Source organism: Pantherophis guttatus, chromosome 9, assembly GCF_059756535.1.
Source record: "Pantherophis guttatus breed Tessera chromosome 9, ASM5975653v1, whole genome shotgun sequence".
Taxonomy (NCBI): Eukaryota; Metazoa; Chordata; class Lepidosauria; order Squamata; family Colubridae; genus Pantherophis; species Pantherophis guttatus.
The window spans coordinates 22973215-23045303 of record NC_142071.1 but is presented as its reverse complement, the minus strand read 5'-3'; the positions used below and the strand labels follow the sequence as shown (position 1 = coordinate 23045303).

Here is a 72089-nt window from a genome sequence, read left to right as displayed (position 1 = left end):
ATCACACTCCCCATATCTACTACTTCAGCTCCCAGGAATGTCCCCCCTCCCAACCCATCTTCTAGGGGATATTATCTTCAGGGGAAATAAGTAGGTGAAGAGTCAAGCGTCCTCTTGCCAGCTGCCCCCTCTTCTCCTCCTTATGTCAGCACTGTAACGAATGTAGTTTGAAGTGCTGACACTGAGGAGGTCAGTGTAAGAAGTGAGTTGGGGCTGGGACACTATGCAGGAGAAATTCGGTTCACAATTTCTGCTCAGTGGTGGTCGGTGATTGAAACACATAAGGGAATATTCGGTAGCAGTTCCATAGGTGGAAGGCGTAGACATTTTGGTAAGGTAGCAACGTTTAGTACTGTAAGGAGCCCCAGACCACCCCTGAGTGAAGGAGTGGAACATCTCCCAGTTTGAACTGAAGAATGTGAGGCAAGTGGCAGTTGGAACTTTTCAGGTAAGGAGGAGGGAGTAGAACGTATAACTCCTTAGCATCAGAGCATGTGAATATAAGGCAACTGGCAGTTGGGACAGAGTTCCTTTCAGGTGAGGAGGGGGAGCAGAACGTCTAACTCCTTAGCATCAGAGCATGTGAATATAATACTGTATATGAAATACTAGTGATCTGATGGTCATTATATATGCTTTATATATATATATATATATATATATATATATATATATATATATATATATATATATATATATATATATATATATATATATAAAGTGTTTTTCTGTCAAAGCACCTGGTCTACCCCAATATGGGATGGAGCATACTGCTTCCCTTTCGCCTTTCAGCTCCAATCCAGGAGCCCTCAAGCAGTCGCATTCAGGACAAACCATTTTTATACCAAATTTATATTTGCTGATAAAGAAATAAAGGGAGACTAGTATAGATCTATTTCAAGCTATTTAGCTCTCATCAGCTAGCCATACCCTTACTCGGATATGGCTAGCTTATATATATATATATATATACAGTATATTCATTCAGCCTTTAACTCTCATTAATTAGAGAAACCTATTCAGAATCCTGGACTCTAGAAATACAGCCAACATAATTTCTGGATGAAGTATTGACTTGGATCCACCGGAACAAGTCCCAAAGGTGTAAGAATGCTCTGAGCATTACAGTACCCAAGGCAAGGTAGATGAACACCAGATTACTTCCTGTTCTAACTCCTGCTCTCAAAAGACTTCGTTCTGACCCAGCTGTGCCTTCACTAAATTCTACTTCGTAAGTTCAGGTCTGCAGCATTTCTTCACTGCTGCAGCAAAACAAAAACTCTGCCTGTGACCTGGAAAGCATTAAAAGAATATCACACCAGCGGAAGTTTTCAACCCACATCCAGGTGGGAGATCAAGCACACAAGATCAGCTAGCAACACGTTGCCCCAAAGGAGAAGAAGATGACTCTGACAATTACCTTCTTTCATCTTTTTTAACCCATTTGCTAACATTAGCAGGAAAAGACATTTGGGGTTTCATCCTCTACCTAGTCATTAAAACGGAGAAAAGGAGGTGAGGGGGAGAAAAAAAAACATTTTACTTCCACGCTTTGCGTTCGTACACCTTAATTGCCACCGTGCTTTCATGCCAGCTTTCCAGCATCTTGTCATTTCCAGATGTCAAGAGCATCCTAGTTAGAAAATGTTTCCTTTTTAGTCTTCCACCTCCTCTTTCCTTTCTCCAATATTTATGCCTTTAATTCTCCAGCACAGATTTTATTTTTTCGTTCTGCCGTGCAATGACATATGGATTGCTACTTGTACGATTTTATATTTCCACATCATTGGCATTTTATGATGGAATAGCTTACAGGTGACCTCCGCCCTCTCTGTAATTACTCCCCCAGCCTGCCCCAGACTTTCTCACAAAAGATGGGAAGTCTGTAAAGCAAGGACCATTTATCCTCCTCCAGCCTTAGTCATTTTATTCTGGAGAAGTCTTCAGTGCCACAGAAACGAAGCGTCAGCGCTGTGGTGGCACAGTGGTCAGAATGCAGTATTGCAGGCTAACTCTGCTCACTGCCAGGAGTTCAATTCTGACTGGCTGAAGCGTTGACTGTCCTGACTGGCCAGGAGTTCAATTCTGACTCAACGTGCCATCCTTCCGAAGTCAGTAAAATAAGGATCCAGATCAGGGGTGGGTTCTACTTACCTTTACTACCGGTTTGCAATAGGGCTGCGCACATGCGTGAGCGAAGCGACACGCGTGTGCTCTTCTGCGCATGCACAGAAGCTTTCTGATGATGTCAGGGTTGGTAGGCGGAGCCTCCTGTCAGTTTTACTACCAGTTCTATAGAACCGGTGTGAAGCGGGGGCAACCCACCACTGATCCAGATTTTGGGGGGCAATAGGCTGATGTTGTAGACCACTCAGAGAGTGCCGTAAAGCTACTATGAGGTGATATACAGCCCTGGTGGCATAGTAGTTAGAATGCAGTATTGTAGGCTGACTCCGTCCACTGTCAGGAGTTCGATTCCGATGGGCTCAACGTTGACTCAGCCTTCCAACTTTTCAAGGTCCGTAAAATGAGAACCCAGATTGTTGGGGGCAATATGCTGACTCTGTAAAATATTGAGCGACGGTTGTAAAGCACTGTGAAGCAGAATATAAGTCTGAGTGCTAGTGCCATTGCTATCATGGAGCTCCAGGAGAAGATGCCACCCAGTACAGCTGTATCAGTAGAAGCTTAGCCAGTATATGAATGAAAAAACTAATTAGTGTCTGGCTCAGACAGCACGTCAAAGTGTATTTTGCTTTAATCCTTGTTTGTTGAACAAACTAGGCTGCTCTGGTTTGGACATCATGCTCAGCCATAAATCACATTTTCTAAAACACCATAGCTGGCTTTTCTTAATATACTAATCAAAACCAACCCACCCAAATCCTGCATTAGTGCCAGGACCTTCAAACGATTTTAAACTAGAAGATTCAATCAAAAAGTGTCAGGCAAAACAGCAGACTTGAAGATATACCCAACACATTCTAAATCAAGATAGATTTGCTTATTTACTAAGTCAGCACTGGATACAAAATTAGTTCTTAACAGTTTTTCTTGTAATGTGTGTCCCGCCCCCCCATCACCATAGTAACTCAGCATCACACAAGCTTTAATAAACTGGCCTTCGGAGCAGCCTCATGAAGCACCTAACAAGGAAGAGATGAAGGTCGAGACTCTTAAATATAAAGATACACCTGTGATCTAATAAGAATCCTTGACCTTGAGACCTTGGGCAGCTGTTTTGACCCTTTTAGAGGTAGAATAGCTCACGGCTATGTTTATTTTACTCTTCAGAGAGAGCCTTCCCAGGCAATGCTATTCCAGTTCAGGTTACAAATGTTCATGAAGGTGGAGAAATAGCTCTGACAAAAATATTGTCCAGACAAAGTGAAAATGAAGAAAAGAATATACTGCACCTTTCAACATCATAACATCAGAGGAGGGCTTCACATATGGTACAAACTGGGTGTTTGCTTCCAGGTGCTTCCGGGTGCAATTCAAGGTGCTGGTTGTCACCTTTAAAAACCTTCATGGCTTGGGACCAGGTTTTTTGAGGGATTGTCTCTGGCCGGTCACATCTATCTGACCCATCAGAGCGGGGAGGCAAGGAATGCTGCGGGTCCCATCCACTAGGCTTTAGGGCCTAGGGAGATACGCCTGGTGGGACCCAGAAGAAGGTTCTTCTCCGTGGTGGCTCCCTCTCTCTCTGGAACATCATCCCCCCAGAGATTAGAACAGCCCCCACTCTAATACTCTTCCGGAAGGCGCTGAAGACCTGGTTCTGCCAGTGGGCCTGGGGAACCCAGAGAGTATTTGTCATGCATTTTTGAATGTTCAGTTGACTGAGTTTCATGTTTAATGAATAAAGTAAATAATACTACTAATACTAATACTAATACTAATAACTGGTTTGCCCAGCACTAGAAATGTGAATATGCACCATCCATGCATGCATGCGCCATCACAAAACACGACAATTCACTCGCGCATGCCGTCCGCACATCTGTGCGACATCAAACAACATGGCAATTCGCTCACGAGCGCCATCCACACATGCATGCGCCATAAAAAACACAGCAATATAGGACGGAATTGCACCCGGACACCACTAACGGTTCACCTGAATTGTTCCGAACCGGCTGAATACCACTTTTGCACAACATCCTTTCTCCATTTATCTGGGCGGGACTGTATTTTTTTTTTACTTTGTCCAAAAAAGTCAGGCCACCTGTTGCCCCATTGGATTGACTTGAACAAGTCTTTGTCAAGACCCAAGTTCTAAGTAGACCCACTTCCAGTCCCTTAATTCAACTTGTGTACCCAACCAATAAGCAGACAGAGGTCTAAAGTCAGATGAAGGGAGCAAGTTAAGGTCAACAAGACCAGGAAGGATATGAATAGAATAAATTATTGCTTAGAATTTACCGGTGTGGCAAGTCATTGTTTAACTAATTACTTTAAACTATAATAATAAGGTCATAACCCTACTAACCCTTAAACCACGGTTCATAACCTTCATTGACATTGGTGGATGCAACACACTAAGCCCAGAGTAGTAAAGTATTTGGAGACTTTGGTGCTTAAGATGAATCCTATTTGGAAGACCCAGCGGGAGGGAAAAGACCCAGAAGTTGGTACAGTCTAAAATAACAGGATAGTTAAATTTATTTTTCAACACTGTTCTCCTGCTTCCTCAATCGCACTACTTAAAGTAACACAGCACCCCAAGCCTCAGTATTGTCCAATTGCCCAAAGATAGGAGAAGTCAGTACAGATGGCAAAATGCATGCTGCCATAAATCTTTTAGACTTTTGGAGTATTCTCCAAAACACCTAAAGCCAAGACAAGAAGCAATGGATGGAAACTAATCAAGGAGAGAACCAATCTAGGATGAAGGAGATATTTCCCGACAGTCAGCACAATTAACCAGCAAAATAAATTGCCTTTGGAAGTTGTGCGTTCTCCAAACACTGGAGGTCTTTAAGAAGAACATGGACAACAATTTGTCAAATGGCATAGGGTTTTCTGTTTGAGCAGGGAGTTGGACTAGAAGACCTCAAAGTTCCCTTCCAACTTTCTGTTATTCTGAGTCAATGGAAGGAAGAGCAGGAGAGAACCAGAGATCAGGACAGATTATGGAAGAAGTATCTAACTGTCCAAGAGTCCCATAGGACAGTCAGGAATGAATGGGTAGCTGAAGAAGCTGGACAGGTTAGTGACAATGGATTTCTCAAGGGCTACCTATCTCAGGAAGCCCAAAATGTGGTTTGCTGACTTGAAGCTTAGCATGTTGCATGAACCCTCATAACCATGCCTTCAATTCTATCATAGTTAAAAAACACTGTCTCAGTGTGATGTGTCAACTAGATTACAGAGACAGCTGGGTGTTGTTGATTGCATGGTTGCCTCCAAGGATGGCAGCTGATTCACTGGTGGGAATCAAATAATTGAATCCTAGCAATTTAACAACAGTTCACCCAAATTAGCCCGAACTAGCTGAATCCCATCACTGAGCTGAATGTTTGGTGTCATCCAGGGATAGCAAATCGATTGTATTCGATCCAGGGGTGAAAGCCAGCAGGTTCTGACAGGTTCTGCAGAACTGGTAGCGGAAATTTTGAGTAGTTCGGAGAATCGGTAGCGGAAATTTTCAGTAGTTTGGAGAACCAGCAAATGCCACCTCTGGCTGGCCCCAGGAGTGGGGAGGGAATGGAGATTTTGCAATATCCTTCCCCTGGAGTGGGGTGGAAATGGAGATTTTGCAGTATCCTTCCTTTGCCATGCCCACCAAGCCACGCCCACCAAGCCACACCCACAGAACCGGTAGTAAAAAAAAATGGATTTCACCACTGATTCGGTCCCTATAATTTTATCCTCCATCAACTTTACGAAGAACCTTAATACATACAGTATGACTATTTTGGAAATCTAACAGGGAATTATGTTTCTCAATGTTTAATAAGCATATTGGGAGAACTTTGTGTCAAATTTAGTAGTACCAGTCCGTCAGACCATAAGGAATATTTATCACCATGCGGTTAAAAAAATCATTATCTGTTGGTTTTGGCACAACAGTTGGGTATCAATGTTTCTCCCTCCTTATAATCCAGTGACTGTTAACCTTTTTGGCACCGAGTGCCGAAAATGGAGTGTGCACGCATGCTGGAGCACCGGGACTGGGAAAAGAGCAGCTGGCTGGTGTGCATGCACGCAGCAGCCAGCTGCACTTCTGGGCTCCATCGCATGCATGCATGCATGCCGGTCTGGTCTGGCATGCATGCGCACTGGCCAGGTGCTCTCTTCAGGGTTCCAGTGTGTGCATGCATGCCGGTCAGCTGATCTTCAAGTGAAAAACAGCTGAATGGCGCCCATGCGCATGCTGGAACCTGGAAGACAGCAGCTGCCTGCCGTATGCATCAGGGGTGGGTTCTACTTACATTTACTACCGGTTCGCATGCACAGATCACTTCTAATGATGTCATAGTCAGTGGGCGGAGCCTCCCGCTGGTTTTACTACTGGTTCTATAGAACCGGTCCAGACTGGGGGGCAACCCACCACTGGTATGCATGCACACCAGACCAGCTGTCCAGTGCGCTTGCACATGATGGAACCTGGAAGAGCAGCTGGCGATGGCATGCGTGCCCACATAGAGGGCTCTGCATGATCTGTCCCCGTCCACACACACACACACAAACACAGCCAGCCGAGGGTTAAGAAAATACACGCACACAGGTCATTATCTCAAACTTGGCAGCAATATAATCACCATCTGCCAAGAGCTTTTACTGCAACAGATAACATAAATTACATACACATTGCAAATAGTCCAGCAAAACAATATCCCTTTCGGCAGCTTCAGACGTTGTTCAAGTGACTAGCCAAAGTTTGTTTTTGTTCGTCACAGATTTTTCCCAGCCACCACCCTCTCTTATATAGTCTCTGGGGTGTGGTCTGGTGACTCAGTTCTAATCCCTAGCACGCCTCCTTAACTGCTGCAACCATTTATCACGCCTTCGTTGGCGTGCATCCAGGAATGACGGCTCTCCTTCGCACTCATCAGAGACACCTGGCTCCTGGCTAATCTCCTCTCCCTCGGCCGGCACCTGAGACAGTGCCAGAGGGGAGGGGCCTGGAGAGGGAGGCCTGGCTGACTCCTCTCCCTCATGTTCGGAGCCTCCTTCCTCCAATGAGATAGGCTCAGAGGGCGGGGCCACAACACTGCATTCCACCTCTGGCACGCATGTCATAGGTTCCCCATCGCGGTTATAATCATTGACAATTCTGCCAAAGTATCTTTTTCACAAGGCAAGCCCACATTGGAAGGTTAATAGAGAGGGGACTGATGGTTTCCAATTTCCATGGCAAGGTTCTTCTACATTCTTCTTTCACACAAAAGGAGGCACTATTGTCAAGAAAAACACGGGCGAGGCTTGCCAACTTTCCACCAGCTCCTAATTTCCTGCTTTCTTTGCAGACATTAGCAAGTGACAACACTATAAAAGCTCCACCTGAGAATTTCTGCAAATGCATCCCCTTAATGCCATCTTTTCATGTAAATTGGCCATCTTAGCAGGAACAAAAGGGGGTTGATGTCCTCTCCTTCCTGGCCTTTTGCTACAAAGACATTTCCCATTTCTTTCCCTTTGCTCAGGAGGTGAGTTCCTTTTGCTTTGGACTATTAAAAACATACCAGTGCTGCTCATTCTATTGCCAATTTGATCTTTGTTCAAATAATTAACCCATTCTACAAGGTCCAAATCAGTGGTGGAACTCAAATTTTTTTACTACCGGTTGTGTGGGCATGGCTTGGTGGGCGTGGTGTGGCTTGGTGGGCGTGGCAGCGGAAGGATACTGCAACATCTCCATTCCCACCCCACTCCTGGGGGGAAGGATACTGCAAAATCCCCATTCCCACCCCACTCCTGGGGGAAAGGTACTGCAAAATCCCCATTCCCTCCCCACTCCTGGGAGAAGGATACTACGCCTGAGTGGCGTAGGAGGCTAATGCCTCCTACTAAGGCAGCATTTGACATCCAGCTGCCTGCAATTACTGCGAGTTCAATTCTCACCAGGCTCAAGGTCGACTCAGCCTTCCATCCTTTCTAAGGTGGGTAAAATGAGGACCCGGTTTGTGGGGGCAATAAGCTGACTTTGTATAAAATATACAAAAGTATGAAGGCTATTGCTTAACGCATTGTAAGCTGCCCCGAGTCTCCGGAGAAGGGTGGAATATAAAAATAAATAAATAATTTTTTAAAAATCTCCATTCCCACCTCACTCCAGAAGAAGGTTACTGCAAAATCCCCATTCCCTCCCCACTCCTGGGGGAAAGATACTGCAAAATCCCCATTCCCTCCCCACTCCTGGGAGAAGGATACTGCAAAATCTCCATTCCCACCCCAATCTGGGGCCAGCAAGAGGTGGAATTTGCCAGTTCTCCGAACTACTTAAAAATTTCCGCTGCCGGTTTGCCAGAACCTGTCAGAACCTGCTGAATAGCACTCCCGGTCCAAATTAATGTCTTTTGGCAAGGCAGTGCCAAAAGACATGTCTAAAAAATGCAGGGTTAATTTTTAGGTGCCCTGGATAGCTATAGCATCTCTGAGCCAAAGGAAGAATTGTTATTGCGTGAAAAGTGGGGTTGGGGGGAGATTCTGGAATTCCTTAGCATAATGAAAATAGGATGAATCAAAGCAATTTGTTTCGAAAAGACCTGCCATAGGCAAAGAGGTAAAATTCAAATACTTCATAATCCTCATTCACACAATTGCACTGAAGCATAATGGGGTTTGTTTCATTTTGGCTTAAGGCATCAGAACCTAACCATTACATTCTGGAAATTCAGCCATTTGTAGTTTATCCTATAAACCATGGTTAATTATGTTTTTAGCATGAGTGTCCGCAGGAACATAATGGCATTTTTCGTTCTTATCTGAATTTTAGATTATGCAGATGGGTCTTATAAATAGCCTCTCCCAAAGCATGATGGAAGAAGACCTGGTACCCTAGCTACAAGAAGTTACTAGCCTTAGAAATGGAAGCTCATGGTCAAGGAGTAGGTAGTTTAAGGGGAAAAAGACCATAAGAGTCATGGTGGCACAGCGGCTGGAATGCAGTATTGCAGACAAACTCTGCCCACTGCCAGGAGTTCGATCCTGACCGGCTCAAAGTTGACTCAGCCTTCCATGCTTCCGAGGTCAATAAAATGGAGATCCAGATTGTTGGGGGCAAGAGGCTGACTCTGTAAACCGTTTAGAGAGGGCTGTAAAGCACTGTGAAGCAGTATGCAAGTCTAAGTGCTATTGCTTGCTTGCTTGCTTGCTTGCTTGCTTGCTTGCTTGCTTCCTTCCTTCCTTCCTTCCTTCCTTCCTTCCTTCCTTCCTTCCTTCCTTCCTTCCTCCCTTCTCTCCCAGTGCTTAGAATGCAGTATTGCAGGCTAACTCTGCCCACTGCCAGGAGTTCGATCCTGACCGGCTCAAGGTTGACTCAGCCTTCCATCCTTCCGAGATCGGTAAAATGAGGACCCAGATTGTTGGGGGCAAATATGCTGACTCTGTAAACCACTTTGAGAGGGCTATAAAGCAGCGATATATAAGCCTAAGTGCTATTGTTATCAAGAGTTCTTTTTTAAAAAATACAGCAAATTTTACAAACATCTACCAAATTCACGTTAACAAGATAACAGGCAAGCAAATTAGGAGCAAGCAATTTGATGTGTCTCTGGAGAAAATAAGAATCAAAGAGTTTGTAATAGATAAACTTTAGGTATAGGAAAGCTGTGCAAATTATGTACTTCCTATGTTTCCTGCATTTTTATTTTTTTACTTTTTGGTATTTTCTATTTAAATAGCCTACAAATAATTTGCTTTTTATAAATTTCTTACCATGTATCATGGTTGTTAACGTTGACCTCCTTGTTTCTCCTTTAGACATAACATATGTAATTATTTTGATTTCTGACTTTTACCAAGTAGAAAAGGACAATCTAACTCACCTACTTTATTCCTCAAGTAGCCCACCCACTAAAGGAACTGTTGTAATTGGAGTTGTAACTGTTGTAACCTGTATAAAAGATTATCTTGTCCCCAAGGTCTGGACCAACAGTTTTAGGAAACTTTAATAGTTTCCTAAAACATGTTGTTGGAAGAAATATCCAGTTCCAAGACGCGAGAAAATCATTGGAGACAAAATGGAGGCTGGAGGCTGATTGGAAAGAGCGTCCATTTATTGATGAAGCAGAACCAACAAGCACGTGTGAGTCTGGACAGCTGACTAAATGGAGTTGAGAGTGAGTGGATTTTATACCTTCTATGGGGTTGTATTTGAGCTGCCTGTTCCTGGGCAAGAACATGTCCTTTAATATTCTATTGGCTGTTGTCAGATTCCTATAGGGTCATGTAGGGATCATGGCTGTCTCTATAGGCAAAAGGGGAAATGCAAATCCTAAGTGTTAATCTTGTCAACCTTTGGCTTGTTGCTTCTCTGGAGTATCTGTCTGGCCCAGCCTTTCTGAATGGATTACCAAATCTGCATCTCTAAAAGCTGGCCTCCTCAGTTTCTGCTTGGGGCAGGGAGACTGGGACTGGTTTCTATCTCCTTTAAGCTTTTTTCATTTCTCCTTTAGGGGAAATATTTTATTTTGCTTTTTTAATATTTCCCAAAATATTTCATTCTTCGGGGGTGGGAGGGAAGGCTTCATACAATGTAAAGATGGGAGTCACACAGATCTCTGTGGGGGTAGCTATTGCAACAGAATAGGAGTGCTTCCTGCATCGTACAAGCTGATATTGTTTAGTTGATGAGACCCAGAGTGTTCACCTACCTTGCCTGACCATGCTTGGTTGGGGGAGACAAACTCTCATTTCACTGCTACTTGTGCACACAATGAATTTTGGAGTGTGTAAGGCAGGCCAGATTTGCTCCAGGTAGCTGCTTGCAATTGCCACCTCTTATTTTAACTCTGGAGTCTTCGCACAAGCTGTTGCTTTCAGTTCTGGTAACGTGCTGGCCAGAACGTTAGGATGAGTTTCTGGAACAGTTTTGCAGTCATAACCTGACTTAGAAGATTGCTGTGTCTACAAAGGGAGAAGGAATGACATTGTACACTATTCTGAGGTTTCTGGAGAAACATGGGCACATAAACACGGCGCGCATAAAGAAAACAGACATTTTGCACAGACTGACGGCGGAATGTGATTATAAAAACTAAAACTACACAGAAGCGCCCTTTGCAACAAATAATATGGTGTCAAGGAAATGCAATCTGTCTGCTTGCAGCGCCTGCCAAATTTTGCTTCCCACGTTCCATTGTCTCCAATCAAAAGTCTGTTCCATTCTGTTTCCTGTGAATATATATATATATTTGTGTATATATACATATATATCTATGTATACATATATATTTGTAGATTTTCGTGGGTAGAGGTATGCAAGTTTTGGTGTATTCGGGTCTTTTCCCCTGTAAGATTGAGAGTATCTTGGTGACGTTTCGACAAGTGGGACCTCATCGAAACATCACCAAAATACTCTCAATCTTACACAGGAAAAGACCTGAATACACCAAAACGTGCATATTTATATATATGTATATATTTTGTCTCTTTTGCTCTTCTCATAACATTCAGAAAAAAATGCAATCTTCCCCAAAGGTCCAGTTTAAGCATTAGTAAAATCAGTTGGAAATTGTAGACATCTGTACCTCAATGCAAATTCCAGACGAGACCAAACCCAAGTCTTCTCCTTGGAGAACTTTGGCCAAGTTTAAAGATACGTGATCTTCAGTAACTCTGTAGACACGGTGCTCATTCTTAGATTTTATTTATTTATTTAAGTCTTGGAACCTGCAAATCCATTCTGGGCCACATCAACTTTTCAAACCAACAAACAAACGAACGAACGAATGAATGTTGTCTGGAGGTAGATACACTTTTGTGTTTGACAGAAAGTGTAATATCAGAGTGGATATCCTGTTTCTTCCCTCTTTGAAAGAACAAAAGAGATGAAGCTGAACTGTGTTATCAACTTTGAAAAATTAACTTTAAAAAATAGGAAATTGGAGCACTCTTGATACTAGCTTTAGTTTAGACCACGGGTGTCAAACAAAAGGCTCAGGGGCCGAACCTGGCCAGCTGGGTGATTAGATCTGGCCTGTGGGGCCACCCTGGAAACAGTGAAGGACCACCCTGCAGTGCCTCTGCCAACATAAACAGAGCTTGGGAGCTTCATTTTCACTGGCAGAGGGTTGCAGGAGGCCGTCGCAGCCAAAAACAGAGCCCCCCAACGGCTGCGCACAGCCTTCCCGAGTTCTGTTTTCACTGGCAGAGGGCTGCAGGAGGCCATCACAGCCAAAAACTGAGCCCACGGGGGCCTTGTGTAGCCTTCTCGAGCGCCATTTTTGCTAACAGGGCTGCAGGAGGCTGTCGCAGCCGAAAATGTAGCTCAGGAGCTCATTTTCGCTGGCAGTGCATTCGGGCCGACACGAGTGACGTCGAGATGGCCATGCCTACCCTGGCCACACCCACCCTGGCCCCTCGAAGTCAAACACAATCCTGATGCAGCCCTCAATGAAATTGAGTTTGACACCCCTGATTTAGACTAAGAAGTGAAATCCTATTTATAAACAAAATAAGTCTGGGGTGACGTCAGCAAGCTTTTCATTTCCTGAGCATTCCAATTTAACGTGAGATTTGTTCATGAACTGATTTGCAATTTGAGATTTTATAAATATTTTGTACATGTGCTGTCATTGGAATGTTATCTATTCCTAATATGCTCTGTAGTATTAACATTTATTGGTTCAGGGACTGATATAGATGAGGTTTCAGAGCAATGGAAAAAAGGAGGGCAGTTTTCCCGCTGTAGGATGAATATAATCACCATCTCCATTTCTAGAAAATCCTCTCAAGATGATGGCAAATAGCCAGCTTTCCAAAACAGAATGTGCTTCTTTTCTTTCTTAAGCAAGCAACCTGAAACTTCCATCTGAGAAGCTGGGTGAGGCTACATTCGGAGTATAAGTGGCACCCAGATTTTCACCCTCTTTTATGGGAGAAAAAGGTGCATCTTATACTCGGAAAAATACGGTGAATCTTCCATTCCCCCCTATCCAGTCAGAACTGAAGAAGCTGAGAAGTCTTCAAAGAAAAACCAGAAAATCCAGTTGCCTCTTGAAAAAAAGCACTTTTAGGACTTTCTATGCCCAATCTTTTTCTTATGATCTCAATTTCTGATTTTAATCTCTTCTGGGTCACTTCCAGCAGCTTTCCTCAGACATCCTCAAACAAAATAAATAAAGGAAAAATGATGTATCGAAGTCAATGGCTATGCTCTGGCAGAGAGAAACCTATTTGACTGATGGACTTATGGAGCGCTTCTCTGATCAGGTGAAACACCTGGCAGATCCCCGGATAAGGAATGTTTAAGGAAATCCATCACGGAGGACCTGCCAAATCAGACATTATTAACAGATGTTACTGGATTACTGCCCATTGTTCTTGGTTAGAAAACTTTGTCTGAGTTTGCTCAGAATCTGGAAAACTATAGGGAAGGCTTGAGGAATGCAGGGTTTTTTAAACTAATATTTTAGAACTCAGCTGCATAGGAAAAAAAAATGACATTTTGTGAAGAGTTGCGTAAAAACAGCGTATTAAAGGAATTTATGGTCTGTACAACAGCAATTACCATGTTCCAGGGCTTACACTTTTTCATGATTCACTGGAAACCCTCGCAGAAAGGAATAATTTGCAAGTTTATGACAGTGACCAAGAAAAGACTTCCACCTTATACCCCCATAATTATCCTGGACTTAAGTTGTGATGCTTGAGGACTGGACTGGATTTCTAGGAAGTCCTTCTTCTGTCTTTGACCCTTGGAGACAATGCTCAGGAGAATTATTCATCCCAACCAACTGGTGTGTGGTATTTTTGATAGTCAATTTGCCCTTTAATTCATTGTAAAAAATTTTTTAAAAACCCTGTCTTATGCATCCAGAGCAGGGATGAAATGCTACTGGTTCAGACTGGTTCGCCCGAACCGGTACTAAAAATAAATTCCCAACAATCAGCTGTGCAACGATCAGCTGTGCCGCGTGATTTATATTCGCTAGAAAGCAGGAAATCCTGCTTTCTAGTGAATATAAATCGTGCGGTACAGCTATTCCCCCACTCGCTGTTCTACTTACCTTTGCAGACTCAGAAAAGGCTTCTTAATCCTCCCTTTTCAGTGCTGCATGGCAGCGCCTGCGTGCGCCTGCATGCAAAGTGAGTGTTTTGCTGCGTACCTTACATTCACGCGCGAAGCGAACCAGTAGCAGACTTCAGAGCATTTCACCCCCGATCCAGAGTCACAGTTGTGAGATGGGTGTCCATATAAATCAATTTAAATAAATAAATTAGTAGGAAGATCCTCTCTTTCTCTTTTAGGCAGGTGTTCTTGGTTTCTACCATAGTTTTTGTAAGTGCAGTGATGTAGCAGAAGAAAAGGCAGAACCTGGGTGTTATGTCCCAACATACAATCTTTATATACTGTTGTTGCTCTCTATCCCCATCTAGTGGCTGGAGAGACAAATATGCCCCAACATATGATCTCTAGCCCCATCTAGTGGCTGGAGAGACAAATATGCCCCAACATACAATCTTTATATAGTGTTGTTGCTCTCTAACCCCATCTAGTGGCCGGAGAGACAAATACCAAGTATATTGTTTGAAGCTGACTCCACTCTATTACCCATCAGCCTGCACTCTCAAAACAAGTGCACGCTGGGAAGCCAGGCTCCATTTCTTTTAGCATTTGGAGAAGGCAGAAGCACAGATCTACGCACACCGTTATTGTGGCCTGTCTGCGGCCTGTGCAGTTAGTATCTGATTCCGACAGCGAGGAGGCTGGTGTGGTGCTGTGCCAGCAGCCTGTGCAGCTGGCGCTCGAGTCAGACAGTGAGGAGGCTGGAGAAGATGTGGTGCCGGAGGCGGGGATTCAGCCAGGGCCTTCAGAACCTCCAGAAGCTCCCATAAGTGAAGAGGAAGAAGAGGAGAAGCCTTTTCTCGATGCACGAGCGCACAGAGCTGTTAAAAGGCAGGAGTGGCTCCTCAGGAGGAGGCCTCCTCAAGAGTAAGGCTTGGGGCTAATTGGCCACTCCCTTATCCTATTTAAGGAAGGACGACGACTGATGTAATTTGCAGGAAACAACTTCATTCATATTCCTTCGCGTCTTGATTCCAGAAACGTTTGATTCGGCTCTTGTTTCTCTCTTGTCAGTTTTCCTGCAAATTGCTTCTGGGCATTCTGTCAACCACAGTAAGATTATCGTTATCTGAAATACTGTGTCTCAGAATTGAGTTATTATTCTTTGGATTCTTGTTGGCAGTTAATGAAGTTAAATTAACAACCCTTGTTCAGAAAAGACTAATTTAAACTGTACTTCTGTTTGAACAAGTACTAAGAAAGCTGATTAGTAGTCCTTAATTAGTAAACTAAGGTTTGTACGGACTTGGTGTGTGCTGCGTTCTTTGGGGTCTGTAGCTGGGGCAGAACAACCGTCTGTTTTATTGGAGAATAGGTGGGTTTAGTTCAGGGGCGGGTTTCAAACCCGTCGCTATCAGTTTGCTTGTGGGCGCGTGCCCGTCGCTACCGGTTTGCCTGAACTGGGGTGAACCGCTAGCAACCTACCACTGGTTTAGCTGCATGTCGAGTTGCACACAGACTAACGTGTAGTGGGGACAGAACACTGGGGGTGGTGTCAAGAGAGGACTCAGCCTACAATCATGTTCACAAACACTCCAGGTCCATGACAGTTTGAAGTTACAAAGGCACTGGAAAAAGTGACTTATGACCATTTTTTTCACACTTACGACCATTGCAGCATCGCCAGGGTCACTTGATCAAAATTCAGATGCTTGGCAACTGACTCATACTTATGACAGTTGCAGTATCCTGGGATCACGTGATCCCCTTTTGTTGAGTTGCATTTTGAAGTTTTACATGGTTTGCAACCTCATTACTCCATGAATGGTAAAAAGTCACTGGTTCTGCCTAAACCAGTCGCTTCCATAGAAGGAATAAGAACATGGTAAGGAGTAAGAAGCTTTCAAGAAGAGACTGGACTGCCATCTGTCAAAAATGGTGTAGGGTCTCCTGCTTGGGCGGGGGGTTGGGCTAGAAGACCTACAAGTTGTCCCTTCCAACTCTGTCAATCTGTATCTGTAATGTTGTTGAACTGCAACTCCTAGCACCTTAAATCATTGGCCAAGATGTTTGGAGTTTTGATGATTGAGCTAGTTGAGGTCAGCGAATTCCAACAGAGCCTGCTCTCTTCCATGTTATCACTATTAATACTTTGATCAACTATAACTACCCATTGGATCTTAAATTTAAATGAGATCTTGTGATCCAGGTTGGGATTCAAAAATATGCAATTATGGCATTTGGGTAGGTAATAGCTGGAAGCCAGATGTCTTCTCAATATTATTCCCCACTCTTCAAAAATTGAACCTTTTCCTGAAACAGTTACAAGTCTGACTTTAATTATCTCTTCAGAGCATAAACCTTTCCGTTTCATCTGGGTTTTTTTTTTTAAAAAAAATTATTATTGTAAAATTGGATTTTGGTATCTGCAGCGACATCTTTAGATTGAAGCCATTCGCTTATGTGCCGGGTATACATTTCTTTCTTTTTTTTGATGTAAAACATTTTTGAAGTATTGGGGGAAAGTCGTATAAAAATATTTTAATAAAGCAAATTGAAAAGAGCTCTGCCTCCTTCTATTCTTCTTAGCAGCAACGTTTGACGTTCAGCAGTGCTTCGGGGGCGGGTCAAACACACACACACACACAAACAAACACACACACACACAAATGGAGAAGACAACATCTTTAAAAGAACTGCCAGAATCTTGACGTCTAGTTGGCAGGACTATCAAATGCATCGTGTGAAGGGCTTTTAGTCAATTGGGAGGCAGAGATGCTGCCAAGACAGCAGCCTGCAGGTAACACAACCTAGCAAAGACCAGAAGCTTTTGTCAGTCAAAGAAATAAGTGGTTTTCCTAGCAACTTGATAGCAGGTTCTGAGAATAATCATCCCGTTGACTGTCAGCCGCTGCATACATTTTTTTTACAGGACTTTGGTTATGTTTCAAGTCTGTCGCGGCTTGCTGGGCAGCTGGATTTGAGAGCTGAGCATTAAACACTGTATTTTATCCGCTTTAAACTTATTCAGGCGTGGGAAAGGATAACTCTGTGTATGTGTGTGTTTTGTTTTGTTTTTTAGAAGTTGTTGTGGCCCGTCAGCGGCCTGTGCAGCTGGTAGCTGATTCCGATAGTGAGGAGGCTGGTGTGGTGCTGCGCCAGCAGCCTGTGCAGCTGGCACTCAAGTCGGACAATGAGGAGGCTGGAGAAGATGTGGTGCCAGGGGTGGGGATTCAGCCAGGACCTTCAGAACCTCCAGAAGCTCCCTTAAGTGAAGAGGAAGAAGAGGAGGAGCCTCTTCTCGATGCACGAGCGCGCAGAGCTGTTAAAAGGCAGGAGTGGCTGCTCAGGAGGAGGCCTCCTCAAGAGTAAGGCTTGGGGCTAATTGGTCACTCCCTTAGCCTATTTAAGGAGGAACACCGACTGAAGCAATTTGCAGGGAACAACTTTGTTCACATACCTTCGTGTCTTGTCTTGCTTATCTTATCAGCTTCCTGCAAATTGCTTCTGGACATTCTGCCAACCACAGTAAGCTTTCAATTATTATTCTTTGAATTCTTGGCGGCTATTAATGCAGTTAATTAACAGCCATTGTTGTAAAATACTGGTTTATTTAGTAAACTAAGGTTTGTACAGACTTTATGTGTGCTGTGTTCTTTGGGTCCGTAGCTGGGGCAGAATAGAAGTATTATTAATCCACAGAATCAGAAGAGAAGCTGGCTGGGGTTTTAAATGAAGGACATTCTTCTAATAAAACCCCCCAAACTTCCTTTTCATGTAAGTTTTCTATGGATGGGCAACCTGATGTTCTCCAGATGTTCTGGACAATAACTCTCCTAGGTCCCTTGTTATTTGCCATGCTGACCAAGCTGAGGATATTTCAAGTTTAAACATCTGGAAGGTGCCAGGTTGCTGTCCCTTGTCGAAGCAGACGTTAAAAGGAAGAAGAGGTCAAACAGTAACAGTAACAGAGTTGGAAGGGACCTTGGAGGTCAACTAGTCCAACCCCCTGCTCACACAGGAGACCTATACCAGGGATTCGGGCTGCCAAACTGCCGACCTTTCTGATCGACAAGTTCAGCGTCTTAGCCACTGAGCCACCTAGCCAGAGGGCTCAGATCTGCAACATTTGCAAATTAGGGGTAATTTTGAGAGATGGGGCCCATAAGATTGGAGCTGCCTTGCTGTATTAGACGGGCCAGGGGTTTATTCCAGCAAGGCATACGTGCTTAAGTTTTAAATCATGATTACATGCTATTTTTTCTCCTTGTCCATCTGGTTTAAGGGCTAACACTATGGCTTAAAGGTAAAGGTTCCCCTCGCACATATGTGCTAGTCATTCCCGACTCTAGGGGGCAGTGCTCATCTCTGTTTCAAAGCCGAAGAGCCAGTGCTGTCTGAAGATGTCTCCATGGTCATGTGGCCAGCATGACTAAATGCCAAAGGCGCACGGAACGCTGTTACCTTCCCACCAAAGGTGGTTCCTATTTTTCTACTTGCATTTTTTACGTGCTTTCGAACTGCTAGGTTGGCAGAAGCTGGGACAAATAATGGGAGCTCACCCCGTTACGCGGCACTAGGGATTCGAACCGCTGAACTGCCAACCTTTTGATTGACAAGCTCAGCATCTTAACCACTGAGCTACAGTGTCCCCAACACTACTGCTTATATACACCAAAATTCCCTGTTAGAAAGTCTTGAAGTATGACTCAGTTCCTAGTTTTTCTGGCATTCATATATCCTGATTAATAAAATCCAAACACATTTTTCTGATACAAATGCTTGTGGAAAATGATTTCACCAGACAGAGTGCAAAAGGAAGGAAGGAAGGAAGGAAGGAAGGAAGGAAGGAAGGAAGGAAGGAAGGAAGGAAGGGGAAGGGAAGGGAAGGGAAGGGAAGGGAAGGGAAGGGAAGGGAAGGGAAGGGAAGGGAAGGGAAGGGAAGGGAAGGGAAGGGAGGAAGTTAAGAAGTTAGGAAGGAAGGAAGTTAGGAAGGAAGGAAGAAAGGAGAAGGGAAGAGAGGGAGGGAGGGAGGAAGGGGAAGGGAAGGGAAGGAGGGAGGAAGTTAAGAAGGAAGTTAGGAAGGAAGGAAGGAAGTTAGGAAGGAAGGAAGGAGAAGGGGAGGGAGGGAGGGAGGAAAGAAGGAAAAGGGAAGGAAGGGAAGGGGGGAGGAAGTTAGGAAGGAAGGAGAAGGGAAGGGAGGGAGGGAGGAAGGAAGGAGAAGGGAAGGGAAGGGAAGGTGGGAGGAAGTTAAGAAGGAAGTTAGGAAGGAAGGAAGGAAGGAAGGAAGGGAGGGAGGGAGGGAGGGAGGAGAAGGGAAGGGGAGGGAGGGAGGGAGGGAGGAAGGAAGGAAGGAAGGAAGGAAGGGGAAGGGAAGGGAAGGGAAGGGAAGGGAAGGGAAGGGAAGGGAAGGGAAGGGAAGGGAAGGGAGGAAGTTAAGAAGCTAGGAAGGAAGGAAGTTAGGAAGGAAGGAAGAAAGGAGAAGGGAAGAGAGGGAGGGAGGGAGGGAGGAAGGGGAAGGGAAGGGAAGGAGGGAGGAAGTTAAGAAGGAAGTTAGGAAGGAAGGAAGGAAGTTAGGAAGGAAGGAAGGAGAAGGGGAGGGAGGGAGGAAAGAAGGAAAAGGGAAGGAAGGGAAGGGGGGGAGGAAGTTAGGAAGGAAGGAGAAGGGAAGGGAGGGAGGGAGGAAGGAAGGAGAAGGGAAGGGAAGGGAAGGTGGGAGGAAGTTAAGAAGGAAGTTAGGAAGGAAGAAAGGAAGGAAGGAAGGAAGGAAGGAAGGGAGCGAGGGAGGGAGGGAGGGAGGAGAAGGGAAGGGGAGGGAGGGAGGGAGGGAGGAAGGAAGGAAGGAAGGAAGGAAGAAAGGAAGGAAGGAAGGAAGGAGAAGGGAAGGGAAGGGAAGGGATGGAGGGAGGGAGGGAGGGAGGAAGGAAACCACATGAGAACACGTATCACCTGGTTATTTTTAGTTGATACAGATTTAAAAAAAAAAAAAAACAGTTGGGACCAATGTGATACCACTATGACTTTCTGACCAATATTGAATATCCTTGCTGTTCTATCTGAATCAATTCATCCGGTTAGTTCAGATACTTTTACTTTGCAATGCCGGGTTGGATAATAAAAGCAAGTTTATTTCTGAACGAATAAACAATGATGTTGGGAGAACAACATTATAATGGAAACCAGCATTCATGCTACAGGATGATCCACAAATTTCCCAGCCACATTTTACACATTGGTGAGTGGGGGGTAACATTCAGCTTGTGAGCTAGCTTATGGTCTCTATATTGAGCTCGTTCAGTATGTCATGTAAAGCCAGGATATTCAGTAAAACATCGTTTTTTTCTGGGTAAATATCTGACAGGAACACAGCCCCTGTGAATTCTCTGGAAGATTTATGGAAAAATTAGTTATTCTTTTTTCCCCAATGCCGTCTGAGAAAGTCCCTGCATTTCTCTGGGAAGGAGGTCATCTCTGCAATGCCAAGAATTTAGGAATATGCTCCTTAGTTAGGTGTGCTCTGAATTTAGAACATTCAGGGCCTCTATTTCAAATTAAGGAATTAAAAACTGAACAGTTCTTAGAACATTTGCCTAGTATTATTGGAATAGAATATTTTTGCCCAAAGTTACTGTATTTTTTGGAGTATAAGACACACTTTTTTCCAGTGGTGAAATACAATTTTTTTTACTACCGGTTCTGGGGGCGTGGCTTAATGGGCGTGGTGTGGCTTGGTGGGCGTGGCCTGGTGGGCGTGGCAAGGGAAGGATACTGCAAAATCTCCATCCCCACCCCACTCCAGAGGTAGGATACTGCAAAATCTCCATTCCCATCTCACTCCAGGGGAAGTATACTGCAAAATCTCCATTCTCACCTCACTCCAGGGAAAGGATACTGCAAAATCTCCATTCCCACCTAACTTTGCCAGTTCTCTAAACTACTCAAAATTTCCGCTACCGGTTCTCCAGAACCTGTCAGAACCTGCTGGATTTCACCCCTGCTTTTTTCCCTCCGAAAAGAGGCTGAAAATTTGGGTGCATCTATAAGAATGTAACCCTGCCTACCCACCCACCGGCCCCCACTCTTTGGCCTCCACGCATCCTCTTCCTGGCTGCAGAGATTGCCACCGACAATGGCTTGTGTTTTTGGGCTCCGCGCGTCGTGTTTTCAGCCTCCAAACGCTCCGTTTGAGAGCCTTTCAAGGCTGCGGGGATCGCCAAAGCACATTGCCGCCAATCGCCGCCCAAAAACAAGATCCGTTTGGAGGCTGAAAACGCAATGCGTGGTGCCCAAAATGGCTACCTGGAACAGCTGCTGCCTTCTCTTACCCCTTCCGCACTTTGCCTGCTTTAGTCACTGGAGCTCCCTCCAACGATCAGCTGTGCTTTTGAAGCTGTTTTTCAGCCCCAACCAGCCGCAACCTCAAAACCAGCGAGCGAATGAATGTCCTGAAGCTGACCAGGCTAAGGACACTAGCCAGATGAATACCTGGTAGGCAGATTGTTTTTTTCCTATTTTCCTCCCCAAAAACTAAGGTGCATGTTATATTCTGAAAAATACGGTAAATAGATAACTCACTAAGTCTTGCTGGTATGCTTCTCACCCATCCCTCAGTGAGAGGAAAGAAAAATATGTCATGGTGAAAACCAGGGATGGGTTCTAAAATTTTTTTACTACCGGTTCTGTGGACATGGCTTATTTTGTGGGTGTGGTTTGATGGTCATGTGACAATTCTTTAGGATTTAGCAGAGGTACTGGTCTACCAGGCTTTTAACTGCTTGCAGAGCTGTACCGGTCTACCCATTTGTTTTTGGAGCGCACTGGTCTACCACCACACTGCCTTTTAACACTGATCAGCTGTAGGGCGGCCCTTTGAAGCCCCGCAGCAAGAGTTTAAACAGTTTTTTTCCTTCTAGCCAATCAGCTGGGACTCGGGTGGCAGCGAATAGATTGGGGGTGGGACCAAATAAAAGGTAAGAATAACGCGGGTGGGGTGGGAGGGCCCAACTCCCGAACAAAGAGAACCGGTTTGGCCGAACTGGGCTGAACCAGGAGGAACCCACCATTTACATGCTTTTGAACTGCTAGGTTGGCAAGAGATAAGGCAAATGACGGGAGCTCACTCCATCAGCCAGAGGTAGGGCTCGAACTGCCCTACTCGAAATATAGACCTTCTTGGGGATTTTTTAAGTCACTGAGGCACCGCACTTCTTCAAAGATGGTGGGATGAAGGAAAACAGCTCCATGGATTATTTCCTCTTCTTCACAGCTTTGATCCTGGTGGCTGTAATAACCTGGGGGAAAACATATTGTGGTTTTGGTGAAAGGAATTAGTCCGCTAAAACATTAATGGATGTATTAAATAATAAGGACAGTTACTTCATATCAGCCTGTTGCTGGCTTTCAGCCCGAACGGATCAATTTACGATGAAGAAAATGGGCTGTCTTCACCTTCAGTTTTAAGTGGATTTTCCTCCATGGCTTCTTAAGGCCTATTATAATTATCAAATTAGCCATGTAATATGGCCATTATCTAATATAAATACCATCCTTAACATTTCGTGTGAGAGAGAGAGACAGAGAGAGAATACATTTATTATGTGTGTATGTCTACACACACACAAAATATATGTATACACGCTCACACACACTCATATCCGTATATGTGTTTGTGTGTGTATGTGTTGTGTAAGCATGCATATACACACTTTTCAATCTCATTCAGCTTGGCGTCTTACTTGATACATGTTTTCCCTTCTAATGCTCTTTCATATTAAGCTGGGCTCTTCTGGAACTGTAAATCTGCTTTATTTTCATGTTTACGGAAACCTAAATTGAGCCTCCATTTAAATTACCAATTATTTATTTGCTAGCTGACTGTCTTCCAAAAGAGGAAAAATATCCACCTTCTTAATGTACACCCTCCCTTTTTTTTTTAAACAGTTCTGTGTGGGGGGGGGAAGATGCCTCAGAATTAACTCCATCTGTAAACTTGTACTAAGAAGATTCTACTGCCGTTCCTTTTCTACAGCTGCATTTGCGTTATCTGAGCAAGAAGTCTGTGTGTGCGCCGTGCATTCTCTCCTGACGCTGTGGACGAAGGGGTAATTTGCACAGAGTCTGTGAATGAACCCCTCTGTAGATGGGAGCCTCTGGTGACCTGCAACAGCTGTCATTTCCAACCGTTGCTACGGCAACTTGCGGAAAGCTCCATTCCAGAATAAATAGAACTGCTTCTTTTCCCAACTCTGCGCTGCCAAAGACTGAATCCTATTGGCAGCCCTGATAGGGTAGCCTTTTTCAGGCACTCCCCAAGCGTTCATTCATTCACTGTTCCAAACATGGTGAATTCGGTTTGTTGGGGGAAGGAAGTTCCTGGTGCCACATGGCTAGAAGGAAGAAGAGACCACTAAAAGCCAGGAGACAGTCTCAAATTCTGAGAGGTCTAAGTGGGACATTTTGTCCTCCATTCCAATCAACGCGTTGAAATACAGAAGAAGGCATGCATCTGTATGCCAGAGACTCCAAAGAGCCAAGAGCATTACATTACATTCATTGAAGACATGCAGGAGAAGGGCAAGCAGAGGCTGGGAGGTGGAGTCAAGAGAGGAATAAGCCTGGAGTCATTACGTTCCCACAAACAGTCTACATCCAACCAGTGGTGGGATTCAACCGGTTCGCTTCGCGCACACGGTGCATTTGAAAACTTACCTTCTACTGCAGCCCCTGTGAGTAAAACAGCTGATGCACGGCAATCCACTCTGCCGCGCCGATCAGCTGGGCTTCAAACAAAGGAAATAAAGGTCAGTATAGCACAAGGGCAAGTGGGTGGGCCCACCAAATTGTCGGAGCGAACTGGTTCGCTCTCAGCTGATCGTCGGAACTACCGGTTCACACAAACCAGTCTGAATAGGCTGAATCCCACCCCTGCGTCCATCCCCTCTTGAATTCCATTAACTGTCCTCATCTGTCTCCTCCAGCTGTAGAGCAGCTGTGGCTGCAGTGCTCCTTCAACGCTAGTCTTCAAGGAAAACTCTTTCCCCCGAAAGCAGAAAGAGGTCCATGTACTTCAATCTTCAGGGAAACGGTGTCATGGCCCCTTTGAACATTTTAACTCAACAGTAATTTCCCATTTATCTTTTTCGCTAAATGCGATATAAAGTTCACAGAGAAAGGAAATAGGAACGCTGAGGCGTTGGCATCTCTCCTTGACCTGCCACTCTGAGAAGATGCCTTTTTGTTGCCTCTTTTGGTACACAGTAAGGGAGAGAACGGGGGAGGGGGATGCAGTGGCTCAGCGGCTAAGAGGCTGAGCTTATCGATCAGAAAAGTTCGGCAGTTCGGCGGTTCGAATCCCTAGCACCGCGTAACAGAGTGAGCTCCCGTTCCTTGTCCCAGCTTCTGCCAACCTAGCAGTTTGAAAGCACACAAAAAAATGCAAGTAGAAAAATAGGGACCACCTTTGGTGGGAAGGTAACAACGTTCTATGCGCCTTCCAATGCAAAAGGCACACGAAATGCTGTAACCTTCCCACCAAAGGAACAGCTCATATCCATTTCAAAGCCGAAGAGCCAGCACTGTCCAAAGACGTCTCCATGGTCATGTGGCCGGCATGACTAAATGCTGAAAGCGCATGGAACCCTGTTCCCTTCCCACCAAAGGTGGTCCCTATTTTTCTACTTGCATTTTTTACGTGCTTTTGAACTGCTAGGTTGGCAGAAGCTGGGACAAGTCACGGGAGCTCACCCCATTACGCGGCACTAGGGATTCAAACCACTGAATTCTGGCTTATACAGACATATTCTGATTTATACATAATTTACGACCACAACCGACGCCCCAAATTTTACCCAGTTTGACGACCTCTCTTGCCACATTTGTTAAGTGAATCACTGCAATTGTTAAGATAGTAACACAGGTTGTTAAGTCAGTCAGGCTTCCCCATTGACTTTATTTGTCAGAAGGTTGCCAAAGGGGATCTCATAAACCCGGGGACACTGCAACCATTATAAACACGAGTCAGTTGTCAAACATTCCAATCAGTTTTGGGCTGCTGCCAGTTCTAACAACTGGTTTGCCCAGCACCAAAAATGTGAGCGTGCATGCAGCCTTCTGCGCGTGCACTTGGCTTCAAAAACACGATGATATAGGATGGGATAGCGCCAGGGCGGGGGGGTGGGGAGCGGGGGGCGGGCCCACCCGTAGGTCACAACTACCAGTCTGTTAGGACATGGTTTGAGCCTAACAAGTTGTCCAGGCAATATATGTGTTCTGTGACTTTAATATGAATATGTATTGTATGACTTTAAAGTTTTACTGCTGATTCATTGTAATGCTGAGTCATACTGTAATCAGATAATCACTGGTTGTAAATGTATTTAAGAAAGGTACTGTAACGTATTCAGTTGATGATATGCTACCATAGTGTGTGGAGTTGCTACCATTGTGCTATCATCGCTTGGATGGATCTGCTACCATCGTGGTTTGTTACCAGAGTGAGTTTTTTATTCTAACCAACTACTGTTTGTGTGGTAAGAAGATTTTTATATCACTGGACTGATTTAACTGGCAAAGACTTGGATTGATTTAAAGACTATGAGATTGTTTTTTCACTATAAAGTAAACTTTTGATAAACCAGTTTGCACATCTCTTATTCATTGCTCTCAACGTTTCTCTGTGCTCTACACTCTGCTGGTTGGTAACACAACAACAATATCCCTAACACAGTCTACCCAAACCGGCAGCAGCCCACCTCTGATTCCAATGTAAATCACACAACCATGGGGATGCTGCAACAGTCATAAGTGTGAAAAATGGTCATAAGTCACTTTTTTCAGTGCCGTCGTAAATTGGAATGGCCGCCAAGCAGGGGTAGGTTCTACTTACCTTTACTACTAGTTTGCAACGGGATCGCTCGCGTACCCTCACTTTGCTCGCACATGCACCTTGCTTCTGCACATGCACAGATCAGTAATGACAACATCCGGGGCAGTGGGCAGGGCCTCCCACCGGTTTTACTACCGGTTCTTGCGAACCGGTCTGAACTGGGGACAACCCACCACTGCCGCCAAGTGAACAGATAAGAACTATCTGTTTATTCAATGCTAAGCCACAGGGTCTACTAAGCCAAACTCTAATAAATTCCTGGCTGGTTCAGAAATTAATTAATTAATTAATATGCCACCTATCTCACTGTCAAGCGACTCTGGGCAAACCTAGCTGTTCCTTCTTTTTGGAACCCTGTATTACAATTGCACAGGTTAAATGCCTGCCTTGCTGTTCTGCCACAGCTCCGGATTCCCGAGGATATTGACACACACCAATGGTCCTTATCAAATTTATTAAGTAGCAAGAATAAACCAAAGTCCGGCAAAGGTTGGCAACCAGCCCAGAAAACAAGATACAGTATAATAAGATTTTTCCAAAAATGCTCTGATGATAATTACGAGTTGTTTCTAGCAAGAAACTTACTAACCGCATGTGACTTAAATAGGCTAAGGGAGTGGCCAATTATCCTCAAGCCTTACTCTCGTCCTCCTGAGTAGCCACTCCTGCCTTTTGGCAGCCCTGCATGCTCGAGCATTGAAGAGAGGCTCCTCTGCTTCACTCTCTCAACTTGAAGGAGCCTCTGGAGGTTCTGAAGGCCCAAGCTGAGTCTGCCTCTGGCATCACATCCTCTTCAGCCTCCTCGCTGTCCAACGTGACCGCCGGCTGCCCAGACTGCTGGCATGACACCACACCAGCCTCCTCGTCGTTGGGATCAGCCACGATCCACGCAGGCCGCTGGCGGGCCACAACACTTGCTTTATTTGGTAAAGACAATAACAATAAAAACAAACAAACAAACAAAAAAACAAAAAAACCACTGTTTATTTCTAACCAGTCTATTTTTAACATAGTTTTGACCGTAGTATTTCCTTTTGGTGTAATATTCTCTTTATCCCTTTTCTCCTTGAAAAAACTCATTTCCCAGTTGCGTAGCTAACTCTCCCCATCCGATATATTGTAGATGATAGGCCAGCTACGGCTTCTGGATACTCAATGTAGAGTGACCCATTGCCAGGTGGGGCTTCCTTTCCTGGCATCTAATTAGCAGAACAGATGATGTGGAAAGTGGCTTCCGACGTTGCGATGACTTAATATTCATTACCGCTCCTTCAAATATTATTCCAGGGGCTGTTTTAAGTAAATAATACATGAAGCCCCATCTCCTTCCCTTTCCTCCACTTGCCAGGGCCATGGACTTAATTTGCCTTAATGAGGATAAAAATCATCCTGATGGATGGCTTCGTTGCAAACTAGGTAAGGGAGGCATTCTTCTGAAATATCTGACTTCAGACGGCGAAAGGTTGAGCTGCCTTTTCCTCTAAACGGATGTCAAGATTTTGTACTCAGGTGCCTCAGGGAAAAGACCTAGGAAGTTTTCGCCAGTACAGGTAGCTTTCGACTTACGACCACGATTGGGAATCAGAATTTCTGCCGCTAAGCGAGGCGTATACAGAGTCCTAAATTCAAATCATTTGTGGCACATGAATTTCAGGGCCACTTCTCTTTTTCTCATATTTATAATTAGCATGTGAATCACTTTATCAGTATGCGAATGCAGAAGTCTTCTCTGCTTAAATTCTTGTCACCGAAACTCCAATATATTTAGAGTACCGTATTTTTCAAAGTATAAGATGCACCGGAGTATAAAACGCACCTTAGTTTTTGGAGAGGAAAATAAGAAAACAGCTGATTGGTGGGTGGATCAGCCTCCGAGAATACCCTCAATCAGCTGTTCCCAGAGGTGAATTTTAGCAACAGGTTCCTTGGTTGTGAGCTCTCTGCTTTGCCTTTTTTGCTTTTTTTTCCTGCTTCTGAAACTTCTGAAACTCTGTTTCAGAAAAAACTTTTTTTCCTGCCTCTGGAAGCCTCCGAAACAGAGCTTCAGAAAAAAAGCCTCTGAAGCTCTTTTGGGGGCCTTTTTTTCTGAAGTTTCATTTCTGATGCTTTTTTTCAGCCTCTGAAACCTCTGTTTGAGGAGCTGGGCGGGGCTACATTCGGAGTATAAGACGCACCCAGATTTTCACCCTCTTTTTTGGGGGGAAAAGGTGTGCTTTATATTCTGAAAAATACGGTAGTTTTAATGGTGAAAAAAACCATCTTGTGGGCCATCCCACAGCCATAAAATCCAAGCTCAGGTGAAAATATCAGGAATTCCATTTATTGAAACAGTTCAGTCCTTCCTGCTGAGGCCAGCAGATCTGATTATCCTACTTAGGTCCTAAATTGAACTGGAGAGATACCGGAATATTTAGTAGGTTGTCTATTTGCACATATCCTGAAAAAAAAAAAAAGAGAGAAAGAAAGTCTGGCCAAAACCTAATGAAATCTATAAATCCCTAAGGTTGATTAGAAGCCCGAACCAAGTGTTCAAACTGTTAACTAGTTGGCTGCATTACCCATTCAATCTCCCACTTTAAATATACAGTGGTCAACATGACCTCTGGATATATCCATTGTATGCTGGTTTGTTTGCACTTTGCCCTCTTAAGATTTTAAATGGGATTATTGTTTGGAAGTCTTTTATTCTCTATGGGGCAGCCTTGAAGATGGCCATAAGCTACAGCTGGTTCAGTATACCACAGCACAGCTGGTAAGGGAACTATTCACTGTTGAAACAACCTCTTGGGTTGCTGAACTGAAGGTACTTACAATGGTCATTCATGACTATTTACGATATGTGTCAGGCTCCAAAAGACACATATCGAGTTTCTTTTAAGCAGTTTCCTTTATTGTTCCTCACCTAGAGACTGGAATCTTGCCAGACTAAAGCAAACTGCTTGCATCATGAATTTGCAACGTTCGGAGAACTTCTAGGGAGAAGCTGCCTTGATCATCTTCCTCCCAACCAAACTTTCTAAACCAGGGGTGTCAAACTCGATTTCATCGAGGGCCGCGTCAGGGTTGTGTTTGACCTCGTGGGTCTGGGGTGGGTGGGTGTGGCCAGGGTGGGTGTAGCCAGCTCGATGTCACTTGTGTTGGGGGCGCCAAGCGCTCTGCCAGCGAAAACCAGCTCCCGAACTCCGTTTTCAGCTGCAATGGCCTCCTGCAAACCTCTGCCAGTGAAAACGGAGCTTGGGAGAGCCGTGTGTGGCCCTCCCAAGCTCCGTTTTCACTGGCAGAAGCACCATGGGCCAGTCCTTCACTGTTTCCAGGGCAGCCCCACAGGCCATATCTAAGCACCCCGTGGGACAGATCCAGCCCCCAGGCCATGAATTTGACACCCCTGATCTAAACATTGCTCTCTTTTGTTCCTCTGGAATGCAGCCGTTCCCTTCTGGGTATCCATTCAGACTATGTTCCATCACAATCCCCATGCAGTTTACACACTTTGTGTCCTGGTGGGACTCAGATTTGGAGTCAGAGGAGAGGACCGACAATGAGCTGCCAATTCCAGAGCCAGCTCCAGAAGTGCCAACAGATGTTGTGCCACTAGCTCCAGCATCACCAGACGGACTGCAGTCTGAGCAGGCAGAGGAGGTGGGGTAAACCAGGACCAAGCAGTCACAGATGCTCTCAGTGTCTGAAGATGAGAACATGGCATTGTCGCCCCTTCCCTACACCAGAGCTTGGTGTGCTGCAAAGATAGTAGAGGGCTCTGTGAGACTGCTTGTGTGGAAGAAGTCTCGCTCCACTAAATGAGCTACACCAGGGCTGCTGCTGTTAAAATGGAGCTGCAAAAATGCAAGCTCTCCACTGACAATGATTGCCCGTTAACTTCCACTCCGTGCGCCATGACTCATGAACCCCACAAGCCCGACTTCGAATCCCAACTGGTGGATGATTCTGCTCACAGCTCTGACCCTGGGACTCCACCTGATGGCTCCCTTCTATTCCACAGAATAGAATAGAATAGAATAGAATAGAATAGAATAGAATAGAATAGAATAGAATAGAATAGAATAGAAATAATGTGAATGATGTAGGAATAGTACAGGGTCAGCTATATGAACACTGAAGGACCCTCTTTATTCACATTATTATAAGAAAGAAATGTGCTTGTTTAGAGATTACACTAAGTCAGCTAAATTCCATTCTTGGTAATATATATCTTCTGAGGGGCCTAGCTGTCAAGGATGCAAGGACATCCATATGAAACAAAAAGTTACTTATTATCCAAAGCAGCCATGAATCTACACATCAGCAATCACAGAACTGAGGAAGGTTGTTTAGCTAAGATAATCTTATGAACTAGAAAATAATGAAGGAATTTAGTAATTAGAAAGTGTCAATTATAATGTAACAAATGTATGTTAACCATATATGGAAAACCGCTGTGCTCACAAAATCCTTTGTCTTGGATATGTATAAAAGCAGTTGTATCAGAGCTCTTCTGGGTTCAGAATTACAGATACAAATCTGATTCTGAAACTGCGCAATAAACTGTCTCTGGCTGACCAGGAATGTTGTTTGGTCTCATCATTCCATAACAGAACAGAACAGAACTAGAATAGAATAGAATAGAATAGAATAGAATAGAATAGAATAGAATAGAATAGAATAGAATAGAATAGAATAGAATAGAATAGAATAGAATAGAACTCTTTATTGGCCAAGTGTGATTGGACACATAAGAATTTGGTGCATATGCTCTTTGATTTGGAACTACTGTAAAGCAAATTTGTTGAAGTTGTAGGGGGAATTCACCTCTAATCTGCAAGTTGTGTGTTTGCAAATATGATTTAATAAAGGGAAGAAACAACTCTGGGTCAGTCACTGGGACCAGAGGTTTATTCTTCTCAGCTTTCGGACTCGTGCTGAAGCTCATCCCTGAGGATGGGCTCCAACACGAGTCCGAAAGCTCAGAAGACTAAATGTCTGGTCCCAGTGACCAACAAAAATCAGATCCTGCAACATTATCCTGGGATACATATATTGGCCTTCATTCATGAGAACCACTCTCTGTGTATTTGTGTGTGCTTGGCCTGGGACAAGATACTTACTGTATTTTTTGGAGTATAAGACGCACCTTTTCCCCCCCTAAAAGGGGGTGAAAATTTAGGTGCGTCTTATACATCGAACATAGCCCTGCCCACCCACTGGCCCCCACCCTTTGGCCTCTGCCTCCCAGCAGTTACCTCCTTGTAGCAAGCAGCAAGAAGAAAGAGCTCCTTTCAGCTTCAGCACAGCCTAATTAGCACAAGTTGATTGGATCGGCCTCCCGAGTCTCAGCTGTTTTGCTCTCAGCTGTTTTGCGTGGGCCTCTGCTGCTTGCTGCAAGGAGGCAAATTGCTGGGAGCAGTTTTTATTTTTTTTCTTGTGCTAATCAAGCGATGCTGAAGATGAAAATGAAAGTAAAGCAGGCTGATTGCTGTTTGCTGCAACAAGGCAAAATTGCTGGGAGGCAGAGGCAGATTTCTTTTTCTTGTTTTTCTCACCAAAAAAGGTAGGTGCATCTTATAGTCTGGTGCGTCTTATACTCCGAAAAATACGGTAGCTCTGATGACATACTCTCCTGACATCAACTATTAGAGTTTTATTTTTGCATGATGGGGCCCATATTAAGAAACTGCTCACCACTGCCCCTGTTGAATCAAGCTTCCTCCTATTATTGTTTAGGAGGCAATTCAGAACGTACGGCCCATGTTTTTAATGCTACTGTTTTAGTTTTGCATTGTATATGTCCTCAATTTCTTTTAGTGTTGCTTTTATTGATTTTTTTTAATTGTATTTTTGTTAGCTGTCCAGAGCCATTAAGAATGCGGGCAATATATACGTTTTCCGAATAAATCAGAAAACTATGTTAGGGATAAGAAAAAGGGTGCTTATTCGATCTCCATGTGCCCATCAACTCTTCCCTGCGTGAGGCTCTGCCTCGTTTATTGTGTTTATAAATGCTCTTTGTTTCGTTTAATGGGAAGTTGTCATATAGGTTGTCCTCTACTTATGACCGGTCACCTAGCAACCATTCAAAGTTACTACAGGACCCAGTTTGAGGACCCAGATTGTGTGGGCAATAAGCTGACTTTGTATAAATATACAAAAGAATGAAGGCTATTGCTTAGCGCATTGTAAGCCACCCTGAGTCTCCGGAGAAGGGCGGCATATAAATCAAATTAAAAAAAAAATTAAAAAAAAAAAAAAACTACAGACATCCCCTTAGCAAAGTAATAAATGTATTTATTAAATTTTTATGCTGCCCATCTCACTATCATGTGACTCTGGCATTTCTTTAACCACTGCCCACAAAAATTCACAAAATCAAGTGCAATCAAATGGTAACCTTCTTAATGACTGGCATGTCTTACAACCATAATTCCTTGCTGGCTGGGGCATTCTGGGAGTTGCCAAAGTGGCCAAAGTTGAGAAACTGCTTTAAACTATAGGATATGCAGATCAAAATAGAACATTGCCACAAGCTTAGCGCCTAGCAACATCAATGCTCAGAAACGTGAAGCTGACATAGCTCCTTGGCAGATTTATGCAAGAAATAAACCCACAAAAAGGCTGGTGAGTGGGTTCCCAACACACAGGGGTGGGCTTCAAAAATTTTAGCAAGGGGTTCTCAGCCTGAGTGTGGCCATGGTGGGAGTGGCCTAGTCAGCGTCCTGCACCATGGTGTGGGGGGTATTTTTTGCCCTCCCCGGGCTCCGGAGGCTTTTCTTGAGCCTCCAGGAGGGCGAAAACGGCCTTCTCAGGCTCCGGAGGCCCTCTGGAGGCTGGAAACATGCCCGTTTCCGGCCTTCCCAAACTTCCAGTAGGTCCATTTTTTGCCCTCCCCAAGCCTCCACACCAGTGGTGGGTTGCCCCGGGTTCGGACCAGTTCTATAGAACCGGTAGTAAAACCGGAGGGAGGCTCCATCCACTGACCCCGACGTCAACAGAATGCTTCTGCGCATGCGCAGAAGAGCGTGCGCATGTGCAAGCACGCGCGCACAGCCCCATTGCAAACCAGTAGTAAAGGTAAGTAGAACCCACCCCTGCTCCACACGTGCCCTCCACTTACCTGCATCCCAAACGAGCCACATGGGGACTCCTGGGAGGGGAGGGGAGGGGAGGAGTGGGCAGTGCCAGCCAGGCGTGGGATTTGGGGGTTCTCCGAACTGCACAGAATCTTAGCTAGAGGTTCTCTCGAACCCTTGCAAACCCCCAGCAGCCCACCCCTGCCCATACCCCTGCAGTGTTGTGAACCTCCTAGAATCATCTTGCAACAATGGTATTCTCCCCCCCCCCCCATTCAAGATCATTTAGAAGCAAATGGCACCGACACATTTTTTTTTGCAGTGAGTGGACATGATTGTAATTTTCTGCCTGGGAAGCAAAATAATTACTTTACAAGATACATGCACATGCCAATGTAGGAGCTATAACACGGTGCTGGCTAGGTGTGTGTGGTTGCGTGTGTGTGTGTTGGAGGAAAAAAAGAGAGAGCGAGGGAGAGAAGTAGATTGTGATGAATGCATCTAGATTGACGGCATTTACAAACAAGGTAGCCAGGAAAATTCAATGCTGATTGTTGAAAGGGAAAAAAAAAATGATAAGTACTGGAAACATAAAAGTTCTCGCTTGGCAAATAATCACTCTGACTAGCTCTCATACATTTTTTGCCTTCAAAACATTTTTATCATTTGGAAATGAAATACAGGAGGAGAAAACCCTTTCAACAACGGGACCCGAAAGAATCATTTCCAAAGCTTTATTTTCGAACGATAGCTGTACAATGAGCTATGGGGTAGGTCGATCTGAAGTGAAAGCAAAAACACGGAAAGTGGGCAGATTAGACATTCTTCCACGGCTTTCAAATTCTTGTAGGCATCATCTCAAACTTTGAAGTTCCTGAAAAATCTTTATTTCCTGAAGCGAAAGAAAGATGGATCGTTCTTAAAATTGTGTAGGTTCATTTTCAGGGGGATCTCAGCCAATGTAGAGATATTAATCAGTGATGGATGCCAATGCTAGCTAATGTTTTGGACGCGACTCAATATTTTGCGTTAAGACTAACACCGTGATAAAATTTGTTTTGCAATTCCTTCCTCTACAGCAGGGGTGTCAAACTCAAGTCCTGGGGGCCAGATGCGGCCCATGGGGTGCTTAGATCTGGCCCACAGAGCTGCCCTGCAAACAGAGAAGGACCGGCCTGTGGTACCTCTGCCATAGAAAATGGAGCTCGGGCGGGCTTCATGTGGCCCTCCTAAGCTCTGTTGTCAACTCACGAAGCATTCCTGCCTGCTCTCGAGTTGCCATAGGCAGGGGCATGGGAAAACTGAGCCACACAGCTGCATCGAGGAACTTGCATTTCAGTCAAAACAAAGCACATTCCAGCCGACAACATCAAGGTCATCTCCAGGAGTACCTACAGTGGCCAGAGGGAGTGATTTCTACAACCCGCAAAATTGCTTCGTTGGGGAATGTGAGTGATGGCACACCTTGGGGGGAGGGGGAAACAGAGTCAGAGCCAAGGCGCGAATTAAGTGTGGTCAGAGTTGGCTTCACTTGGATCATACCGACATGAAGCTCCTAATAAATAACTGGATTTCTTTTGAAGCTTGGCTTGAAGCTCACAATTTAATTAGGGCATTGGTTGGAACCCTGACATCCATTTTTGCTGGCAGAGGGTTGCAGGAGGCTGTTGCAGCCGGAAACGGGAGCTCGGGAGCCCGTTTTCGCTGGCAGAGTGCTTGGGCCACCACAGGCGCCCCCGACATGAGTGATGTCAAACTGGCCATTCCCACCCCCGGCCACACACACACCCCAGTCCCCCGAGGTCAAATACAATGCTGATGTGGCCCTCAATTAAATTGAGTTTACACTCCTGCTCTACAGGATTCTCAGAATGCTTCAGAAATTCTTTCTGGTGGCTTTCTAAAATTCACTTCCATATTGGAGATACCACTCTTGTTAGTCCCCTCTATCCACCATCATTCTGAAGTTTCTGTGGTTGCTCTCATTTCCCAGTTTAAGCAAGGCCTCTGGAAGTCTTCAGCCAAGATTCAATTGAACCATGGGAAGTTAAGAAGGTTACGGGTCACTGGAGAGGCGATGATACAATGAAAGACAGGGCATTTTTACTCACGTCACATCCTTAACACCTTGGACTTACAGAAGTACAACAAAATGATGACTTGCCTCTAAGAGTTCCTCTAATCTACTCTTGTCCCATGAAAGCAAATTGTCTTCAAACCAATGAAAATAACCAGGAAGGGGGGAAAATGCAATAATGTTTTTGCCATGAATAGGTCAACATTCGGCCTATTCGGCCACGCGGGGGATTATGGGAGCGACGGGGCGCACCCATGTGACTCTTCTCCTGCGTGAGCTGCATTGGCTTCCGGTGGACTTCCGGGTGCGCTTCAAGGTGTTGGTGATCACCTTTAAAGCGCTCCATGGCTTAGGGCCAGGGTACTTACGGGACCGCCTTCTGCCACCAATAGCCTCCCACCGGCCAGTTCGCTCCCACAGAGAGGGCCTCCTCAGGGTGCCGTCGGCCAGACAATGCCGGCTGGCGACCCCCAGGAGGAGAGCCTTCTCTGTGGTGGCACCTACCCTTTGGAACAATCTACCCCCAGAGATACGAGTGATCTCCGACGTCCGGACTTTTCGTCGGGCCCTAAAAAGTTATTTTTTTCAGTTAGCCGGTCTCTCTTGATTTTATGGTTGATTTTAAAATTTGATACGGATTTTAAATTGATAAATTTTAAATTACGGGCCAAATTTATCTAATTATTTTAAATCTATTTTTAACTGTAACTTTATGTATAAATGTTTTTATTTTGGCTGTTCACCGCCCTGAGTCCAAAAGGAGAAGGGCAGTATAGAAGTTTGAATAATAAATAAATAAATAAATAAATAAATAAATAAATAAATAAATAAATAAACAAACAAACAAACAAACAAACAAACAAACATAAAGATGGCTGCATTTCCTTTCTAGCTGGAGAATGAGGAAGAGACAACATCTATTAAGAATGAAAAGTGGCCCAAGTCAGTTTAAAAAAAAAAGAGCAAGGATTGTTTCAGGGTTCAAATAGAGGGTGGAAGCACCAATTCCAGTGGTTACACAGAAGAACATAAGGTAAGGAGATTGTCAGAGTATGAATATACATAGACTGGAATAGATCAGCCAATGGGGACTGTTTGGAAACTGAAACATAGTATTTGTTTGTATGGGGCTATAAGACAGTTTGGAGCCTGGGTGTGGCTTAGACTTGCTGAACTGTATATAAGAGTTGGTTTGGCCTCTGTAACTTTGCAGCCTCTGTAAAATATTTTAGCCTCTGATATTAGGACTCCTAACATCAAAAATGTCATCAAAAAAGCACAACAAAGAATGTTCTTTCTGCGCCAACTGAGAAAGCTCAAACTGCCCAAAGAGCTGCTGATTCAATTCTACAGAGGAATGATTGAGTCTGTCATCTGCACCTCCATAACTGTCTGGTTTGGTTCTGCAACCCAACAAGACAGACACAGCCTTCAGAGGATCATTAGAACTACGGAAAAAACAATGGCTACCAACCTGCCTTCCATTGAGGACCTGTATACTGCACGAGTCAAAAAGAGGGGTGTGAAAATATCTACAGACCCCTCACATCCTGGACATAAATTGTTTCAACTCCTACTCTCAAAATGACGCTATAGAGCAATGCACACCAGAATAACTAGACATAAGAACAGTTTTTTCCCAAACACCATCACTCTGCTAAACAAATAATTTCCTCAACACTGTCAAACTATTTACTAAGTCTGCACTACTATTAATCTTCTCACCATTCCCACCACCCATCTCCTCCCACTTATGACTGTATGACTGTAATATTGTTGCTTGTATCCTTACGATTTATATTGACTGTTTCCTAATATGATTTGATTGCTTATTTGTACCCTATGACTATCATTAAATGTTGTACCTTATGATTCTTGATGAATGTATCTTTTCTTTTATGTACACCGAGACCATATGCACCAAGACAAATTCCTTGTGTGTCCAATCACACTTGGCCAATAAAAAATTCTATTCTATTCTATTCTATTCTATTCTATTCTATTCTATTCTATTCTATTCTATTCTATTCTATTCTATTCTATTCTATTCTATTCTATTCTTCTATTCCCATTCCATTCCATTCATTATTCTATTCTATTCTATTCTATTCTATTCTATTCTATTCTATTCTATTCTATTCTATTCTATTCTATTCCATTCCATTCCATTCCATTCCATTCCATTCCATTCATTATTCTATTCTGTTCTATTCTGCTCTATTCTATTCTATTCTATTCTATTCTATTCTATTCTATTCTATTCTCTGTATCTCTCTACTCTGTAATGACTTGCATCTATGAATATTGCTTCTGTGTTAATGATATTGTATGCTGAATTCTCCTGTATGGTATTGTATGTAAAGAAGTTTCTTATGTAATTTGAATCCTGCTGAAGTTCATTTAATTGTGTCTGATTGTGTGTGCTGCAACAATCTCTGACAGAGATGTTTCCATCACTAACTCATCTCTGTAATGAATGGACTGTCATTCCAGAATTCAGGCATATTTGGACATGAACAGAATTGTTTTAATCTCCCAGTGCTGTTAAAAGAACCAGTCATTCAGAAGAATACAGCAGAGGTTGTATAATTTTCATAGTTTAGGGAGATAGTCAGTTTTATTCGGTATATATATCAAGGAATTTATCTTCCAGAAAAAGTCTTCTTTTAAATTTGGATGTGCAGCTGGCATAAGATAATCATTGAAGTGATTCTTTAGGTCAACAGTTTAGGAATGACTGAGATAATCATCATAGCACTTGCTGGAATTTTATTTATTATTATCTACTAACAAAGTTTATATGGCCACTCACGGTGATCCCAATACCTAAGCCAATAAAAAACTCCAATAACAGCAATCAAACCAACTGTCAACTAGCAAAGCATCCCTGGCCTGCTATCGAGTTGCCATAAGCAAGGGGGGATGGGAAACCGACGAAACAGTATGGCAGCGAAAGACAAATGTACATTCCAGACTTATCTCTCTCAAGGCTGTATCCCAGGGTTACCCACAGCGGCCAGAGGGGACTGGTCTCTACAACTTGTGAAATTGCTCCATTGGCAAGTGTGATTGATGACACACCCTGGGGGGGGGGAGGAGAGAAACAGTGTCATGATTGAGGCGTAAATGACATAGGGTCAGAGCTGGCTTCACTTGGGAATGTGCCGACATGAAGCTCCTAATAAATAACTGGATTTCTTTTGAAGGCTCATGATTTAATTAGGGCATCTGTCGGAACCCTGACACTAACCACTTAATGGACCCCAAGGGTCCCCAGGCAGAACCAGGTATTCAGGATCTTTCAAAAGAATGCAAAACTGGGGGCGGGGAGGGTCAATCTTATTTCCACAGGGATAATGTTCCTGCAGGTGGTCCCACCACCATTTTGCTGTTCATCCCAGATAAGTTGGAATTACTTTAAGGAATCAGTTTTTTTTTTTTCATTCCTGTATTTAATCTTCCTTAAATTAATAAAGCCCTTCTCTCTGGATGGGTAGAACATAGCTGATTTGCATCGTGGGTCCTTTATGGACAAAGGGCTTAATGTAACTTTTCTAACGCAAGCAAAGTCCTTGTTCCAATTAGATTTCTCGGAGAACCCTGCAACATTAAATTACAAGAAAATAATATGACCGCAGACACCCAATAATTGTTTTAGCCTCCTACTCCGCTCCGCAAAACAGTTTAGTTTTGTAGATGATGGGATTTCTGATAGTCTCTTTTTTAATGCCACCTCTGAACCGTTTCCCTTTCCTTCGGGTTCCCCCTCCTCTTCCTTATAGCCGACGAGGCCCCGAAAGAGATTGCCTTCTGCCCATTCCTGATGCTCATTATGTCGGTAGTGATGGCCTTTCCCCTCACCGTTATGCCTGGAACACTGAAAGGCAGAGACCTCTATGGTGTGACTGAATAGTTTTTGTCAGTATTCAGGGTGTTACAGGAGGAAAGCATAATACATTCTGGCACTCAATTGAATATGACATGATAATGAGTGTTAACATCATGTGCACCCCTTTGCCAACAGAGGGGAAAGTCATGTTAGATTACAGCAAAACACGGCAGCAGGGTGAATTCCATTTGGTTGCTTCTCTGCCTCTTTCTCCGTTCAATCTCAGGACCGATGCTGTAAGTTTCCAAAGAACAACGGTAATAATATCTTTTCCTCTGATTCGTTCAGGAGCTTGGGAAACTGCTTAGCGCCACTGAATTGAGGAATATGTGCTTATTATGCTTCTCCCACACTCCAGTTGTTTATTGAGACTGATGACGTGCTCTTAACAGTGTCAACTAGTAAATCAGCTGAAAAGGAGGGAAATCTTTTTTTCTGGCTTACAGAGAAAGATGCTCCTACTAAAAATTACTATTGTGCCTCCGCTACATAGCAATAGACTTATATACCGCTTTGATGGTGCTTTACAGACCTCTCTAAGCGGTTTACAGAGTCAGCATCTTGCCCCCAACAATCTGGGTCCTCATTTTACCCACCTCGGAAGGATAGAAGGCTGAGTCAACCTTGAGCCGGTCAGGATCGAACTCCTGGCAGTCGGCAGAATTAGCCTGCAATATTGCATTCTAATCACTGTGCCACCATGGTCCGTCCTTCCTTCCTTCCTTCCTTCCTTCCTTCCTTCCTTCCTTCCTTCCTTCCCTCCCTCCCTCCCTCCCTCCCTCCCTCCCTCCTTCCTTCCTTCCTTCCTTCCTTCCTTCCTCCCTCCCTTCCTCCTTCCCTCCCTCGCAGTAGCACTTAGATTTATATACTGCTTCACAGTGCTTTACAGTCCTCTCTAAGTGGTTTACAGAGTCAGCCTATTGCCCCCAACAATCTGGGTCCTCATTTTACCCACCTCGGAAGGATGGAAGGCTGAGTCAACCTTGAGCCTGGTAAGATTCGAACTGCCAAATTGCAGTGCAGTCAGCAGAAGTAGCCTGCAGTACTGCACTCTAACCACTGTGCCACCATAGCTCATGCACTCTATATACTCTTCTAAGTACAATGGAATGCCAGCCTTCCTTTTAGTAGATGATACAATCTAAAACAAGACTGACCTTCTTTCTTTCTCCTTCCAATCCAGAAATTGCTCATCATTTATCGTGCTGTTTTTCAAACTTGGCAACTTTAAGATGGGTAGACTTCAATCCCACCCCCCCACCCCCCGAATTCTCCAGCCTTCACACTTGGTAGATCGTCTACAAGAGGGTTGTTCACTTGTGAAAAAGGAGAACTGGCCTACCACCAAGTTCTAGTTGATAAATCCAAAAGAGGAACCCAGCTGTGTATGTCTATGGAGATTCTCAATCCTCCAGGTCATGGTTGTCCCAAATGTGTTTTTTTCAAAAAGCAACTGGTCTTTCTTTGTTTTCCCTTGAAGACGTTTCGCTCCTCATCCAAGAAGCTTCTTCAGTTCTTCATCTAGAATGGAAGAAGCTTCTTCAGTTCTTCATCTAGAATGGAAGAAGCTTCTTGGATGAGGGCGAAACGTCTTCAAGGAGAAACAAAGAAAGTCCAGTTGCTTTTTTTGAAAAAGCACCTTTGGGACAATCCAGACAGGATCAGAGAAATACTGAGTCCTGCTCGTTCTTGTGAAAATCATATCACTGTCCCCACAAGGAAGAAATACTTCCTTGATCTTGTATCGAGAGTTCCGTTATTTGGCTAGTTGTCTTATGCAGGATTGTAAAAGTAAAGGTAAAGGTTCCCCTCGCACATATGTGCTAGTCGTTCCCAACTCTAGGGGGCGGTGCTCATCTCCGTTTCAAAGCCGAAGAGCCAGCGCTGTCCGAAAACATCTCCGTGGTCATGTGGCTGGCATGACTCAACGCCAAAGGCACACAGAACACCGTTACCTTCCCACCAAAGGTGGTCCCTATTTTTCTACTTGCATTTTTTTACGTGCTTTCGAACTGCTAGGTTGGCGGAAACTGTGAGAAATAACAGGAGCTCATTTTGTTACGTGGCACTAGGGATTCGAACCACTGAACTGCCGACCTTCCGATCGACAAGCTCAGCATCTTAGCAACTGAGCCACCACGTCCCTTATTAAAGGTAAATGTCGATGGATGTAAAAGAAGATGGGACTTCTACATCTTTATAAGTGATTTTTTTTTTTATTTGATTTATATGCCACCCTTCTCCGAAGACTCAGGGCGGCTTACAAAGTGCTAAGCAATAGCCTTCATCCTTTTGTATATTTTTATACAAAGTCAGCTTATTGCCCCCACAAACTGGATCCTCAATTTACCTACCTTAGAAAGGATGGAAGGCTGAGTCAACCTTGAGCCTGGTGAGATTCGAACCTGCAGTAATTGCAGGCAGCTGGTCTTAATAACAGGGTGCTTTAAACCACTGTACTACCAAGGCTCCTAAGATTCCCAGAGTTGTTAGTTTCCATGGAGATGATGCAGGTCGAAATTGCCCTTTTGACACAAGGAATGTAGGAACAAGGGGTCCATCCCCTTTTTTCATTGTAGTGTTCAGTATCCCAAGAATTCACACCACTTTTTTTAAAAAAAAGCAAAGGGATCAATTCCAATTCTAAATTCAAAGTATCTAAACAGGGAAGGAGATGTTGAGATTTTAAGTACCAATATCATCTTTGAGTTTTTCATGTGTGATTTGGTTTTCTGTTACCCGTGAAGACCAGTATGTTAAAAAGAAATAAATCTCAGAATCCAGCTATCTAAACTGAACCATGCACAAAAACAGTAATCAGCTTCTAAAATGTGGGGACCCTAAAGAAATTATTCGTAAATTGCCGTATATGTAATGAAGTTCATCAAGAAAATTGAACTTCTTTTAATAGAACAATTTTCCTCAAGCTGGTACATATTCTGCAGATAGACGGACTACAGGATTACTCTACAAAATAACAAGCGTTGCTGTTTGGGGAATAATTATGCAGTATAGATTCTCTTCTTGTAGACCTTGGCTTTGTATCTTTTGCCATCCTTTCTCAGGTTCCATTGTCTTGAAGCTTCTTAGAATTGAAAAAATGGTGAGTCTCAAAAGAGGAGAATGTTTGTAGCTCGGGGTTGAAATGAGGGGCCCTTGGTGGTCTCTGAGCTTGGTTATTTTCTTGCAGACGTTATCCAAACTAGGTGTTCTGTCCCTGTCCCACACACACACACCAACAGACGTCCAAGAGTTAAAAACCAAACCAGCCGACAAAATCCTTATGATAACAGAACTTGGCAGCAACCTATTGGCTGCCTGCCAAGAGTTTATTACTCACGAAGGGAAGAGATAACTTCTCTCTGCTTCTGGTACATCAAAGTAAAATGTTCAATAATTACAGAGTAACTTAAGTCCAAATATAATCCAGCAAAGCCGATAGCAAAAGTCCGGCAATGCAGAATGGCGTGGAAGCTTTCAGCTTTGTTCGTCACAAGGCTTGACTGGCCACCACGCTCCCTTTTATACCCTGTGGGGTGTGGTCCAGTGACTCAGCCTAACTCTGGTACGCCTCCTCTTTTGTTGCGTGCGCTTATCTCTCCGACGCTGGCATGGATCCAGCCAAGACTCATCCCCGTCACTGTCCAACTGCTCCTGCACGGGGATACCTGGCTCCTGGCCAATCTCTTCTCCGTCGGGAGACACCTGAGGCATTACCAGAGAGGAGGGTCCTGGAGAGGGAGGCCCGGCCAACTCCTCTCCTTCCCTTTCGGAGCCTTCTCCCTCCGATAAGATGGGCTCGGGGGTCAGAGCCACAACACTAGGTAATATCATCAGCACCAATGACGTTACCTAGTTTGGGTGATGAAAAGTTTACAAGAAAACAACCAAGCTCAGAGAACATCAAGGACCCTTCAAAGGGGAGTCACACGTTTTGCATGTAGGGATCCTGTTCACTGCTTTCCTTGAGTCCCTGAACCACTTGGCTTGGGGTATGCAGAGTGAAAAAGGACCCGAAATGTAAGCAAAGGCAGACATTTTTTCCACCCCTGCACAGTTACCGTACAGACACCTGTGCTAGCGGTATTTGTTACTGTCTCATTCAGGGTCCTGCAGTTCTATTTAGGGGACGTTAAAGAAGCAGCTGAGACAGTAAAGCAAGCAGCGGCAATCAGAGGCCTGCAATGAGGCTGGGTTGCTAGCTCCGAGCTAATATAACCCAGCACTTCATCACTGATACGGTGGGTTGCTTGAGAAGATAAGGCACCCTTAAAGGTGACACGCTGTTCCAGTGCAAAAGCCAGGGCTATTCATTGTGAGTCCGGTGTAAATGGGGGTGGAGGGGTGGGGAAACGCCATTAGCGTCGTTCCACCTGAAATGGAGCATCGAAAAGAAGAACAAGAGAGGGTTGCGGCAGGGGTGAAATGTAAAATTTGTTACTACCAGTTCTGTGGGCATGGCTTGGTGTGTGTGGGGGGTAATGTGACTGGGTGGGCGTAGCCAACTTTTTTTTTTTTTTAACTTTTCAAAGCATTTTTTCTACAACCTCTTCGGATGAAGAGGTTGCAAAAAAAATGCTTTTAAAAGCCTCTCTGCCGATCAGGCAACTCAGCTGGGATCGTCAGAAGCTTTTCATAGCATTTTTTCTACAACCTCTTCGGCTGAAGAGGTTGTAAAAAAAATGCTTTTAACAGCCTCTGACGATCCCAGCTGAGTTGCCTGATCGTCAGAGACTTTTTTTTTCTTTTAAAAACATTTTTTTCTACAACCTCTTCAGCCAAAGAGGTTGCTTTAAAAAATGCTTTGAAAAACCTCTGACGATCAGGCAACTCAGCTGGGATCATCAGAGGCTTTTCAAAGCATTTTTTTTTAACCACCTCTTCGGCTGAAGAGGTTGCAGAAAAAAATGCTTTGAAAAGCCTCTGATGATCCCTGCTGAGCTGTGCGATCATCAGAGGCTTTTTTTTTTTTACTTTTAAAAGCATTTTTTCGGCGGAAGAGGTTGTAGAAAAAATGCTTTTAAAAGTAAAAAAAAAAAGCCTCTGATGATTGTGCGGCTCAGCTGGGCATGGGGGGGGTTTGCAGGGTTTTTGCTACCGTTCTCTGAACCGGATCAGGTGATCCGGTCCAGACTGGGAGTATTTCACCCCTGGGTTGCGGGTAGCATTTCAACGCTGTTGTAGAAAGTGCGAAGGTGCCACCCTCCAAGCTGCCAGATCTGGTTAGAAATCAAAGACCCTTCTACAGTCATGGCCAAAATTGTGGAAACCTTTTGGGAAAAGTGTATTTTTGAGATTTGATGGTTAATAACACCACTTTTGGGGGGGGGGGTGTTAAGATAATGATACTCCACTGCTGGAATGGCCTGGGAATAGTCCAGACCTTCACCCAATTGAAAATCTATGGAGCCGACTAAAGAAACTCGTTAGTCAGAAGCGACCCAGCAATAAAGCCCAGTTAATAGACGCCATCATTCAATCTTGGTTTCACATTAGAACAGCTGCAGAACTAAAAGACTTGGTTCACTCCATGGGAAGACGTTGTAAGGCCGTCATTCATGCTAAAGGTTACCCAACTAAGGATTAACTGACGTGGTGATAATTTTTGTACATCTCGTTTTTTCTATGGTGATCATGTTTGTATATCTCGTTTTTTTCTACGTGTTTCACTTTTCTTCTTTCTATTGTAACTGCTATTCTAATAGCAAATCCTTCATAAAAGTCATTGCATTACATTCATGATTCAATTATCTTTCCATTGATATATAATTTTATGGTTCTACTCCTCCCAAAAAAAAATAAAAGTGGTGTTATTAGCTAGTTTTAGAAACTACACTTTTCCTAAAAGGTTTCCACAATTTTGGGCACTATTGTATACTTCATTGAGGATATGAAGGACATCTGGAGAACTTCTGACAGTGTAGCTTCCATTCTCAGCAAATCCATCAGCACAGCCAAACTATTTCGGAGGGTTTCCCCACCGTTTTCCAGCAGCATTCTTCAAAATGTGGAGGAGGAGGGGGAAGAGAAGGAGAGAGAACTCAGTGGCAAACAACAGGGCTCCCTAACATGGAACCAGTTGTCCTTGTGAAGTTTAGGTTGAACTGCACAATCATCTCATTCCATACTTTTCAGGAGATGTTTTTTTTTTAATGTTTTATTTATGTAACATTCCATTTTCATCAAACAGTGTGTGTTCTGTGTGCAGTTATTTTTAAACAATCATAATACACATATTTGTTATGGTATTCATCACTGTAATATTGATAATATAATAATATGATAACAATAATACTTAACATCATCTTCCTTAACAACTCTCCACTTTGGCATTTCCTCCTTTTATATCTCCTCCTTTCTAACTTCTGTTTCTATTGTCTAGCCACTGATAAAATATGTCCCATATCAAAAAATATTCAGTTTCTTCTTTATCCTTAATAATAAGCATTAGTCGATCCATTTCTGCACATTCTAATATTTTCTTATTACATTCCCCTCAAACGGAATCTCATCATTTTTCCATACAATTCTAGCTAATATATGCAAAACCAGATATGTAGACTGTTTATCATATTTTTCTGGTAGAATGCCCAACAAAAATATCTCTGGTTTCAGGTCTATACTGTATGTTGCTTTGTCATTTTTTTCCAGCCAAGTATGTATTTTGGTCCAGTATCTTTTAGCTTTGGGGCATGTCCACCACATATGGTAATAGGAACCAGATGACTGATTACACTTCCAACAATTAGCAGATCTTATCTTTATACATTTTTGCCAATCTTGCCGGTGCAAAATGCCATCTATAAAACATTTTATACAGATTTTCCTTATAGGCAGTTGACATAGTCAATTTAATATTTCTATCCCATAGTTTCCAGCAGCATTCTGCAAAATGAGGAGGGGGAAGAGAGAGAGAGGGAACTCAGTGGCGAACAACAGGGCTACCCAGCATGGAACCAGTTGCCCTTGTGAAGTCTAGGTTTGAATTTATTCACACTGCACAATCATCTCATTCCATACTTTTCAGGAGATGTTGAGGAAATTGCTGTAGCAATTTCCCCTTTTTGCAATGAATGTTTAGCTTAGCAGCAGCTGACGCTGATTCTTGCTTAAATCACAGAGGGACCTGACATACCACTGTTAGAACATCTGTCACTAATCGGCATTGGATGAGTCAAATCTTCTTTCAAATATTAGGCTAGGTGGATCACTTCTGCACACGACCAACCCATAGGCTGGAAGCAAGTAGAGCTGCCAAAAGGCAGGAATGGATCCTCAGGAGGAGGTCTCCTCGAGAGTAAGGCTTGGGGCTAAGTGGCCACTCCCCTAGCCTATTTAAGGAAGGACAACGACTGAGGCAATTTGCAGGAAACAACTTCGTTCATATTCCTTTGCGTCTTGATTCCAGAAACGTCTGATCGGCTCTTGCTCCTTTCTTGTCAGTTTTCCTGCAAATTGCTTTTGGGCATTCTGCCAACCACAATAAGATTACGGTTATCTGAAATACTGTGTTTCAGAATTGAGTTATTATTCTTTGGATTCTTGTCAGCTGTTAATGAAGTTAAATTAACAGCCCTTGTTCAGAAAAGACTGATTTAAACTGTACTTGTGTTTGAACAACTATTAAGAAAAACTCATTAGTTGTCCTTAATTAGTAAACTAGGGTTTGTACGGACTTTGTGTGTGCTGCATTCTTTGGGGTCCGTAGCTGGGGCAGAACACTCAGGCTCACACTCAGCTGTTCGGGGGAGTGATCAAACGAGCCACTCAGCATCCCGCCCCGATCGCCGCCAGCGAAACCAGCTCTCTTCCACCCAGTGCCACTATCACCATCCACATATCCAAGTTCTATTATCATTGCCCATGTACCCTCGCCATGCTCCGTATCAGGTTTGTTTGCCGCACACCTGAATCCCCTTCTTTGTATATTTCGTATATTTCGTCACTCTATTGCAGCTTGTGTGTTGAGCGGAGGACATGGTGGACGTGGCTCGGCAACTGGACTTTCTTCTTTTTTCCTTGAAGGCGTTTTGTTTCTCATCAGAGGAGATGATGAATGTCTTTTGGGACATCCTTTCATGATGCAATAGTTGCAAATCTTTCTCCTTCTGCTTGGTCCAGCCTGATTAGTGTGACTGTGCTATGTTTCAGGAGCCTTTGTAACAAGCCTACAAGGGAGTCAGAGTAACTACGGCAACTGTAGAACATTTTTCTTTGGTATAGTAGGTGTAAGGAATGTGGTGTCTCAGTGGCTAAGATGCTGAGCTTGTTGAACAGAAAGGTCGGCAGTTCAGCGGTTCGAATCCCTAGTGCCGCGTAACGGGGTGAGCTCCCATTACTTGTCCCAGCTTCTGCCAACCTAGCAGTTCGAAAGCAGGTAAAAAATGCAAGTAGAAAAATAGGGACCACCTTTGTGTTGTGTGTGTGTGTGTGTGTGTGTGTGTGTGAAAGTTGGTTTTTGAGCTTTTTGTGGCTGTGTGAGGTTTCTGCTTGTTGCAGGGGCCATTTTGAGAGAAGTGCAGCTGCTTTTACATTGTGTGTGAGTCTGTGTTGTGCTGTGTTGTGTGTGTGCAAAGTGTGAAAGTTGGTTTTGGTTCCTCTTATTGTTTTGTGTACTTTATTATTTTTATTATTTATTATTATTGGCCACGCCCACCCAGTTACCTGACCACCAAGCCATGCCCACCAATTAAGCCACGCCCACAGAACCAGTAGGGAAAATCTTTAGATTTCACCCATGGTGGGAAGGTAACAGCGTTCCGTGCACCTTTGGCGTTGAGTCATGCCGGCCACAGGGCCAAGGAGACGTCTTCGGACAGCGCTGGCTCTTCGGCTTTGAAACAGAGATGAGCACCGCCCCCTAGAGTCAGGAACGACTAGCACATATGTGTGAGGGGAACCTTTACCTTTACCTTATAGTGTCTTTAAACTTGGCAACTTTAAGACTTGTGGACTTCGACTCCCAGAATTCCTCACCCTGCATGTTGAAGTCCACAAGTCTTAAAGTTGCCAAGTTTGGAGGCCCTTGATGAAGAGTGAGGGGTGGGAGAAAAAGTAAGGGGTTTTCAACCCTAGCCCCGAAAAAACTGGGGACAAGTGGGAAACGGACAGCCGAGGTTCCTTCCGCAATAATCAGAAAAAATAAATTAGCAGGACAACAGCTTTGGTATTTTGTTTCTTTTTTCTTTTTGCAAGAAAGGCAGCTGTCTTCTTCTGGTGGGATTTCGCTTCAGGACCGTTTCTAATACGCTCCCACTTGCCTGTTTATTCCGAAATGAAGAAAAAGCAGCAAGGAAGGTTGAAACAGCAGCAGCTGTTGCTCAGCACCGCACCTGGTTTCTGACAGTCCCTTAATGCGGTTTGGGAAGGAGACGCCAGCTGCTCGGAAGACCTGGCAAAGCCCCTCCCCGGCTCAGAAGAGCTGCAGGAAGGTAAACATCACATTGCTGATGAGAACGGCAACCTCTTGCCACAGGGTTTGCCAACTGTTGTGAGGTAAAAAAAGAAGAAAAAGGAAAAAAAAAGCCCGGCTTAATCTCCCTTGTGCTGCTAAATGAGGCTGATCTTCAGAAATAAGCAGAGAGAGAGAGAGAGAGAGTGCTTTAAGTTTGCTCTCTTCGTGACAAGATCACCGGTTGCTGTTTTCATGCCTCCATTTCTCAGGACGGTTTAAACAGGGCAGGTTCTTGTCTTTCATGATCGGGTTCGGTAGCGACTCAGTTTTGGCTGTCTTGATTCATGTGTTGTGGTCCGTCAGTGGCCTGTGCAGATTGTAGCTGATTCCGACAGCGAGGAGGCTGGTGTGGTGCTGTGCCAGCAGCCTGTGCAGCTGGCACTCGAGTCAGACAATGAGGAGGCTGGAGAAGATGTGGTGCCAGAGGCAGAGATTCAGCCAGGGCCTTCAGAAGCTCCCATAAGTGATGAGGAAGAAGAGGAGGAGCCTCTTCTCGATGCACGGGCGCGCAGAGCGGCCAAAAGGCAGGAGTGGCTCCTCAGGAGGAGGTCTCCTCAAGAGTAAGGCTTGGGGCTAATTGGCCACTCCCTTAGCCTATTTAAGGAAGGACAATGACTGAGGCAATTTGCAGGGAACAACTTCGTTCACTCTCCTTCACGTCTGGATCTTAGTTTTTTTTATCTGTGTCCTGCAAATTGCTTCTGGGCTTTCTGCCAATCCTACTAAGATTACGATTATTTATTCTTTGGATTCTTGTAGGCTGTTAAGAAAGTTAATTAACAGTTTTGTTTGAAAAAGAATGATTTAATTTAGTAAACTAAGGTTTGTACAGACTTTGTGTGTGCTGCGTTCTTTGGGGTCCGTAGCTGGGGCAGAACATCGTGAGAGTGGAGACAAGGTTTCAGGTAGCCAGAGATAAGATCTCTCCATCATTGGGTCTTTCTTGCCCCATTTGGAATACGGATAGCAATAGCACTTAGACTTATATGGGGGCTGACTAGGTGGCTCAGTGGCTAAGACACTGAGCTTGTCGGTCAGAAAGGTTGGCAGTTTGGCGGTTCGAATCCCTAGTACAGGTCTCCTGTGTGAGCAGGGGGTTGGACTAGATAACCTCCAAGGTCCCTTCCAACTGTTAGTGTTATATACCACTTCATAGTGCTTTTAAAGCCCTCTCTAAGTGGTTTAGAGAGTCAACCTTGAGCCAGTAAGACTCAAACTGCAGGCAGTCGGCAGTCAGCAGAAGTAGCCTGCAGTATTGCAGTCTAACCACTGTGCCATCCTGGCCCTTCTTTCCTTCCTTCCTTCCTTCCTTCCTTCCTTCCTTCCTTCCTTCCTTCCTTCCTTCCTTCCTCCCTCCCTCCCTCCCTCCCTCCCTCCCTTCCTTCCTTTCTCCCTCCTTCCCTCCCTTCCTCCCTCCCTTCTTTCTCCCTTCCTCCTATTTAGCACTTAGCAATAGCACTTAGATTTATATATTGCTTTACAGTGCTTTGCAGCCCTCTCTAAGCAGTTACAGAATCAGCAAATTACCCCCAACAATCTGGGCCCTCATTTTAGCCACCTTGGAAGGATAGAAAGCTGAGTCAACCTTGAGCCAGTGAGACTCGAACTGTAGGCAGCCGGCAGTCAGCAGAAGTAGCCTGCAGTGTTGCAGTCTAACCACTGCGACACCCTGGCCCTTCCTTCCTTCCTTCCTTCCTTCCTTCCTTCCTTCCTTCCTTCCTTCCTTCCTTCCTTCCCACTTTCTCCCTTCCTTCTTTAGCACTTAGCAATAGCACTTAGACTTATATACTGCTTTACAGTGCTTTACAGCCCTCTCTAAGCAGTGTACAGAGTCAGCCTATTGCCCCCAACAATCTGGATCCTCATTTTATCCACCTTGGAAGGATGGAAGGCTGAGTCAACCTTGAGCCTGGTGAGATTCAATATGCCAAACTGTGGGCAGTTGGTAATCAGCAGAAGTAGCCTGCAGTACTGCACTCTAACCACTGTGCCACTGTGGCTCAAGTGCCCTTGCAATCCTTCACGTCAATGGCACTGAAAAAGTGACTTGCTGTATAACCAGTCCTCCTACTAAATATGAAGCCTTAGTGAGACCACACCTAGAGTATGAATCCAGTTTTGGTCACCACACTATAAAGAAAATGTTGAGAGTCTAGAAAGAGTTCAGAGAAGAGCAACCAAGAGGATTAGGGGACTGGAGGCTAAAACATATGAAGAAAGGTTATAGGAACTGGGCATGGCTACTCTAGTGAAGAGAAGGACCAGGGGAGACATGATAGCAGTCTTCCAATATTTGAGGGGCTGTCACAGAGAGGAGGGGTCAAGCTATTTTCCATGGCACCCAAAGGCCAGAAAAGGAACAATTGATAGAAACTGGTCAAAGAAAGATTCAACCTGGAAATAAGAAGAATTTTTCTGACACTGAGAACAATCAAATAATTTTATGACAGTGAGAACACTGGTGGCGCAGCAGACTAATAGCCTGTTATTAACATTCAGCTACCTGCAATTACTGCAGGTTCGAATCTCGCCAGGCTCAAGGTTGACTCAGCCTTCCATCCTTTCTAAGGTAGGTAAATTGAGGACCCAGTTTGTGGGGGCAATAAGCTGACTTTGTATAAATATACAAAAGTATGAAGGCTATTGCTTAACGCATTGTAAGCCGCCCCGAGTCTCCTGAGAAGACATATAAATCAAATTTTAAAAAAAATAATTAACCAATGGAACAGCTTGTTTTCAGAAGTTGTGGGAGCTTCATCACTGGAGGCTTCTAAGAAGAGACTGGACAGTCACTTATCTGAAATGGTATAGGGTCTCCTGCTTGCACAGGGGGTTGGACTAGAAGACCTCCAAGGTCCCTTCCACACTTTTCCCCCCTGTATTCTTCATGCACAAGGTTTGGCCATTCAACCATAACATTGCTGGGCTGCCTAGATGAATTAACATGGTTCTCAAAGGTTCTTCTCCAAGACAGGCCGCCCGAGAACCATCCGCCTCCTTGCCAAAACCTGTAAAGGAATCTACCTGATTCAACAGGTGCGAAGAAGGCTGCAAGGAATATAAATGGATTCCCTCCCATAAGGGGAGGTAGTTAATTTCCTGTGTCCCCCTGCTGATGCATTACTGATTGTGATGAATGTCAAAGCAGGAGCTTGTTCCACAATCTATGAAATGATAATTTTATCTCCAGAGCGTAATTGATTGTCAACAGGAGCTGAAGGGCCAGGCACTGGGTGCTCGGTGGTGGGGAATGCTTCAGTTTTGGCAGAGGTGGGACCAGCAATGCTTACAAATGCCTCGTTTTAAGGAGAGAAGGAGGGGAAATAACAGGATGTGGTTCAGTTAAAGCTAATGAGGTAGGCCTTTCAGTTGGAACAGGGACATGTTGGAATGGAAACGATCGGTGTGGCTGGTAGCAAGCTTCATCACTCACCATTTCAGGGTAACCTGCAATTTTTCAGCACACGGGGGCCTCCGACTATTGTCTCCAAGAGTGATTTTAGAACAGATGATGGATTTAGCCATGGGGAATGACTCCGGGGAACACTAACATTTGTTTCACCAGTTGCCAAGTCTTTTTCCCATGGTGGCTCCCAAGGTGTGGCACATCCTTCCTCATTTAAGTAAGGCTCAGTGAGAGAGAGAATTAATTTCTGTTCCTTTGGGATGAGGACAAAAAGGAAGCAATTACATATTCCAGTTCTGCTTCTGCTATGTGGCTTTTCTCCACGTTTGCTTTAAGGTTGTTTTGTGTGGATTTCAGTTAAGAATGCCTCTGCAAGTTTGACGATAGAATAACTTTACTTCCTCCCCTATATTAAAACTGTGAAATATTTTTGCCCCTAAAGCAGTGATGAAATCCATTTTTTTTTTACTACCGGTTCTATGGGCGTGGCTTGGCTTGGTGGGCGTGGCAGGGGAAGGATACTGCAAAATCTCCATTCTCTCCCCATTCCAGGGGAAGGATACTGCAAAATCCCCATTCCCACCCCATTCCTGGGGGAAGAATATTGCAAAATCTCCATTCCCACCCCACTCTGGGACTAGCCAGAGGTGTTATTTGTTATTCTCCGAACTACTCAAAATTTCTGCTACCGGTTCTCCAGAACCTGTCAGAACCTGCTGGATTTCACCCCTGCCCTAAAGTACTACAGTGGGGATGGAAATTTGGGAATTTCTTCCATGCCTATATATACACCCACTCATCTGGCCTGAAGTGTAAGGATTTTTCATGCAGTAGCATTGAAATTCAGCATGGATTTGTTATCTTGATATTAGGGAAGCTAGAATGAATCTGATTTTTAAAAAATCTTGAGTTCAATTTGCAATCAAAAGCTGAGATCTCTAACCGAATTCTTTTGGTTTTAAGATGCAGCGTTTGAATGCTGAAAGTTCTCAGAAACACAGATTTGCTTCACTATTGTACCAGTTAGATCTGGGATAATATGGGATGCCAGTTCCAGAGGTGGTATTCAGCTGGTTTGGACAGGTTCACCTGAACCAGTAGCGGAAATCGTGGGTGGGCCCACTCCTGCTCCCGCCCCCGCCCCAGCTCTATGCTGTCCTATTTAGGCATGTTTTTGACGCATTGTGGAAGGCGTGTGCATGGACAAAGCACATGCACAGAAAGTGGGGTACATGTGCGGAAGGCAGACACATGTGCAAACTGGGCACGCATGCGCATGAAGCGAGAGTGCATGCCAGAGATGGGTTTCAGCAAGTTCTGACCAGTTCTGGAGAACTGGTAGCGGAAATTTTGAGTAGTTCAGAGAACCGGTAGTAAAAATTCTGACTGGCCCCATCCCCATCTGTTTTCTGCCTCCCAAGTCCCAGCTGATCGGGAGGAAATGGGGATTTTGCAGTAACCTTCCCCTGGAATGGGGTGGGAATGGAGATTTTGCAGTATCTTCCCCTGCCATGCCCACCAAATAAGGCCGACCAATCCATGCTATACCCACTAAGCCACACCCACGGAACCGTTAGTAAAACAAATTGAAACCCACCACTGGTGCATGCATGCGGGTAACCGGTAGTAACATAATGTGAAACCCACCACTGACCAGTTAATTGATGGATATGTGCTTTATTACATTTTCATCACTGAATTTCCTTGTGGGAATCTGGCAGGGAGCATTGCAAGTCTCCTGTTCTTCCCTTCCCTTCCCTTCCCTTCCCTTCCCTTCCCTTCCCTTCCCTTCCCTTCCCTTCCCAGCAAGCAGGCAAGGGGCTGCTGCTGGATGGGGGAAGGAGTGAGGGATTGCAAGATTGGCTGGGAAACTGTCACAGAAGGTTGAAAATGATGATCACATGACCACAGGAGCAGCCAAGCAGCAGCCAGTCGCACTGAAGCATCTACAATGTCCACAAATGTCATTCCCTTGGGAGTTATGGGTCCTGAATTTTGGACACATTCCATAAGTTAGCCCTATAGAACCACAGACTCATAGGACTGGATGAGATCTTGGATGTCTTCTGGTCCAATCTGTGCCCAAGGAAGGAGTCCTTATTCAAAAAAAAAATTATCCTATGATGCACCATTTCACCCAATTAAAGGTCATGATTTAGGTTTAGGACCTGGTTATCTACGGGACCACCTGCTACCACCAATAGCCTCCCACTGGCCAGTACGCTCTCATAGAGAGGGGCTCCTCCGGGTGCCGTCGGCCAAACAATGTCAACTGGCGGCCCCTAGGGGGAGAGCCTTCTCTGTGGGGCACCTACTATCTGGAACAAGCTCCCCCCGGAGATACGGAGGATCCCGGATCTGCGCACCTTCCGTCACGCGCTTAAGACTTTTTTATTTCATCAACCTGTCCTGTCCTAAATCTTCTCCCCTTTTTAAATGTAAATTTTAATTTGTTTTTAAATTAGGGGGTATTTTAAATTTGTCTCAGCCAAATTATTTAATTCATTTTTATTCTATTTCAAATTTTTGTATTTATGTGTTTTATTCTGTGGCTGTTCACCGCCCTGAGTCCTTCGGGAGTAGGGCGGTATAGAAATCCAATAAAATAAATAAACAAACAAACAAACAAATAAATAAATAAATGATTACAAGAGCTTTCATAATATAAAGCTAGAACCAAAATGTAAAATGTGGACTTGGGAACAACAAATGAACAAACAACTAGGATTGCTCTTCAGTGTTCTTGGCAACAGGGGAAAAATACATTCTGCTGTCTAAAAGAGAAAAAGCAGTTTATCCATCTTTTTTGGCATGATGTGAAAGGTGGATCCATCATGGCTTTCCCTTGTTCTCTGTTTTCTTTCATTGGCAGTTCATTATCTTGTCAACTGGCACAGCCTGGCTTCTCCAAATCTCTCCATCATTCTTTTGTTGTGCATGAAAGTGGAGCCCCAAATCTTTCTCTGTAGCAAATGGGCTCACCCGCATTCATCTGTACACTTCAGTTAAGGTCGCAATAAACTATCATCAGATTTGCAGGGCATGATTGCCTAATTTAAATTTCACGGAGAATTACCTTCCTTAGGTATTGAAAATCATAGGTGTGGTAGTGTCGTGGCCTTCCCCCATCCAGATTCGGATGGTGAGGAGGTTGGGGAGGAACATGGGTCAGTCCTGGAGTCTGGGGAAGGCTCTGACGAGGGCTCTGCATCGGAGGCAGAGATGGGGCCAGGGCCATAAGACAGGTATTAGCTGCCTTCAGAGTCAGACATCAGTGAGGCAGCCGAACATCTGGAGCCTGTTCCCCGTGTGCGCATGTGCAGAGCTGCCAGACGAAGGGAACAGCTAAGGAACAAGGGTAGACTTGGGAGTAAGGCCACAGGTGGACGATGAAGGGCCCCTCCCATGGGGAATAAAAGAGGAACGAAGGGGGAGTGGAGTTTGCAGGAGACAATTAGTTCATTCCTGCATTCTTGCCAAGTATGAAAGATATCGTTCTGGCCACTCTCCAAGCCTGATAAAGGTCGGTAATTGTGAACTATCTTGAACGAATGTGGGAGAGGAAAGACTTTGCTGGAGAGGAATTATGTCAATGATGTCAATGATGTCAATTACTATTGCAATGCTCTCTACATGGGGCTTCCCTTGAGGAGTACCCGGAGGCTCCAACTGGTGCAGAATGCAGCCGCACGGGGGATTATGGGAGTGAGGGGTCGCTCCCGTGTGACACCTCTCCTGCATGAGCTGCATTGGCTTCCAGTGGTCTTCCGGATGCGCTTCAAGGTGTTGGTCACCACCTTTAAAGCGCTCCATGGCATGGGACCTGGGTATTTGCGGGACCGCCTTCTGCCGTCGATAGCCTCCCACCGACCAGTACGCTCCCACAGAGAGGGACTCCTCAGGGTGCCGTCAGCCAGGCAATGTCGGCTGGCGACCCCCAGGGGGAGGGCCTTCTCTGTGGCAGCTCCCGCCCTCTGGAATGATTGAAGGATATCGGATCTCCGGGTCTTTTGCCGTGCCCTGAAAACTTTTCTTTTCCATCAAGCAGGGCTGGCGTGAACCCCGCCCCCTTTTTTAGTTTTTTAATTGTTTAGCTTTTAATCTGTCAATGGGTTTTAATTCAAATTGTTTTAAATTTGGGCCAAAGTATATAATTCTTTTAATAATGTTAAATTTTGTATTGTTATGTGTTTTAGTTCTGGCTGTGCACCGCCCTGAGTCCACTAGGAGAAGGGCGGTATACAAATTGAATAAAATAAATAAATAAATGAAATGAAAGGGGTTTATTGGGACAAGGACTTGGCTTCGTGTTGCTGGGGAAGAAGCCTAGGTCAGAACAGGTAGTCCAATACGTCTGCGGGGATCTACATTGGAGAAGGCCAGTGCTTTCTGTCCACTTACAGGATGTTAAGTCTCTTCGTGAGCAGTTGCCTTTAACATGGAAAAAAAAAGAAAAAAAGAATAGAGTTTTTTTTAAAAAATAAATAAATAAAATAGACAAAATAAAATGATCGCAGCATGCAGGGTACACTTGTGTGGGCAGAATGAAGCAGCTGGAAGTATAGGCAGGATCGTTTTCCATTTGCTCCCTCAAAAGGTTGTGAGGGTTCTTTGCTTTCCGAGAATCAGACATACCGCAGCAGCCCAGACAATCCCCGCACGAAATATTTTATTGCAGCACTCGCGTTTCCTAACAATAGGCTTTTGCCCTGGGTTAACTCCATCCTCCTAGAGCTTTGCAAGTTGATCTAGCCACATAAATAAGCCTTTGATGGTTTTTCTCCTTTATAAGAAATAACCACCGTAAAGTTTGCAAAGTGGCAGGCAACCTTTTCTCTCCCTCGCAAAGTTCTTGTATTTGTTGGGGTTAGGGGCTACCTCAGCATGCTTTCTCTCGTCTCGTTGCTGCTGAGCTCCAGGTCACGCAAGTCCAAAAAAAAATATCTAGGAATAAGCGAAATGGAGTCTTTTTTTTTTTCCCCTTCTTCTTTTGTCGAGAAATCTGCAGAGGCATGTCCACAGAATCACCAGGAGCCATGCTCAGTTGGAAGGTGATTTTTATCTGTCAGTTCTATCAAAACGGAGTGGCATTTATTTCTGAATAAGCATGCATAGCACTGTGCTTTTACTATTCACATACGATGCGCTGGTATTAAACAGTACTGAGCATTTTTTTTTTCCCCCTTGCTGGAAGATTTAAATTCTTATTCTTTGCATCCTGCAAAGGAGACTGATTGCTGAAGAAGGGCAAGGCTGGACTTTCCTAATAAAAAAATGTAGTCAGTGATCAGATCAACAGGAAACTTGAATTACATGCATTAGTAAGGAAAGAAGGTGATTATTCAGCATTATTCATTATTCATTCTTAAATTCTGCATGTGATGTTTTTATTCTTGGCTGTTCACCGCCCTGAGTCCAGTAGGAGAAGGGCGGTATAAAAATCTAATAAAATAAATAAATAAATAAATAAATAAATAAATAAATAAATAAATAAACAAATAAACAAACTAACTAACTAACTAACTAACTAACTAACTAACTAACTAACTGTATAAATCGGCAACACTTAATGCTAGTTAGAACACCATACGTGGCCTCAGTTCTTACCCATGACCGAAGTTAAACCACGAGTGTGTTGTTCTGTGGCAGAATAGCTTTGATTCCTTCCATAGCACAGTGGACTAATACACTGTTATTAACATCTGTTGCTTGCAATTACTGCAAGTTCAAATCCCACCAGGATCAAGGTTGACTCAGCCTTCCATCCTTTCAAAGGTAGGTAAATTGAGGACCCAGATTGTGGGGGCAATAAGCTGACTTTGTATAAATAAACAAAAGTATGAAGGCCGCCCTGCGTCTCTGGAGAAGGGCGGCATATAAATTAAAGCAAAAAAAAAAAAAAAAAGTCCCTCCCACACCAATCTGCCATTGGTTACAATGAGGGTAACAGTTCAGTGGTGAAATCCAATTTTTTTTTACTACCGGTTCTGTGGGCGTGGCTTGGTGGGCGTGGTGTGGCTTGGTGGGCATGGCAGGGGAAGGATACTGCAAAATCCCCATTCCCTCCCCACTCCTGGGGGAAGGATATTGCAAAATCTCCATTCCCACCCAACCCTGGGGCCAGCCAGTGGTGATATTTGCCGGTTCTCCGAACTGCTCAAAATTTCCTCTATACGTTCTCCAGAACCTGTCAGAACCTGCTGGATTTCACCCCTGCTACAATTGCAAACAGTACCAAAACTTATCATGATCAATGGATGGTGAACATTAGGAGAAAGCAAAGAAAAAGGTGGAGATTGAGGCAAAGAAGGAGAAGAAGGGGGAAAGGGAGGAGGAGGAGGAGGAGGAGGAGGAGGAGGAGGAGGAGGAGGAGGAGGAGAAGGGGGAGGGGGAAGGGGAGGGGGAGGGGGAGGGGGAGGAGATTTCTTAACATTATACCTTTGCAGGGGTGGGCTTCAAAAATTTTAGCAAGGGGTTTTCTGCCTGGTTGCTCGGTGGGCGTGGGCGTGGTGGGCGTGGCCTAGGACCTGTATACTGCACGAGTCAAAAAGAGGGCTGTGAAAATATCTACAGACCCCTCACATCCTGGACATAAATTGTTTCAACTCCTACCCTCAAAACGACGCTATAGGGCACTGCACACCAGAACAACTAGACACAAGGACAATTTTTTTTCCCGAATGCCATCACTCTGCTAAACAAATAATTCCCCCAACACTGTCAAATAATTTACTAAGACTGTACTACTATTATTCTTCTCTTCCTTACTGGTATGTAACTCTTCCAGGGGTGAAATTCAAAATTTTTCCCTACTGGTTCTGTGGGCAGGGCTTGGTGGGCATGGCAGGGGAAGAATAATGCAAAATCTCCATTCCCACCCCACTCTGCGGCCAGCCAGAGGTGATATTTGCCGGTTCTCCAAACTACTCAAAATTTCTGCTACTGATTCTCCAGAACCTCTCAGTACCTGCTGAATTTCACCCCTGATCTCTTCCCACTTATTACTATAACCATGTGCTTGTATCTTTAAATTTATATTGTTTTTACTTGTTTCCTAGTATGATTTGATACCTTATTAATAACCTTGACTATCACTAAGTGTTGTATCTTTTTATTCTTGATGAACATATTTTATTCTCCTTATGTACACTGAGAGCATATACACCAAAGACAGATTCCTTGTGTGTCCAATCACACTTGACCAATAAAAAATTCTATTCTATTCTATTCTATTCTATTCTACTCTACTCTACTCTACTCTACTCTACTCTACTCTACTCTACTCTACTCTACTCTACTCTACTCTACTCTACTCCTATTCTATTCTATTCTATTCTATTCTATTCTATTCTATTCTATTCTATTCTATTCTATTCTATTCTATTCTACTCTATTCTACTCTATTCTATTCTATTCTATTCTATTCTACTCTATTCTACTCTATTCTATTCTATTCTATTCAGTGGTGGGTTGCCCCTGGTTCAGACCAGTTCTCAAGAACTGGTAGTAAAACTGGCGGGAGGCTCCGCCCACTCTGCCCGGACATCATCATAGGGGATCTGCACATGCACATAAGCTTCTGCGCATGCGCAGATCAGCGCACGGGCGCGCTGCGAGCCAGTAGTAAAGGTAAGTAGAACCCACCCCTGATTCTATTCAATGGTTTTCCTACACTATAAGCTCTGCTTGACTAGCCAGAAGCAAATCACGTTCCATTTAATTGAACTTCCAGAGAGACTGTAGTTCCTATATATTTACCAATTACACAAACTTTCCAAAAGGAGATGCATAATATTAATGTATATCAGGATCCCAGGAAATTAAACTGCGATGGTAGACACTTTACAGTACCTAGAGGAAATATGTTTGAAAGAGGCATCTGCAGTCTTTGCTTGGACCTGAGGAAGGACATATGTTTGCAGAGACGACTCAATATGATTCCTCTAGATTTACGCCAGAAGGGAAAACAAAGAAAGTGTCGAAATTGTTGGCAGTTTATCTGTTGGCTTTGACCATTCTTATCGCCCTTAACAACTCTGGTTTTGGATTGCCGCTTTTGTACAAAAATTTCCAAGGCCCTTTCCTCCTGTAAAATATATGCTCACTACAGATGGCTTCAGCCATAAAACACCGTGTTATGTCAAGTCACTGGAGTTACCCACACAGTGCTTCACTTTGTACTTTTTGTCCTGGCTGTTGCCGTTTATTTATACAATGAAATTCCCAGTGACTTTGTGAAATATTGATATGGGAGGGAAGAGAGCAAAGAGGCAGCAACTGCTTCAGGTGCTTGCACGGACTATGCCATTGCAAATCGCTGATCTAAAAAATTGATAATGGCCCAGTGGAAAGGCAGCGCCGGAGAGAAAAGGATGGAGATTATTTGAACATTTAAACACAAAGACGCACACAGACACACAGACAGTCACACAACCCGTGAGGTCTATCTCTCTCTTGTGCATTCAACTTCTCTTGATTGAAGCTACCAAGAGCCAGTTTGGTCTAAAGCAGGGGTCAGCAACCTGCGCCTCTGGAGCCGCATGTGGCTCTTTCACCCCTCTGCTGCGGCTTCCTGTCACTCAAAATATGCGTCACAACCGCCAATGTGCGATACCCACCGGCACGCGATTATTGCACTTTTCAACCCCCGGTAGGCCAACCATGGATAAATCCAAGAAAAGTTTCAGAAGAAAACAGAACATTTAATTCAACTACATATGCTAGTTTTGTGGCCGCTCAAGAAATAGTCAGGCACAAGAAGGGTTTTGTGGCTCCCGGTGTTTTCTTTTCTGCGGGAAAAGGGTCCAAATGGCTCTTTGAGTGTTTAAGGTTGCAGACCTGGTCTGAAGGTTAATGCACCAAGCTAGAAACCAGGAGTTTGTGAGTTCTAGTGACAGCTTGTGCTGGAAAAGACTCCTGAGAGTCCCTTGGACTGCAAGGCGATCCAATCAGTCAGTCCTAGAGGAGATCAACCCTGACTGCTCTTTAGAAAGTCAGATCCTGAAGATGAAACTCAACTACTTTGGCCACCTAATGAGAAGGAAGGGCTCCCTGGAGAAGAGCCTAATGCTGGGAACGATTGAGGGCAAAAGAAGAACGGGACGATAGAGAACGAAGTTGCTGGATAGAATCACTGAAGCAATCGGAGTGAGCTTAAATGGACTCCAGAGGATGGTAGAGCACAGGAAGGCCTGGAGGAATGTTGTCCATGGGGTCGCGATGGGTCGGACATGACTTTGCAACTGAAAACAACAACAAGTGACACCTTAGTCATGAAAGCCAATTGAGTGATTTTGGGCCAATCACCAGGAGACTGTGACTTCTAGTCTCGTTTTAGGCATAAAAACCAGCAGGATAACTTTGGGTGGTGAGTTCTAGTTCCACCTCAGGAATGAAAGGCAGCTGGGTGACTTTGAACTAATCTCTCTCTCTTTCAGCCTAAACCACCTCACAAGGTTGCTGTTGTAGGGAAAATAGCAGGAGGTAAGAGTATGAGTATGATCGCTGCCTTGAACTATTTATACAAATAATTAAAGATGGGGTAGAAAGGAGAGAGAGGAAGGAAGGAAGGAAGGAAGGAAGGAAGGAAGGAAGGAAGGAAGGAAGGAAGATAGATAGATCACAAGTCAAGTTGGTGTGAAATAAGGACTTTGATTCTATTCACTCTGAATTCTCTTTTGTTATTATACAGTTGTAATTTTATTCCAGAGTTGTCTATTTTTGCCATCCAGGATTCCCTCAATTATTCACCTTCAGCTTTGTCTTTGAGTTAGATTTAGTGGTATCTCTAGTTAAATCAGAGCTATTCACACCCCCTTTTCTCCTTCAGATAAATATTTCCAAAATTACTAAAGATCTTTGGGAAGTTCTTACCTAAACTTTTTTTTTTCTCTCTCTCTCTCTAATGGAAAGACATATTCCATACGACATCAGTCAGCATCCGTGTTAAAAGTGGAGAAATCCAGTTAATTATCTAACATTTTACACGGAAACTTTTTAGATTCAAAAACTTGACTCTTTACATTACATGTGCTTGCTCCTGTGTTATTTCTCTAACAAGTAGAAAGAGTCAAGGAAAGGACTGGTTATTTATCCCAAATCCCCCTTTCCCCACTAACTTACTTGCGTGTGCTTTGCTTCCTGACATTTTTTTAAAGCCAAAATATACACAAAAGCAAACCAGGAATCCTGTTACACTGAAGCTAATGTGATCCTATTTGTTGAGAAGCTAAAAAGCACAGAATAATTCCCTTAAGCAGCATAATTAAGCTGGAGGAGAGTTAATTCTCATCTTTCCACTAATAATATTAGTGTCAAAACTAAATAACATTCTCATTATGTCATACAGTAGGTTGAAACCAAAAATTTGGATCCCATGAACCAACATTTTCTTTTAACTGAATCTTTGGAATTTATCAGTGCGCGGTCTCTCTCTCTTTCCCTCTCTCTCTCTCCCCCTTTCCTTCCTTCCTTCCTTCCTTCCTTCCTTCCTTCCTTCTTCTTTCCATCCTTCCTTCCTCTTTCCATCCTTCCTTCCTTCCTTCCTTCCTTCCTCTTTCCATCCTTCCTTCCTCTTTCCATCCTTCCTTCCTTCCTCCCTCTCTTCCTTCCTTCTTCTTCCTTGTTTTCCTTCTTTCCTTCTCATTGTTTTCCTTCCTTCCTTCCTTCCTTCCTTCCTTCCTTCCTCCCTCCCTCCCTCCCTCCCTCCCTCCCTTCCTCCCTCCCTTCCAAGATTAAAAGAGAGAGAAAGACAAACAATCTACCTTTTAAAATAAACTTAAAATTCGGGACAAAACTGCAATTTTATCAGTTTGGATAACTTAGAACTGTGTTGCTTGCGGTCAGACCTCGGTATTGCATACAAAATTATACGTAGTAATGTTTTACCTGTAAATGATTTTTGCTGTTTTAATCGCAATAATACGTGCCCGAACAACTGCTTTAAACTCAATGTAAATCGTTCTAAACTTGACTGTAAAAAATATGATTTCTGTAATAGAGCTGTCAAAGTCTGGAACTCCCTACCTAATTCAGTTGTCTCAAATTTTCACAGTTTCCGTCACAAATTGACTTCTGTGGACCTTACTTCATACTTAAGAGGTAAGTAGAGGGGGCGTGCATAAGCGCATTAATGTGCCTAACGTCCCTGTCATTGTAGTTTTATTCTCTTATTCTTGTTCTCGTTTTTGTTTGACAAATTCCAATACATACATACATACATACATACATACATACATACATACATACTGTCAGCACCTCAGCGCTGGCATAGAGAGAGAGAGATAAGCTCTGAACTTTTGCCTGCTAAATTCCTTTGAAGCTGGGTTGTCATGGAAATGAGGAGGGGGGAGACATTCCTGGGAAATGACGAGACAAGAAGTCTGGAGAATGACTTGGAAGATAGCCAATGAGAAGCAGAGATTTGGGGATCGGAAAGGGAGGGATTGGGGGGCAAAAGGTCAGTCTTGTCCGCATCGAGTCATGATCCGGTTGCTGTGCTCAATTAAAGAAAAGATTTCCTTAAAGATTGGCAGTTTGGAAATTCATTTATTTTGAGATAGCATTGAAGTCTGACACATACATACTGCAGTTTTGAATTGCATACTGCAGTTTTGAATTGAATCTTAAATGAGTGTTAAGGATATAGTTGCAAGATAACCAGGAATGGTTATAAAGCAGAGCGTAGAGTTTTGCACACGGAAACGGTGCTGAGAGTAGTTGTGAATAAACTGCATACAAACTGGTTTTTAAAGTAGTTTACTTATAGAGCAAAGCAAATTCATAGTCTTTTACCAATCCAAGTCTTAGCCATGCATAATCAATCCAGAGATATAAAACTTCTTACCGGTTCGTAGAACAATACATGAATCATTCAGGAACAATAAAAACAGTTCATAAAAGCAGTAATAAATAAACCATGATCAAATTGACCATGTAAAGAGATCAAAGGAGCAGCAGGTAACAATATGGTGTAATGTCCACACTGACCACAATCAGTGGTCTCCTTGAATACAGTTGCTACAGAGCTCATCCAATCAGGATGCAGAATGACTCAATAATACTCTTAAAGTGATATTATACATATTCATACAATAAACATACAATGTTGGCTTATATATTACCTGGCCAACTAGTTAGACAATGGCCATTTCCTAACAATGAGGTTTAAAGCTCTTACTTATAAGACCCATTAAAATGACCCTTCAAAAGGGAAGGGAAATTCTGCAGCTTCCTATGTGGAAATCATATAATCTAATTCTTCTCTGTAGGATAGAAGAGTTCTAACATTCAAATTCAAGTTAGAACAATTAGCCAGTGGAACTGCTTGCCTCCAGAAGTTATGGGTGCTCCAACACTGGAGGTTTTTAAGAAGAGATTGGACAACCATTTTTTTTTTTTTTTAAATTTGATTCTCCTGAGTCTCCTTCTCCGGAGACTCAGGGTGGCTTACAATGCACTAAGCAATAGCGCATTTTATCCAGAATGGCATAGAATCATGATGGCAAACCTATGGCACGAATGCCCGAGATGGCACGCAGAGCCATCTTTCCGGGCAGGCAAGCTGTCACCCAACTCACCTGCAGCTGCGCATGCGCGTGCAACCCAGCTGGTGTTGGGGCCTCCGGTGTGCATGCACGCAATTCAGGGGACCCAGCTGGTCTTCGGAGCTCTCCTGCGCATGCACTCGTGTTTGCGCACGTGCACGAGAGTATTTGCGCACAGCGAGCACATCCATAGACAGTGTTTGTGTACGTGCATTGCGTGCACAAAAACCATGCGCAGAGGGTGTGATTGCACACTCAGCGCACGGGGAGTTGCTCGAAAGCCGTGCGTGTGCACAGATGGCGTGGTTGTGCATGCAGCGTACAGGGAGCATGCGTGAAAGTGGTGCATGCGCAGATGGTGCGGTTACATGCGCAGCACACAAGGAGGAACCACACGTTAGCATGGATAGCACACGCAAGCGCAATGCGCACAAAGTGCATACCTGTTCAGCACTCGGTGAGTAAAAGGTACACCACCACTGGCTGTTGTGGCCCGTCAGCGGCCTGTGCGGATTGTGGCTGATTCCGACAGTGAGGAGGCTGATGTGGTGCTGCGCCAGCAGCCTGTGCAGCTGGCGCTCGAGTCAGACAATGAGGAGGTTGGAGAAGATGTGGTGCCAGAGGTGGAGATTCAGCCAGGGCCTTCAGAACCTCCAGAGGCTCCTTTAAGTGAAGAGGACGAAGTGGAGGAGCCTCTTCTCAATGCACGGGCGCGCAGAGCTACCAAAAGGCAGGAGTGGCTCCTCAGGAGGAAGTCTCCTCGAGAGTAAGGCTTGGGGCTAATTGGCCACTCCCTTAGCCTATTTAAGGAGGAATGCCGACTGAAGCAATTTGTAGGGAACAATTTTAATTCACTCTACTTCGTGTCTGGATTCTCTGCAAATTGCTTCTGGGCTTTCTGCCAACCATAGTAAGATTGTGATTACTTTATCTTTGGTTTCTTGTAGGCTGTTAAGAAAGTTTATTAACAGCCTTTGTTTGAAAAAGACTGAGTTATTTTAGTAAATTAAGTTTTGTACAGACTTTGTGTGTGCTGCGTTCTTTGGGGTCCATAGCTGGGGCAGAGCACTGGCATAGAGTCTCCTGCTTGAGCAGATGATTGGACTCGAAGACCTCCAAGGCCCCTTCCGACTCTGTTATTCTGTTATAAAACCAGTTCCAAGTTTTGCAAAGCAATCAACAGAGCTCCTTTGTGGTGGCTCTCTTTTCCTGCTTCTGTTTTCCTAGAAACAGGCTATTTTGGGATGCGTGTTTCATACAAACACACAAAGATTAAAAGAAAACTGGAAAAAATGCCAAAGGGTTTTAATCTATTGGTTTCTGTGTGTTGACATTTTTGGATAGATTGTTGCCACACTCCACCCCACTTTGTTCAATTGTCATAGCTGTCACAAAATTTCTGCAAACTTTTTTTTTAAGACCTGGTCGCTATTCTAGGTCCTGAGCTATGTAAGTTATCGGTTAACCCAGTGGTGAAATCCAAATTGTTTTACTACTGGTTCTGAGGGCATGGCTTGGTGGGTGTGGTATGGCTCAGTGGGTGTGGCTCAGTGGGCGTGGCATGGGAAGGATACTGCAAAATCTCCATTCCCAACCCCAATCCAGGGAAAATCTCCATTCCCATCCCACTCTGGGGCCAGCCAGAGGTGGTATTTGCCAGTTCTCCAAACTACTCAATATTTCCGCTACCGGTTCTCCAGAACCTGTCAGAACCTGCTGGATTTCACCCCTGGGTTAACCCTTTTGTTGTTTAGCTATTGTGTACTTTTGCTTCAGGTCAATTTACTCCTTTTTTCCTTGACGCGCTTAAGTTTCTTCTAATTTTTACCTGCAAGCTCTCAGAGTTGCTATGGAACCAGGTGTCCTCAAAACCGAATGAGTCAACAGCTCAACATCTAGAAAAGAAAGGAAGTAAAACATCAAAGAACATTCAAGATAGGTCTAAATCGGGGTGAAATGCTACTGGTTCGCACCGGTTCAGCAGAACCGGTAGTAGTAAAAGCTATCAGTTCAGGCGAACCAGTAGTAAAAAAAAGTGCTACAGGTTTGTCTGAACCAGTATTTCTGACAATCAGCTGTGCCGCGCAATTTATATTCACTAGAAAGCAGGAAATCCTGCTTCCTAGCGAATCTAAATTGCGCGGCACAGCTGTTATCCCCCCTCGCTGTTCTACTTACCTTCTTAAGCCTCCTTTTTTCATGCGGCACAGTAGTGCCTGCGGTGCACATGTGCACAAAGCATGCATTTGGCGTGCATTGTGCATGCATGCACACAGCGTGTGTTTGGTGCGCACCACGCATGCACGCACAGCAAACCAGTAGCAGACCTTGGAGGATTTCACCACTGGTCTAAATTCTGGAAGACCTGTGAGCAGTTGAGCCAAAAAACAAGAATAAACTATTCATTGGTCCAATGGGACATCTGTCTCAAAAAAAAAAAAATGTTGCTAAGCATTACATTTCTCTTTACTTTTTTACCACAACATCCCTGGTCATATTTTTGACTCTGTTCAATCTTTTTTTTTTCTTCCACAGAATGGAAAAGGTTGAGTTGTCGTTGCTAGGCAACTATAAGACCCAATCCTAGCAACCTCTAGATCTATCACAGAAGAAGGGCTGTTGTTAGAATTCAGTCCATTTTGGAAGCTGAAATATCGGAATATTGGCTCTGAGGTCCAACGCATCTTGCACAATGTGTCATATTTGGCCTGTGGTTTGGCTCTATCCCGGAGCAACTTCTCACAGCAACAAAAAAATTCCATTCAAACAAATCACTCAAAATGCCCAGCAATCTGCTTGTAAATATGATGAACATCGATAATAATAAAAAAAGAGCAATAACTAATCATCAAACATTTAAAAACACGAGATATAAAAGGAAGAAAAAATATCTTTAAAAAAAAAAAATCAGCGACGTAGCCTGAGATGAAATGTATTGTTTTCTTCTTCAGGAATATTTTCTGTAGATTATTTTTAAAAGACCATTTTTCAAAAGGCCAGTTTGAAGATATATATTTTCCGAAAGGACTAACTTCATTTCTTGCAGCAGCTATGATTCCGTAGACTTTTATTATTATTATTTGCAATAAAGACCTGTCTTTTGTGTTTGCCAATCATGCTTCCCCATTGCCCATGCAAAATTTGGCCAGGTTTGTGTGTCACAATAAGCCAACATTTTTCAGAATTCCATTAACAGGCATGCCTGCAAAACACTGATGGTTCTATCTGTAATTTGTTTACCATATCATCCAAACTAAACATTCTGGCTAACTCTTCTCAGAACAAGTTAGTTTAAGAAATTGGTGGTACTGTGTTTCTCCCAAAATAAGACCAGATCTTATATTAATTTTTGCTCCAAAAGATGCATTAGGATTAGGGCTTATTTTTCCAGTTAGGTCTTATTTTGGGAAATATATGGTACTAAATACATCCATATGGCTGACGATCTTAACTGGAGTAGGGCTTATATTAAGGGAATCCTGAAAAAAACATGCTAGGGCTTATTTTCCGGCTGGGTCTTATTTTCAGGGAAACACAGTATCAGATGATCCTTCAGATATTTGAGTTCCAAACCATGTGTGATTTGCGTACTTAGCAACCTGCCCAGTTTTCCCCAAAATAAGACATCCCCTGATAATAAGCCCAATCGGGCTTTTGAGCACATGGCAATAAGGCCAAGCACTTATTTCAGGGTTCAAAAAAAATAAAAGACAGGGTCTTATTTTTGGGGAAATATGGTACCTATCCACCTACCTACTTACCTACCTACCAAAGTACCAGCCTACCAACCTACCTACTTACCTACTTATCCTACCTACCTTCTTACTTACCTACCTACATATCAATGTATCTATCTATCTACCTACTTACCTACTACCTACCTACTTACCTATCTACCTACATACCAACCTATCTACCTATCTACCTACCTACCTACTTGCCTACTTACTTACTTACTTATAAAACTTTATTGGCCACCCATCTTATCACAAGGTAACTCTGGGCAGCTCACAATCATAAAAGATAAATATAAATATACTAAAAGCATAAATAAGTTAGAAGAGACAAAACACTTCGATTCAATTAAAGATGGGGCGGGCAGGAGCAGGATGGGGTGGAATCTGTTATTAATTGATCAAGCACCTCCATTGTGATGTTCCCCCATTGAAGTCCCAAGCCAATTGGCAGAGCCAAGTCTTTAGGGTCTTATGGAAGCCCAGGAGGGTTGGGTCTGACCTCACACTGGGGGCTGGGGGAGATGATCTAGAGAGCAGGGGCAATGGTAGGGTAGGCCCTTCTCCTGGACCCAGGAGAATTTATTAATGTATCCAGTCATTTCAATTTAAACAAAGGTCTTCAAATCCCTAGTCAGCTATCCGTCTGTTTCTCGGTTTTTTTTTAATCTTCCTAATCAACTGCTCCTCTGTTTCTCTCAGCTGAAGGAGCATCTGTCTCCCTTATAGGTTGTTGCTATTATTATTAAAGACTTAATCAGCCTAGGAAATCAGCTTTGGAAATATGAAACAGTCTATCCATATAAGTGTGATTATCTAATAGACATGATTAAAAAAAAATAGGGGAAGGAAGGAAGGGAAAGTAAGCACCAATCCTTTCCTGGCTGGAGACACATCTGACCCGTAGAGTGAAACATAAATAGTATTTTAAGCTCACCTACCAAAATTGTGGGCAAAGAAATGAGATGGAAAAAATATTTGAAATTCCCCTTCCTTCCTTCCTTCCTTCCTTCCTTCCTTCCTTCCTTCCTTCCTTCCCTCCCTCCCTCCCTCCCTCCCTTCTTCCTTACTTCATTCTCTCGCTCCCGCCTTTCTTCCTTTGTTTCTTCCTTCCCTCCCTCTCCCTCCCTCTGTCCCTTCCCCTCCCTCCTTCCCTTCCCTCCCTCCATCCCTTCTCCTTTCCTTCCTTCGTTCCTTCCCTCCCTCCATTCCTTCCCTCTGTCCCTCCCTCCCTCCTTCCCCTTCCCTCCCCTCCCTCCCTTCCCCTTCCCCTTCTTTTCTTCCTTCCTCCCTTCCCTCCCTCCCTTCCCCCTCCCTCTGTCCCTCCCTCTGTCCCTCCCCTCCCCTTCCCTCCCCTCCCTCCCTTCCCCTTCCCCTTCCCCTTCCCCTTTTCCTTCCTTCCTTCCTTCCTTCCTTCCTTCCTTCCTTCCTTCCTTCCTTCCTTCCTTCCTTCGCCAATTTACTAAGTAATGCTGACAGAGCAATGTGGGAGCTGTCCTCCTTAAATATTTTGATTTTTAGCTGCCTTTTGAGTCAATTCCCTCTTTGATTTTTCCAACTCCATCTGACATCAGCAAACCATCCTCTCTTCTGCTTCTGTCTCCCAGAAGAAGAAGAAACTTAAGAGCAATGTAGGGAAATAATTACACTGACAACTGCTACCCCAAATCAAATAAACTAAAATAAACTAAATGTAGTTAACAGTTGAAAACTATTGTTTCCTTTATGCATTTTTTTTTCCTTCACTGTGATTTGGAAAATGCATTCATTGGAATCCTGTAAGTTTTGGGTTTTTTTTAAACTTTATGACTCCCAGCGTCCCAGAGTTTTTTCATTCAATCGTTCAATCTGTCCATCGGTGGATAAAAATCTTTTAATGATCAATGCAAAAAGAAGGCAATTATCTGTTTTCTGCCTTGCTTCCACCTCAACGGTCTTCTGCAAAAGAGGTCACAGATGGAGCAATTGTGTTTTAATAAAGGAAATTGATTTGCTTTCTCCCACCCTTTCCTCTTTTTTTTTTCTTTAACAAATACAAACATTCTGTAGATTTTCAATGATTTATGTCCACAATTTGCAAAATTATCTGTCTATTGATTTGATGCAGCTTTGTTTGTGTATATGTGCACACACACACAATTTACTCAGGTCGAATATAACTGCTTTTTCTGCAAAAATAAAAAAAAAAGAGAGAGGCCTTTTTTGTTGTTTCTTTCCAATTGTTGCCGGAACTTATTGCTGTGGAATAATAAAGGTTTGCACCATCAGTTAAAGAATATAAATCCAACAAGGTTACAGAATACCAGAATTTGAAGGGACCTTGGAGGTCTTTTAATCCAGCTCAAGCAGGAAACCCTACACCATTTCAGAGATAATGGTTGTCCAATTTCTTCTTAAAAATCTTCCGTGATGGAGCATCCACAACTTCTGGGGGCAAGTTGTTCCAATGATCAATTGTTCTTACTGTCGGGAAATTTCTCCTTAGTTCTAAATGGCTTCTCTCCTTGATTAGTTTCCATCCGTTGCTTCTTGTCCTGCCTTCAGGTGCTTTGGAGCAGTGGTAAAATGTAAAATTTGTTACTACCGGTTCTGTGGTGGCTTGGTGGTGGGGGTTAATGTGACTGGGTGGGCGTAGCCAACTTTTTTTTCCTTTTAAAAGCATTTTTTCTACAACCTCTTCAGCTGAAGAGGTTGTTTTTAAAAATGCTTTTAAAAGCATCTGATGATCAGGCGACTCAACTGGGAAAAATGCTTTTAAAAGCCTCTGACGATCCCAGCTGAGTTGCCTGATCGTCAGAGGCTTTTTTTTCTTTTAAAAACATTCTTTCTACAACCTCTTCAGCCGAAGAGGTTGTTAAAAAAAATGCTTTTAAAAGCTTCTGACGATCAGGCAACTCACTGGGATCGTCAGAAGTTTTTAAAAGCATTTTTTCTACAACCTCCTAGGTTGTAGAAAAAATGCTTTTAAAAGCCTCTGACGATCCCCCCTGAGCCTCACAATCATCAGAGGCTTTTTTTTTTTTTACTTTTAAAAGCATTTTTTGGGGGGCCGAAGAGGTTGTAGAAAAAATGCTTTTAAAAGTTTTTAAAAAAGCCTCTGATGATTGCGCTGCTCAGCTGGGCATGAGGGAGGGGGCGCAGGGATTTTTGCTACCGGTTCTCCAAACCACCCACTGCCATTGCTACCGGATCGGGCGATCCGGTCTGAACCAGAAGCATTTCACCCCTGCTTTGGAGAATAGCTTGACTCCCTCTTCTTTGTGGCAGCCCCTGAGATATTGGAAGACTGCTATCCTGTCTCCCCTAGTCCTTCTCTTCATCAAACTAGACATACCTAATTCCTGCAACCGTTCTTTATATGTTTTAGCCTCCAGTCCCCTAATCATCTTGGTTGCTCTTCTCTAAATCTGAACTTCCTGCATGGATGTAGCCCAGATTGCATAATTGATCTGATCGGAAAGCCTTACTACTTTCCATCGAAATCGGTAAAACCGATTTGTTAAAAATACCACGCATTGCATTATTTCAGTATTTTGAGCACTCCCTTCTCCTTTCACTTCTGTTGACTGCTTCTTTGTCTTCACTGGACCAGAACATTGGAAGAAAATATTACACTGACATATGATACTGAAAAAAAAAAAAAGAAAATTGGGGTTGAGGTAAAAATCCTACTCCTTGGCTTCTTGATTCTTAAAAAAAAGAAGAAAGAAAAAAAAAGAATGGGCCTTCGCGTTTCGCTTCATGCAGCTGTGAATGGTACAATGTTGGATAATTAAATAAGAAACCGTAATGTTGTGGCCATGTACGTTTGAAAGAACCCCCCTCCTTCCTTCCCTTTCATACAAAATTAATATAAATTA

The 72089-nt window shown here is 43.8% G+C and overlaps 1 protein-coding gene and 1 long non-coding RNA gene across 2 annotated transcripts; one reads left to right on the top strand and one right to left on the bottom strand.

Moving 5' to 3' along the window:
- The first annotated feature begins 16745 nt into the window (after window positions 1–16745).
- On the top strand, window positions 16746–17817 carry LOC148112502 (uncharacterized). The gene is made up of 2 exons (XM_087875865.1): window positions 16746–16979; window positions 17262–17817. The coding sequence occupies exons 1-2, from the start codon at window positions 16955–16957 to the stop codon at window positions 17549–17551; spliced, it is 315 nt and encodes a 104-aa protein (XP_087731991.1). The 5' UTR covers window positions 16746–16954; the 3' UTR covers window positions 17552–17817.
- Window positions 17818–56214: 38397 nt separating this feature from the next.
- LOC117668254 (uncharacterized) lies at window positions 56215–63949 on the bottom strand. Its single transcript, XR_004592230.3, has 2 exons — window positions 63796–63949; window positions 56215–56381 (listed from the first exon to the last, which is right to left on the bottom strand). It is a non-coding gene; the product is annotated as an uncharacterized LOC117668254 (long non-coding RNA).
- Between the last annotated feature and the right edge of the window lie 8140 nt (window positions 63950–72089).

Excerpts from the sequence above, each read along its gene's own strand:
- LOC148112502 (XM_087875865.1), top strand. The coding sequence starts at position 16,955 with ATGCTGCCAAGACAGCAGCCTGCAG. Across the intron at positions 16,980-17,261 it reads GCCAAGACAGCAGCCTGCAG|AAGTTGTTGTGGCCCGTCAG; the intron begins GTAACACAACCT and ends TTTGTTTTTTAG.